The following is a 72089-nucleotide window of genomic DNA, read 5'->3' on the forward strand; positions in this document are numbered from 1 at the left end:
CAAGTTGCTGGAGGACATGATTTGTATGTATTGGTGGAGCACTTTAAAAGTGCCCCTGAAACATGGCTGACATTCAAATGCAACAACTTTGCTGTTGTCGGTATGGGATAAGATTTTGCACATCTACTGACCTTGTGACTGTTCAAGCTGACACCCACCTGCAGTGTGACCTGAATGGAATCATTTCAGGCCACTTCAACTGTGCACTTGCAAGCTTGTTGCCTCAAATGAAATCTATAGCAAGGGGATGGGAAAAATGTATGTCCTCTCATCCTGGTCCTCATAATCGGAGGAGCAGCAGTCGCGTGGCTCAGCACAGATCTTCCTGGGAAGAGGAGGAGGATGAGGGGCGCCTTGCATGCCATGTTGTGACCAATGCAGCATCCCTCCAGTTCACTGCTGCCCATCAACCAGGGTATGCACACTGCCATGCCACATTAGCATAAGCTTACTCTTCAACTATAGGTGGCTACCATATGGCTCTGTAATTGTAGGTGACGCTTGTCCAATGTCATACATTATCTCTGCTATACCCGGTTATTTCCTATCACTTTCACCATCAGCATTACAAAAGCAAGTCACCCTTGTAATGATCAGTAACCTGTCATTCTGGAATGGTACACTAGGTGGTGCTGTATGTATATAAGAGTGGGCTACCCATGATGCACCAGGCTACCCACAAGGCAGCAGTCAAGATGGAGGCCTCTACAGATACTGTACCTAGTCCACATGTGCTCAATAAAGTGTCTAGCAAAAGCTAGCTGTTCTTAATAAAAACAACTAGTTATTAATGAACATAACATGGTACCAGGATTGGTAAGATCTGCTGAATATTGTGCAATGCGACATGGAAAATTTGAAGCCACCAGAGCATTTGAAACTCACAGGAAATGTCGACTACAGTTGGCAGACTTTTAAACAACAATTCAAACTCTACATTGCTGCCATCGGGTACAGTACGAAACCATTGACAAGGGATGATGTTGTCAGGATTGAGGATCCAGATGCATGGAACAGGAAAGCTACAGTTCTTGAGGAAGTAGGACCAAGGTCATACACTGTTAGAACTGAGGAAGGACAGATTCTCAGGAGGAACCGCCGTTCCCTCCTAAAAACACAAGAGACTATCGAAGAGCAAATCGATGACAATGCCGCAACTGAATCTTGTCACTCACCACCAGAACAATCTAACACAAATACACATACAGGCTCTCATGAAAACACATCAGACTTACCTGTGCTGAGAAGATCCACACGTGAAGTAAAAAAGCCTGATAGACTTAATCTTTGAGTACAAAGAAAACTACATTGAAAATGTATTGACTGTTGAAGATGTTTATGTTGTTATTGATTGATACTGATTTTGTTTAACCTCAAAGAAAGGGGGATGTAATGATCAGTAACCTGTCATTCTGGAATGGTACACTAGGTGGTGCTGTATGTATATAAGAGTGGGCTACCCACGATGCACCAGGCTACCCACAAGGCAGCAGTCAAGATGGAGGCCTCTACAGATACTGTACCTAGTCCACATGTGCTCAATAAAGTGTCTAGCAAAAGCTAGCTGTTCTTAATAAAAACGACTAGTTATTAATGAACATAACAACCCTGAGCCCTCAATGCACTTTTGCCATTTCCCAGAACACATATGCCACACAATCAACTGTTTGCCATATTTTTCTTTTACACATGACAAAAGGATAATAAACCAACAACAGTCAGAAAAAAAGACAAAACACCCACGTGAGTCCCCTTGTGACTATATGTGCTTAATCTTTCTCTTACGCGTGCTTCTACATGGTGCTTCCCCTGTGGCTTCAGCAGATGTAGAGGCACCTTGCTGACTAGGATGCTGCACCTGCTTAGATGCTTTTGGTGGGCATCCTCTGGGTTTGGGAGCCTGGGAGGACTCTTCAACAGTCTGCTCTTCCTGTGGCTGTGCAGGGGCTGAAACGGCCATCTCGGTTGTCTCCGCAAAGTGGGTCTCTGACTGAGGCTCCGCAGTGGCATGGTCATGTGAGCACTTTGAGAGGAGCCCACACTTCTTTCTGTCCTGCCAACAACATCCCTCTCATGGGTCAGCAGCACCTCAGTGCTGGCAAATGGCTGGAGAGCACCTTGCTGCACATCATGAGGGGGACCATGAGGACCCGTATCTGCACTGGCAGTCCTCATCAGAAGGACGTCCATGAAGCTCTGGTCTCTCTGCGCAATAGCTGCCCATCGCTCCTCCAGAGATGACATTCTATTTTGAACAGTCACCATGTTTTCCTGACTCTGGCAACTTATTTCCTCTATGGTGGTAGCCATCCTTTCCACTGAGGTAGCCATCCTATCCATGGGGGTTACCATCCTATCCATGGTGGTGCGTTCATGCGCCATTGCCTCCACCACAGCAGCGCTGATGTTAGAGATGGACTCCTCCATTCTCTCCACACTCGCACTAACCCTGGAGGGAAACCTTTCCAGAGACTCCTGCACTTGTTCCTGTATTTCCCGAGTGTGGTAAACCACTGTTATACCTGTCTGTATGTGTATGTGTATTCCACTAGGTACAGGTCTGGACATGCCTCGGCTGACTCCTCCCACTATTCCAGGTATATAAGTGACTACCTCCCAGTCCCTTAGTATTCTGGATGGGTCGACCACTCGAGACTAGACCTTCATTCTTTAGTTAATAAAAGCCTGGTTGTCACTCGCTTAACCTCAGTCTTTTGAGTAATTGATGGCGCATCACCGAGACACTCTTTTTCTGGATGGCCCCAGAGGCACAGCGTCAGCATGCAGCTCAGCAGAGCTAGGAGATTGCTGCAACCTCCGCCGAGGACCCTCCACGGCTGTCGCTCTCTCCACCATCTGCTGATGCTCATTTGTGCGCTGTGATAGGCCAGGTGGCAACACTACTCTAACTCGTGATGGCCCCACCGAGGTGTGCATTGCTGCTCTGGTGCTGGGTGCACTGAGTCCTGGTGACGCTGCTCCCTCAGAGGCTTCAGGTTCCTCTGAGTTGTCCAGCTCTTCATCCTGGATCGTGGGGAGGGGGGCGCTCGATGGTCCTGTGGGAGACTAAAGGCATGATTTAGACATCTGATATTGATGTAGCAGACACATCCTTTTCAGCAGATGATACAACATGATTCTCTATGAACATCACGGGCTGGGTTTTCAGTGTGCCGTGAGGCGGGCTTTTAGGCGTGCAGGGGGCAAAAATCCCGAATTCGGGGGTTCCGACACCATCCCGCCCAAAACCCGCCTCCATGTAAGTTTCAAAGGAGGCGGGTACCCGCCCCGCACTGGGACCCGCCGGCCCGAGGCGGGAAGGGATTAGTGCCAATTAACTGCCTGTTAACGGGTAGTTAACAGGCAGTTTTTAGCCTAATCCTTATTTTGAAGGGTGTCGTGAGGGATTCCCGATGGCTCCAAATCACGCCAGGTTAAAGCAGGCGGGCCGTCGGGTTGAAGGACTTGGAGGGGTCACGATGTCGGTGTTCAGGTGAGTGATGGGTGCATGAGTGCAAAGGTAAGTGTGTTTGGTGTGTCTGAAGTGTGTAAAGAAGTTTAAATTACCTGTACTTACCTCTACAGCCTTCCTTCCTCTAGGCTTCGGGAGTCCATCATTCAGCCGGCACTGAAAGCAGAATGGCCGCGATCTGTCAAAAGTGACAGCCTTCAGCTTTCAGTGCCGGCGTGATTTCTAACTGAGTCTGCGTAGAAGGACTCAGGTTAGAAGTAAGACTGTCAGTGTTTGACAGTTTCAAACAGCTGTGAAACACTGATATTTCATCTGTCAAAACGTCTTGACAGATGAAATTTCAGTCTGTGATGTCACCTGTTGCCGGGTGGCCCTTAATTGGCCTGCTGAGCCCGCTGGGCGGGCTCAACAAGGTCAATCAAGGGAAAATACATAGAGATAGGAACAGGAGTAGGCCATTCGGCCCTTCGAGCCTGCTCCGCCATTCAATGAGATCATGGCTGATCTTCGTCTGAGATCATAGCTGATCTTACCAGTTCAGTACCCCGTCCCCGCCTTTTCTCCGTAACCCTTAATCCCCTTAGCCTTCAGAAATATATCCAATTCTCTCTTGAAAATATTTATTGAATTAACCTTCACAGCCCTCTGTGGCAGGGAATTCCACAGGCTCACCACTCTTTGAGTGAAGAAATTCTTCCTCATCTCTGTTTTAAATGATTTGCCCGCTATTTTTAGACTGTGGCCCCTGGTTCTGTGCTCCCCGGCCATTGGAAACATTCTCTCTGAATTCAGCCTGTCCAGGCCTGCCATAATTTTATATGTTTCGATGAGATCCCCTCTCAATCTTCTAAACTCCAGTGAGTACAAGCCCAAACTATTTAATCTCTCTTCGTAGGTCATTCCCGCCATTCCAGGTATCAGCCTGGTGAATCGCCGTTGCACTCTTTCCATGGCAAGAACATCCTTCCGCAGATGGGGCGACCAAAACTGTACACAATACTCCAGATGCGGTCTCACCAGCACCTTGTACAGCTGTAGTAAGGTATCCCTATTCCTATACTCGAACCCCCTTGATATGAAGGCCAACATACCATTTGCCTTCTTAATCGCCTGTTGCACCTGCATGCTCTCCTTCAGTGACTGGTGCACAAGAACACCCAGGTCCCTCTGCACTTCCCCATCTCCCAATCTATTGCCATTTAGATAATAATCTACCCTCCTGTTTTTACCTCCAAAGTGGATAACCTCGCATTTATCCACATTATAGTGCATCTGCCACGTATCCGCCCATTCCCCCAACCTGTCCAAATCGCACTGTAGCCTCCTGACATCCTCATCAGAGCCCACCCCTCCTCCTAGTTTAGTGTCGTCAGCGAATTTGGAAATATTGCATCCAATTCCCTGATCCAGATCATTTATATATATTGTGAACAGCTGGGGTCCCAGGACAGATCCTTGCGGCACCCTGCTGGTCACTGCCTGCCACTCCGAAAACGAGCCGTTTATTCCAACTCTCTGTTTTCTATCCGCCAGCCAGTTCTCTATCCACGTTAATACTTTGCCCCCAATCCCATGAGCCTTAATTTTGCATGATAATCTTTTGTGTGGAACCTTATCGAAGGCTTTCTGGAAGTCAAGGTACACCACATCCACTGGCTCTCCCCCATCTATTTTACCAGTTACTTCCTCAAAAAATTCCAGCAGATTAGTCAAACACGATTTACCCTTTGTAAATCCATGTTGACTCTGTCCGATCCTTTCCCCATTTGTCAAGTGCTCCGCTATTTTATCCTTAATAATGGACTCTAGCATTTTGCCCACAACCGATGTAAGGCTTACTGGTCTATAATTCCCTGCTTTCTCTCTACCCCCCTTTTTAAATATTGGGGTAACATTAGCTACCCTCCAATCCACGGGTACTGTTCCCGAGTCAATGGAGTTCCGGAAGATGATCCTTAGAGCATCTGCTATCTCCAGGGCCACCTCCTTAAGTACCCTAGGATGTAGTTTATCAGGCCCCGGGGATTTGTCGGCCTTCAGTCCCCTCAACTTACCCAACACCATATCCCTAGAGATACTAATTTCTGTCAGCTCCTCCCTCTCATTAGTCCCTATGTTTGCCGATATTCCTGGGAGGTTATTTGTGTCCTCCTTTGTGAATACAGAACCAAAGTATGAGTTTAATTGGTCTGCCATTTCCTTATTCTCCATTATATATTCTCCCGAATCGGACTGCAAGGGACCGACTTGGGATTTTACCAGTCTTTTCCTCCTGATATACCGATAAAAGCTTTTGCAGTCTGTCTTTATGTTTGCTGCAAGTTTACTTTCGTATTCTATTTTCCCCTTCCTGATTAATCCCTTTGTCCTCTTTTGCTGTATCCTGTACTGCCCCCAATCTTCCGGTCTGGTGCTTTTTTTTGCCAGTTGATATGCCCTTTTTTTTTATTTTATGCTGTCCCTAATTTCCCTCGTTATCCACGGTTGAGTCACCTTTTTAGGTTTATTTTTATGCCAAACCGGTATAAACATGTTCTGGAATTCTTCCATTCTATCTTTGAATGCTTGCCATTGTCTATCCACTGTCAATCCCCCCAGAAACACCACCCAATCAATCTTACCCAATTCCCGTCTCATACCCTCGTAATTCCCTTTATTTAAGTTCTGGACCTTAGTCTCTGATTCAATTTCCTCACTCTCCATCTCGCCTGAGAGCTCGATCATATTATGATCGCTCTGACCCAAGGGGCCTCGTACAAGAAGATTGCTGATAAGTCCCTTCTCATTGCACAATACCCAGTCTAAAATGGCCTGATCTCGAGTCGGCTCCTCGACATATTGGTCCAGATAACCGTCCCGAAAACATTCCAGGAATTCCTCCTCCTCAGAATTTTTACTAATTTGGGTAGTCCAATCAATATGTAAATTAAAGTCACCCATGATGACAGCTGTGCTCTTATCGCACGCTTCTCTAATTTCCCTTTTTATGCCTTCCCTCACCTCCATATTACTATTTGGAGGCCTATATATCACACCCACTAACGTTTTCCTCCCCTTGCTATTTCTCATTTCTACCCATACAGATTCTGTTTCATCCGAGTTAATATCCTTCCTTTCCATTGCATTAATCCCCTCCTTTACCAGCAATGCTACCCCACCTCCCCTACCTTTTTGCCGATCCTTCCTAAATATTGTATATCCCTGGATGTTAAGTTCCCAGCCTTGCCCACCCTGCAGCCACGTTTCTGTAATCCCAATCAAATCATACTTGTTTACCTCTATTTCCACAACTAATTCATCCACCTTGTTCCTAATGCTTCTAGCATTAAGATACAAAGCCTTCAGGCTTGCTTTTTTCACACTCTCATTATGAATTAGTTTGGCCCTTTGTGTTTCTCTCCTTTGCTTATTGCTTCTCACCTTTCTACCATCTATTTCTGACTTCATATGACTTCCCTCTTTTCCACTACCTAGGTTCCCATCCCCCTGCCAAATTAGTTTAAATCCTCCCGAACCGCCCTAGAAAATATTACCCCGAGGACATCGGCTCCCTCACAGTTCAGGTGTAGACCGTCCCCTTGGTACAGGTCACTCCTCCCCAAGAACTGGTTCCAATGCCTCAGGAATTTAAATCCCTCTCCCTTGCACCACTGCTCAAGCCACGTATTTAGCTTATCTATCTTACTCTCTCTAAACTTATTAGCTCGTGGCACTGGTAGCAATCCAGTGGATTGGCCGCATCTTGCTGGAGGCGGGACTAAAACCCGAAAGTTGTAGTCCTGCCTCCTTCCCAACTGCTGAATGAAAATCCAGCCCCATATGTCATTGCAGTCTGAGAGGCATGAAACTCTATTGGCCCAGAAATTCGTGTCGGGGGCTTCCCGCGGGTGCAAGCCCCCGACCTACACTTACATTGCGCGCTGACAGTTGAGGCCTGGGCCTGTGTGGATTTCCTGTCTGTGGCCCGGTCCAGCTCCCGGCGCGCTGTGCTTGCGTGATCCAGCGGCGTACTTAGTGCGATGCGTCGGCTGGGATCACGTGAGCACTGGGCAACCAATCGGAGGAGGGAAAAGTCCATTCATGAGTTTGACATAAGACCTGTCAAACTCATGAAAACTCCGGGTGCCCAAAACAGTACATTACCTTAAAATAATTTTTTTTTTTAATCCCACTATTTAAATCAACTACAAATAACATTAAATAACCATTTAAAAAAAATAATTTTATAAAAAATCGGAGCTAAAAATACACTTACCTTACTGTAAAGTATTTAAAACTAATAAACCTGTGGAAAAAAAGTTCTAATTTTAATTAATTGACCACTTACCTTTTAAAATGAAGTCCTTACGTCTGCTTTTTTAATGTGTAAAAAGTGGAGGCCTTCACGCACGGGCAAACCTGTCAAAAAAAGAAGTTCAATGCGCACGCGCTGCCTCATACGTTGCACGCGTTTCACCTCTTAACCCCTGCTTTCAGGGGACCGGAAGTGCCGTTTTCCCGCGCATGCGCTGTGCATGCAAGAAACCGGCACTTCCATCGGGTCCACGCGTGAGTACCCCGTGCGTACTCACGCATTGGGACCTGAATTACTGGGCCATTATGTCACCAGTTTCCTCTAGTGTGCCCATCTCTCCATCACCCACTTCCAGATCCTCACCACCTCCAACAATCTTGTATGCAGCCTTCTCAGCACTGGACAATGTTGCAAGGGTAGGTGTTCCTCATCCAGTCAGTGCTCTCTCCCTCTTATTGTGGGTTATCTTTTCCTGCAAGGAGGGACACAAGCGATGTTTCAGCCACAGTGATGGAGTGAGTGTGAAGAATCCCTACCATAGAAGCTTTGAGGGAGACGAAGATGGGGTAAGGTGCCAAGAGGAAGCTAGCTCCCTGTGCGTTGTTAGTTGTTGTTACTGCATGATAGTGAGAGCAAGTCCAAGAGGTGCATAGGCAGGGTGGTTGTGGTGTATGTAACTTGTTCCACCTTAAGAGAACTTAAGCCTGTTCCACCTTAAGAGATGTACTACTTTCTCTGGCTGCTGTATACGTAATACCGGTGGTGACCACCGGTATATAAGCACTGTGTAGTGATATTGCTGTTAGTATAGCCCTGACCTCCAACTAGTAAAGACCTGTTGAAACGTTATTCTTGTAGTCTGTGTCAGTAATTAATCTTAAATACAACTAGAACACACAGACTTAACAGTGGCGACGAGTCCGATTCTTACCCTGCGGCAGTTTATATCCACGGCGGCTTCGTCCACAGAACGGGTGTCGAAGAGAGGCATCCACCCTCATCACCCTGCTGGAAGACACGTCGCGCGGCAGGCATCGAGAACCCGGAGTGCAGAAGATATCCTGAACTCGAAGCCTCCATCAGCGGCAGTCAGCTATCTTCCTTCTACCTCGGTGGTGGGTAAGCCGGTCAGCGACGCGAGCAGAAAGTCGGCCGCGTTGGCTGTACAGACGGGGAGGGAAGATGGAGGAATAAGGGCGGTGAGATCGATCGCGACCGGAGATAAGGGCCGGGCCGCATTCGGGCCAAAAAGGCGCAGCGTCTGGGGCGACTGAAGGCGCGAGAGCCGCGGTGAAGGCGAACGCAGCCGGTGCTAATAACCAGGCTGCAAGAAGGGCTGCGAGGCGTGACATCAGGGAAACGCCAATGCCCGAGGGAGCCGCGGTGAAGCGGAGACAGCGTCGGGGGAGTTACTAACCGCTGGGAAAGGGGAGCAGCAGCGGCACGCCAAACGCCATTGCAGCCAGCGGGTGAAGAAGGCGAGCGCGGGAAAGACCGCCAAGTGCGGGAAACCGCCATTTTGTAGGCGGAGGACGAAGACAAGAGCGGGAAGCCGCCATCTTGGAAAAAGGGAAATCACTAAAAAAAATTGCAACGATGCCTACACATGGGAACATTAATACCTTTGATAGCGACATCGAAGATTGGGCCACGTATGTAGAACGCATACAAAATTATTGTAAAGCAAATAAAATCCCAGATGATGAGAAAGCACTAACTTTATTAAACTTAATGGGTGCGAAGACATACGGGCAATTGAAACACCTTTTATCACCAGATGAACCGGCGGAGAAGACGTTCGAGGAGATTGTTACTGTCCTGAGAAATCATTTAAACCCCACGCCGCTGATGCTAGCGGAACGATTTAAATTTTACAGCAGAAAGCAGCTGAAAGATGAAAGCAATGCTGAATATTTAATGGAATTGCGTAAGCTAGCAAAGTACTGTCAGTTTGGAACGCGACTAACAGATGCGCTAAGAGATAAATTTGTGTGTGGATTATTAAAAGAAGATACACAAAAGCGACTGCTCGAGGAGAATGAGCTGACGCTTGAGAAAGCGGTCACTATGGCAGCATCACACGAAGCCGCAGCGAGAGGCACGGCAGTAATGCAGCTACGGTCACCGGAACTCAGTACAAATCAATTGGTTTTGAGTACTGTAAAATGTTATCGTTGTGGAAAGACAACGCACGATCAGAACCAGTGTTGGTTTAAAAACCAAGAATGCAGAACGTGTGGCAGGCTTGGCCACATAGCTAAAGTATGCCGGTCAGGAAAGAAGACCAGCAACAAAAAGTCACCGCAAGGAAAATACATAAAGGTGCACAAGGTGACAAAGAACAGTTCGAATGAACAGAAGTCAGATTCAGACGCTAGCAGTAATGAACTGGTTAGCTTAAGAGTACACAACGTTGGTAAGGATGCAGATCTCCAGACAATTTGGGTCACTCTTCAAATAGCAGGAGTCCAAGTAAAGATGGAATTGGACACTGGATCGGCATTGACGGTCATGAATAAGAAAGATTACAAAAGGTTATTCCAACATATTCCCCTACGGGATACGGAGATTATATTGAAAACATACACGGGGCAAAGAGTGTACCCCATCGGAAAGATAGAGGTAAAAGTGGTCCACAAGGGCAAAGAAAGCCAAGTAATGGACTTATGTGTGCTACCTGAAGGAGGTCCACCACTACTGGGACGGGAGTGGGTTAGAAAAATGAATATGGACTGGCACTCCTTAAAGGCACTAACGGTAGATTCCGGGGAAACAGATGTCAAACCTAAACAATTGTCCAGAATATTGGATGATGCTAAAGAGGTGTTCCAGCAGGGACTGGGAACACTGAGAGAAATTACGGCAAACATCAAGATTGATGAACATGCACACCCAAAATTTTTCAAAGCCAGACCGGTACCCTATGCAATACGACCTGCTGTAGAAGCGGAACTGGAAGCGCTAGAACGTTCAGGTGTACTGTCTAAGGTAGATTGGAGTGAGTGGGCTATGCCCATTGTTCCCGTTATGAAACGTCCTTCGAGCAACAAGCCAGGAGAACCAGGGAAGGTTCGCATCTGTGGAGACTTCAAGATCACCGTTAATCCGGTGCTTCACACGGTGCAGTATCCGCTTCCGCGGATTGAGGATATTTTTGCTTCGTTGTCTGGCGGGAAACACTTCACCAAGATAGACCTGGTGCAGGCGTACTTGCAGATGGAGGTTGAAGAAGAGTCACGCCAGTACCTCACGATCAACACGCATAGAGGTTTGTACCGGTATAATAGGCTGGTTTTTGGAGTGGCATCGGCTCCAGCAATTTGGCAGAGGGCCATGGAACAGGTATTACAGGGAATTCCAGGCACACAATGTTACCTGGACGATATTCTGATTACAGGTGATGGTGATGAAGAACACCTCGCAAACTTGGAACTGGTGCTCAACAGACTGAAAGAGTATGGACTTAGAGTTAATCGGCAGAAATGTGAGTTCTTTCAGAAGCGGATCTCGTACTGTGGTCATGTCATTGACCGGGAGGGGCTTCATAAGTCTCCTGACAAGATAGAGGCAGTTGTAAAGGCTCCCGCTCCGGATAATGTCTCTCAGTTGAGGTCGTTTCTAGGATTGATTAACTATTACCATAAGTTTCTACCGAATCTATCCACGGTACTGCACCCGCTGAACGCTCTTTTACAGAAGGGGGTACCATGGGAATGGAGCGAAAACTGTAAGAAGGCATTTCGCAAAAGCAAAGAATTGATCACCTCAGAGGAAGTGTTGGCTCACTTCAACCCGACACTGCCTATTCAGTTGGCTTGTGATGCTTCTCCATATGGTATTGGGGCAGTACTCTCACACAAGTTGCCAAATGGCACGGAAAGGCCAGTCACGTTTGCATCCAGATCATTGACCTCCGCTGAGCGCAACTATGCGCAGATCGATAGGGAGGCTCTCAGCCTTGTATGGGGAGTGAAGAAGTTTAATCATTACCTGCAGGGCCAAAAATTCACACTTCTGACAGACCATCAGCCGTTGGTATCCATTTTTAACCCTAAGAAGGGTGTTTCGGTGATGACAGCACAGAGACTCCAGAGATGGTCCCTTTTCCTAGGGGCACATCAATATCAAATAGAATTCAAAGGTACAAAGCAGCATAGCAATGCTGATGGGCTGTCGCGCCTGCCACTACCTGAAGAAGAAGAGACGACGAAAGTTGACCCTGTTGAGTTATTTCATTCGACCATCATCGAGTGTTTACCAGTCACCAATGCAAGTATTGAAAGAGAAACCAGGAATGACCCGACACTGTCCCGAGTCTACGAGGTGACAGTGAAGGGATGGCCAACACATGGTGATCCTCTGTTACCGGCATTCTCGGCAAGGCGAGACCAGCTGTCCGTCTGCCATGGTACTTTGATGTACGGGACAAGAGTGATTATTCCTCCCAAGTTAAGGGAAAGAGTTCTAAAGGAACTGCATGAAGGTCATCTGGGGGGAGTTAAGATGAAAAGTCTTGCTAGGGCTTATGTATGGTGGCCGGGTATTGACCAACAGATAGAGGAGTTGACGAAAAGCTGCGCTGGGTGCCAAAAAGTGCAAAATGCACCTCCGATCGCACCGCTACACCCATGGGAATGGCCTTCAGCCCCATGGCAACGCGTACATATTGACTTTGCTGGTCCATTCATGGACTCCATGTTCCTAATTGCGGTGGACGCACATTCCAAATGGCCAGAAGTGATCAAGATGAATACCACTACTTCAGAAAAGACAATTGCGGTGTTAAGAACAATATTCGCAAGGAACGGATTGCCAGAACAGATATGTTCGGACAATGGACCACAGTTCGTGTCGGAAGAATTCCAAAAATTCTTAAAGAAGAATGGGGTGAAACATTATACCTCTGCCCCATATCATCCGGCGACAAACGGGTTGGCCGAGAGATTTGTCCAAACATTCAAAAAGGCAATAAAGGCCATGAACGATGATCAGATTCCGCTGCAACACAAGGTGGACAATTTCCTAATGGCATATCGAAACGCCACTCATGCAGTGACTAACCAAAGTCCTGCCATGATGTTTTATAACAGGAGGTTGCGGTCCAGGTTGGACTTGTTAAAACCAAATGTGCGGAGGGAAGTGGAAAACAAACAGTTCCGGCATATTAATAACAAGACCACTCAAAGTTTCGACGTAGGACAACCAGTGTTGGCAAGGGACTATGGAAACGAAAAATGGCAGTCCGGAACAATTCGGGCCAGACAAGGACCTCTGATGTACACAGTAGATATTGGTAACAATGTGATAAGGCGTCATGCGGATCAACTGGTAGAATCGAGAGCAAGGGTCGAACCCATGGTTGCGACAGAGACAACTGTGGAAGACGTTAATGAACCTGAAGCATCTACCTCGGCAGGGAATGTACCTGATGATGACGTCCAATACATAGGAAACCAACTAGAGGAGTCACCTCAGCAACAAGAATCAGAGACCACTGAAAGGCGTTATCCAACCTGAATCAGAAGGCCTCCTGAGAGACTGAACCTTTGAACTGTTTATACCTGAAGTTATATATGTATATATGTTATGTTAAATGGGGATATGACTGTTAAGCTAAAAAGGGAGGATTGTGGTGTATGTAACCTGTTCCACCTTAAGAGAACTTAAGCCTGTTCCACCTTAAGAGATGTACTACTTTCTCTGGCTGCTGTATACGTAATACCGGTGGTGACCACCGGTATATAAGTACTGTGTAGTGATATTGCTGTTAGTATAGCCCTGACCTCCAACTAGTAAAGACCTGTTGAAACGTTATTCTTGTAGTCTGTGTCAGTAATTAATCTTAATTACAACTAGAACACACAGACTTAACAGTGGTGAAGTGATTAAGTGCAGTGACAGCAATGGCTAGGTAAGGGTGCAAAGGAAGCAAGGGTAAGGTGGGATGTGAAGGAGGAGGCTTACAACGCAGAGTGCTGGTGATGAGAAGAGAAGGGAATCAGATTGAAGGCAAGTGTGATGGGATACTCATTTTTGATGTTTGCACAAGATCATTAAATCTTTTTCGGCACTGGATCCATGAGCATGAACATATGTGGACCTTGCACTGACCTCCTCAGCAATGCACAGCCAGGCTGCCTTGGTTTGCTGAGGAGGCTTCCTCCGGCCATCAGGAGGGAAGAGAATCTCCCTGCGCCCTCTGACAGCATCCACAAGAACATGGAGGGAGTCATCATTAAAACGAGGAGCTGCCTTGCCGCTGGAAGAAGTCATTGTGGATAGCTCAATCTCACTGTGTATCAGAATGCAGAAGAGAAAGGCTTAGGCTGAATGGCAGCTTTAAAAGCAGCTGCTATGATGACGTCATCAGAGGTGGCCAGCCGACCCGATCGCACTCATTGGACAGGCCAGCGTGCCCCATTGAAATCAACAAGCTCATTGAATCAAAATCGGACATCAGCAGCTGATCCCACCGGAAGGGGCTCCAAACCCACCCACCACGCAACCCAACTCCAACCCGCTTCGGGAATTAAAATCGAGCCCGCTGTGTCTGATAAATTCGTGCCAGTTCTCATACTCTGAACCATTTTAATGGTTTCAGGTTCTTTGGATTTAATTATCTCCATCCCTCACTGGGGTGGTCTCGAGGCCCTCTGCTTCTTTCTCAAACGGACCCAAACAGTCCTCATCCACCAGCACCCTCCTCTGCCTGGCTGAACTTGTTCTCACCCTGAGCAACTTCTCTTTTAACTCCACTCACTTCCTCTGGATAAAAAGTATCAACATGAGTATCTGCTTTGCCTATCTTTTTGTAGGATATGCGGAACACTTTGTTCCTAACTGGAACTCTTCCATTGCATTGTTGACTGTGTTGGTGTTGCTTCCTGCTCTCATTCTGACCTGAAGAATTTAATCAACTATGCTTCCATTTTCCACCCGGCCCTCACCTTGGTCCATTTCCCATTTCCATCTGTATTTCAGATTTACAGCATTTGCAGCTTTTTTTCTTTCTATCTAAACTATCTTAACTAGGTGATGGTAAAGTTTCCTACTGTCATAGTGCTTTCATATATTGATATCAATGCATTTTCTTGTAAATCATAGGGCCAATTTCGATGGAGAGAATGCAACTGCGTGCAACAGCAGCATTGCATGCTAGAAGGGAGCTCACCAAGAAGCACTGCAAGAGCCCACCAATTTCGTAACCTTGTGATCTGCATGAACTGGACGTGCTGCATTGGGTGCTCACCCAGGAACCCCAGGAAACCTCTGACTCTTCCCTTCTGGTATTTCTTTCTCTCTATCTGGCAATGGACTTTCCAGATAGCTATTCTAAGCCCACTGACTCCCAGAACAACCTGGATTTTGCCCAAAAAAACCTTTTTAGCTGGACATTCAACCTGCTAACTGCCTCTCTAAGTTCTCTCTCTCCTCGACCCCCCCCCCCATTTTATTCAGCTATCTAAATGGGATAGCTTTCTTTCAGTTCTGATGAAGGATCTACATGTGAAATGTTAACTGGTCTTCTGTCTTCAGATTCTGATGGGCCTATTGTGTATTTCCAGCAATTTCTGTTTTTACTTCGAGAACAGTGTGTTGTAGAATAGGTTTGGAGAAAATCAAGTCAAATATTTAATAGCAAAAAAGATCATGGGGGCTTTTGACAAAGTAAGTAAGTGTCATTTCCATATTAAGTTAACTAGATTTCCTCTTTCGTTTGTTAGGTTATCCTCACTCCCCCACTCCATGCTATCTCATCAGCTGTTCCTGGGGTCAAGGTGATGCCTTCTTAATCCAGCCAGTGGAAGCAGTGCTACATGATTTAATTTGTCACTTTCACTCTCTCCTTTTGTGGAAGATCCTTGCCACTCAATAACTGGGATGAAATCAATTACTTGCCATGTGGGGAACTGTAGAACCTGTTTGCTTGTTGCAGTGTAGCGTGCTAGTGCAAGCTTTTCATTGTGCAGCATTTAGTGCAGTGTTGAGCTGAATCACTGGGCCACAGTCTAATTGACAACTTTCTTCACAAATCCCAAATGGTCAGATGCCATTTCTAGAATAGCAGTATGTGTAATATTTGTCATTAAAAATTAAATCTGACCAAATATGGCAATATTTTTAAATTGGATTTTAAAAGCCATGATGGATGTTCAGCAACTTAAAAAGAAACTGCAATTAAAATGCCATAAAACATTTATTAAATTGAAATGATTCATGATTCATTCAGTAACAGATCAGTTAGTTCAGATCACTTAAATTTTCTCAATCCAATAGAACAGTTTGCTACGTAGTCAAACATTTGAAATGAGAAGGCTTACAATAACCACATAGGAAAAATGAAGCAATCACTGGATATTTAAATATATCTTGCAAGCTCTTTACAAGCACAAACATTTCAGCCTAAAGTTTGGAAAGCAAGTAATCCAAGTATCAAGCAGCTTTATATTTTATTTTGGAAGTGTTGCAAAAAAATTACTTCAAACCAACATAAATATTTTGGTTCTTAATCATTACTGGTTTATTTTACCACCCTGAGGAGATTTCCATGTCCAGAGATCTTTGTAATTAATACTGTTGTTACTCAGACAGGTTTAAGTCTATTTGTTTGGTCTAGGAGCCACTGTAGCTATTGTAATATGCTGCTGTAGCATCTGCTAACACAGATATAAGACTCCTCTCTGAACTTGTGCCTCCTGATGGACTGACGTCAGGTAAATGTGAATTAATTACCATCCCTGCTTGATTTAGATGACTGGAGGTGTTCAAATACTGATCGAACTCATTGCGGTCCACTTCTCCTAAAAGCTCAGCCTGGCTGATATGCTCCAGGTTGTCTAGATGATGATGGTCACGAGGTGGAGAAAGGTGGACTGATGTGCTTGAGTTCATGGACTGGAAGGCTGGATGCTGGATCCGGTTATAATAAGGAGGTGGTGGAGGGTGGCTGGCTGCAGGGTGCATCATGGTAGATCTATTTTGGGGGAGAGAGATCTGACTGAGATGTTCACATTGAATGGGGCTTTGACTGTATTCTGAATGATACATTACTCCATTCACCTGAGAAGGAGAATCTTCTGTACACGGAGGTGGAAAGAAACTGTGATCAGCTTCAATCACATCCAGAGGGGACATCTCCGGGGTGGGTAGGCCGTAGTTGTCGAAGCTGCTGTTTGTGGTCTGTGTTTCCCTGAATCTGCTGATTGCAGGAAGTCTTGAGGCTGGTGGATAGCCTTTATCCTCTTCCTCCTCCAGAGGTCCCCTACAGACTCTTCGACCGTGGACAGGAGGCTGACCGTGGGGGAAGTTGTTGAGCAGGAAGCTGGGGTCTACACGTTTGCAGAGACGTTTGATCTGTTTTTTCCTCCGAGGCCTGTATTTGTAATTGGGATGATCCTGCATGTGCTGGACTCGTAATCTTTCAGCTTCTTCCACAAAAGGCCTCTTCTGGGAAGGGGTAAGCGCTTTCCATGATTTGCCTAAAAGATATCCCATGATTTCAATCAGAAGTGACAAAAGCATATTTATCTACAATTCATAGTTAACACCATTCCTTCTACACTCACTCTGTTATCCATAATTAAATTTATGCAATGAGTGAGTATGCTTTTGCAGTAAAATATAATCTGACTGTTTTACTATGAAGAATAAACACCAATACTTTCTTTGATATGATAATAACTCTTGTCACATAACATTGGAAGGAAGATTAACTGCTTTCAATGTTTAAAATATGAAAGAAAAGCAATATTGTTTAATAAAGAGGGGCATTACTTATTTGATTTTGTTTGCCCATGTGGTATGAATGAAATATGTGGTGAGCAAGACTAAAACCTTTATTTTTAAAGTTTCAAATAATAAATAAAAGGGTTCTTTAGGCATTTGCTTTGTAGATTGTTTTAAATGACCAGTTGTGGCCACATGGATAAAGAGATGGTTGGAGGGCAGAAAGCAAAGGATATGGGTAAAAGAAAGTTTCTTAGAATGGAAAGATCTGGGGAGTGGTATTCCACAGGAGTCTGTGTTGGGGCCATTCCTATTTACTATATACATAAATGAGTGTTTCCACGGGCGGGTTAGACAGTACTAAGAGGCAGAAATTTAAGATGTTTGCAGACGACACAAAGCTGGGTGGGCATGTGTGCTGTGAGGAGGATGCCGAGAAACTCCAGGATGATTTGGACAGGTTGGATGATTGGGCAGATGCACTATAATGTGGATAAATGCGAGGTTATCCACTTTGGTGACAAAAACAGGAAGGCAGATTATTATCTGAATGGCAATAGATTGGGAGAAGGGGAAGTGCAACGAGACCTGGGTGTCCTTGTGCACCAGTCGCTGAAGGTAAGCATGCAGGTGCAGCAGACGGTTAAGAAGGCAAATGGTATGTTGGCCTTCATAGCGAGAGGGAGTGCAGCGAAGATTCACCAGACTGATACCTGGGATGGCAGGAATGACGTATGAGGAGAGATTGGGTGGATTGGGCTTGTATTCGCTGGAGTTTAGAAGAATGAGAGGGGATCTCATTGAAACTTATAAAATTCTAACAGGACTAGACAGACTAGATGCAGGAAGGATGTTCCCGATGGCGGGGGAGTCCAGAACCAGGGGACACAGTCTAAAGATAAGGGGTAAGCCATTTAGGACAGAGATGAGGAGGAATTTCTTCACCCAGAGAGTGGTGAACCTGTGGAATTCTCTACCACAAAAGGCAGTTGAGGCCAATTCATTAAATATATTCAAGAAGGAGTTAGATATATTTCTTAAGGCTAAAGGGATCAAGGGTATGGGGAGAAGGCAGGGACAGGGTACTGAATTTGGATGATCAGCCATGATCTCATTAAATGGCGGAGCAGGCTCGAGGGGCCGAATGGCCTACTCCTGCTCCTATCTTCTATGTTTCTATGTTTCTATGAGAAAAGTAAGAAAAAATGTCTTTACTCAGAGGATAGTTAGAAAGTGGATTTCTCTGCCACAAATAATTGTTGATACTGAGTTCATAAATTATTTTAAAAGCTAATTAGATAGCTGTTTGAAAAACAAAAATATGAAAGAGTATGGAGAGCGAGAACAAGAGTGGGATTAGACTGGGTGGCTCACGTGGAGAAAAGCATCTGCACAGACTTGATGGCTGAATGGTCCATTTCTGTGCTTTAACGATATATGAAGTTTAAGTTCCCGCTTTATATTCTTACCCTGTGAATCCATTAGATTTTGCATTCTTTTAAAACTAAAATATATTTTTTAATGTTTTTACAGAGCATTAACCCACAGCAAGACTTTGAGAGCTTTCAATTAGGTTATTCTTCATAACCTTTTCAGTGTCATGGGATGTCTGTCCTCTAATAGTGAATACTCCCTGAAAGTCAATGGAAGTGCTTTTGTTGGAAGAAGTTGTAGATATATTGGTAGACTGGTTCACTTTCTGCATTCAAGCAGGAAGAGAAGCAACCTTCCGCTATAATCAGTATATTACTTGCCTGCCAAGGTGAACACAAAGTGAAATAGAAATTTAGAAGGGCGAAACTCTCTTGCTTGCAAAGTAGCATCAGGGTTTTCAAGTCAATAATTATTTTTCCTGTGCACCCAGATCATTTAAAAAAAAACTTTATTATTGATTTATTGAAGTATAAAACAAGGTTTGCACTGGGGTACGTTTAGAATGCAATCAATCCTAGCTTTTACAATTTTCAGAAATCTATCATGTCCCACAGGTTAAGTGCCGATCGTGATAAATTACTCGACCATTTTGCAGTATGTAACACTATTTCCTTAAGAAAGTGTTTTAAGAAAAGTTGGATTGCAAGATAGAGTTTAATATAATTTCCCTCCCTTGTAAACGGAGGAATATTTGCAGTTTATTTAGGAATATTTGCGTATATTTTGAATAGTAAATTAGGTGGCATAAGATTGTAGTTAATGACTCAAAAACAGTGGGCGAAGGAGGGGTTGGCCAGAACTAAAAATAATTTGCACAGAGAAACATCCTGTGCTTACATGGATTTTCAGCAAACCCTTTGATATCTTTGTAAACATTGTTTCAGCAAGTGGCTCCTACACAAAAGGAAACAACAGAGGTAATAGAGGCCATACTGATCATATCTTTCTATGTAGTGGGAAGCCTGAACATTAGTTATTATTGACTTTGATTGCTCATTATAAATAGTAGAAATCTATTTGCCAAATGAAAATCTGGATCAAGTTACTGTAGTACCTGAAATAGATATAAGGCAACAGCAAGTTGTATGCTAAACGTGCAAGAACTGGAGTTAACTCAAAATGATTAGAAAGTAGCTAAAAGGTCAGTTGGTTAATATTTGGGTCAAGCTCTGTAATCTACATTGAAGCAGGTTGACCTATAACTTGTATTCAGAATTTTTTCCTGACTCTTCATATTTTATTCTGTCCATTTTCAGTAAGGGAATTAGCTCCTTTAAATGGCCGTATAGAAGTCTTAGGTAGGCCATTTAACCCTGGCAATTATTTTATGCATAAATAAGTCCTGATAATATTTTAGATTTCCCAGGGCCTACCCTCTTGCTTTCTTTGATATTTTTCCCACTGTAATACCAGGGAAGAAGAAACTTAATTCATCTTCTGAAGGATTATATTTGGTCATATATAAATGTTCATAAAAGAAGCAAATATAATGTTAACCATTGCTCAGATTTTACCAAAACACTAATGACTGTGTTAACTGTTTGGAGTTGTTGCACATTTGTACTTTTCAAATTAGAATGGTTAGTTATCCTGCCTATAATCTTGGGCAAATTCTATGCCACCATTAATTATAACATGTATTAATTCAGAAGATTAGAAGATAAATACGGACAATGAAGACCACCCAATTGTTTCTTAAGTGACTCCAAGGTTTTTGTCTCCACTACTCTACCTGACCTGAAGTCTATTGCAGGTGCTGCTGCTTGGCATCAGTCCCATAATTGTCTTCCACCAATTTGAATGTATGCCCCCTTCTCACAGTTTAGCTGGAGGTAGTGCTTTAGATTTACCTTTTCTATACTATTTAATAGCTTCTGTATTGCTTCCTTTCAAGGGCCAGGCTTCTCCACTCCTTTCTCATAATTTAATGCCTTTGACACCAGGGATTAACCTTAACTGTTCTCTGCACCTCTTCTATGCCTTGAATGTTTCATTTGTCTCTTGGTAACCAAAACTCAAAACAGTATTCAGGGCGCAGACGGACCACAGTCATATATGGTTTCATCATGACATCCTCAAACGTATACTCTACTAATTTGACAATACAGTTCAGCTGTCTATTTGCTTTGCTTTCACAAGGGCTGGACACGTTAGCCAAGATTTTCCGATCGCTGTTATTTTAGTACTGGTGTTAACCTGTTTAAAATAAGTAGGTCAAAGGGTTAAAATAACACCAATTGGAAAATCTAGGCTGTTAAATGTCAAGACCTAGATTTCTTTCACTTTCACCCGTAGGCAGTTTGACGCAATTCATAGAGTACGTATGCCACCCAATTTTTCTTCCAATGTGTGGTGCCTTACAATTATCTATATTGAATTTCATCTGCCATAGTTCTGTCCACATGTAGATGCTATTTATCTCATTTTGTAGGCCCCTGCCTCCCTCTTATTAGATGAGACCTTCTTCCGCACTCTGTGCCCCAATTTAGCATCATCTACAAATTTGACCAATTTGCATTGAAGTTGAGTCCAAGTTGTAAATTCGAAATGGTCATTTATCCTGGGGCACGCCAGTCCAGTAAATGGAGAAAAATGGATTATCAGTACTTTCTTTCTTGTCTATTTTTGTTTTCAGTTGTTTCACTCAAAGTTTTCTTGTTTCTTTTACCCCCCGGACTATATTGGTGTAACTCCTTAAATAAGCTTCAGACATCCCACCCAATCCTGATCCCTCATTATGTTTTCCTTTTCAAGGAATATATTAAATACTGGTCCTTGTAGAAGGAGGTGTTTAGGTGCCACCTAGTGGGCTTTTCTGTTCACTCAAATCAATAACACTAGAGACTAAAGCATGATTTGAAATCAAAACTGGGATCACATTGCACACTGAATTAAACAATATTGGATAGACTAGAAAGTTATCTATGCAGAAACACCTTTGGTATGCATGTGAAATTATGCCTAACATTATTCTATTAAAATGTACTTTCACTTTCCTTTGAGATATAGCTCGTCACATTTACATGATTGCATTGTTATGTGGGAAGGCCTGTATAAATCAACATTTTAGACCCACTTCAAATCAAACCCAGGCACAAACACAAATCTTACAACATAGGTAGAAGGTTTAAATTATTTTTAGATAAATTCAATATTTGTGAAAATTGGAGGCATAACATATTTTTCTCTTAATCAAGACTTTCCCTAAATTTTTTAAGAACTGATCACCTCCAGCCCAATTCTGTTTCAATTTATGAGGTTAATTTCTTAGAGGAAGATAACATTGTACTTATTTTAGCTGCATTAAAATTCTCTTGGGTTATTTCATCCTTTAACACACCACAAAATGAATTTGGATCGATCTGAAGGCACAATAAGGAGGTTATGACAAACCAACAGAAAAATTGTGCAAACCTATTATAAAGCTATGGCATATACTTCAACTACCAACTTAGCTATTGCTAGTTGGAAAAAAATCTGTAAGGCCCAGCTTTTGAGTTTGAATGCAGTAGGTAGAGCAATTCAAAGTGTCAAGTATTCAATGGAATCACTTTAGCCTTTGTATACCTGCAGTACTTGGGACTAAGGTGAAACTAAATTCTTCCCCAACAGGCTGAATATGGCTGACAATATAATTACAACACACCTGAAACATTTAGACATATAGTAGAGGATTGTTCATTTGTATGATAGAGTAATGGAATACTCTAATGTTACGTTCGCTGTGCTTTAAAACTATTTATGTGCCATAATGTGTCAATACTGTTTTTCCAAAGTGGAAGCAAATGTATTAACAGCAGAATTTTAGAAATGCACATTAAAAGTCCTAATTAAATTCTTGTAAGAAAACACAAGCTCTGGTCACATGTGTAATTTTAAAAGAAACGCTTCTGGTAAGTTTTACTGATCCATTATATAGTCTGGAAATTAGCAAAGTCTAGCAAACTAGATTAAACACACTTCATTAAAGGGCTAAATTTTAGTTGTGGGAAGAATATAGATCCTTTCATATGTTAACCATTTTTTTTCTTAATCTATAAAATCATGTACATGTAGTTTATTTAACAAAATGTAAACTTTAAAAATCAAATAATTACAGCTCACCATTTACAATCACTTACTTAGACCAATACGATTTAGAAAGAAGCAGGATTAAATAAAACTTTGTGTAATGAAAAGTGTTTCAGGTGTGCTGTAATTATAAAATTATCTTTTCGATTGCAAATAATCTTTGATCCAGATAACTAAAAACAGTAATTTGTATTTTCTATATTCTACATATGTTCATTTATGCATTTCTAGAAATTAGCAAATAAAGTGGTGAATTCTTCTTCTTTAAAATAACTTCAAATACTTAAAGAAAAGCCCTGTATTTAGGGTGAATCAGTTTTCCGGCTTAGATTGAAGTGCAACCTTAGATGCAGCATTAAGTCTATGTACTATCACGTGTGACTAATATGCTTCTGTTACAATTAAAGTTTGATAATATATTGTTAAAAGTTTTTGTGCATACTTACCCAGCATTTTGCTGAGCTCTGCGTTGTGTAGATCAGGGTTTTGGATCGCTAATTTTTTCCTCTCGTCCTTAGCCCAGACCATGAAGGCATTCATGGGTCTGCGGATTCGTGGCTCAGCTTTGTTCCTGCCTGGAGATTCGTGAGCTGTGAGCCCAGCCCTGGGCTTTCCTTCCCCAGCAGGAGAGTCCAAACCCTCTGTCCATGAGTATGGGCTCATTATTGTAGCCATCACTGTGAATCGGATCACTTTAATCAAAAATAATCCCTACAACTTTTTTGATTTTTATATAAAAGCAAGTAGGATTAAATCACAGTGGTGCTGGTGCTTAAAGCTGGTGAGATCAAGTCCCAGATCAGGAAGAGAGAGTCCCAGATTCATTTATTCCCTCAGTGTCAGTTGATGGTAACTTTAACCAATGGCCATGAGGCTGTTTTTAATAGAAGCTCCTCCCTTTGACTGGTTCTGCAATCAAACAGCTCAGACTTGTAACTTAAAACTACAGAGCAGAAAGGGGGAGTGTTCCTTATGAACCCCTCAACATCTATACAAATCAAGTTATTTTGACCACTATAAACTGAAGTGTGAACTGAATTAAAGGTGAATTATTGTAGGATATTGTGATTGTATTTTCCAATAAATGTATTGCTCATATTAAAAATTTATACTATAGGAAGAAACAAGTGTAAAACTAAACACTTGCTTTTAAATTACATTGTTTTTACTAGGGTTTCACACTTCTACTGTTAACACTTGACACAAAATTAGCAAATGGAGATAAATTGCTCTTAAATGAGGAGTGTAATTTCCATTAATTTTATTTAAACTATTTAGCATGTTCATTGCATTTTATTGGTGAGGGTGTTAGCGCACGCAGTGAGCGTCCGTCGGAAGTAAATAGAGTAGGCAGCACTGCCATTTTGGAGCTCAACGCTCCAGCTAACGCCCTCTCTTAAGCTTGCACAGCTGAACATGCATTCAGCAACAGGAGGGACCCCCCACCAGCAATATTTAAAGGGATCATCACCTACTTACAGGTTAATTGCTGATTGTTTTCTATTGGCTGTTGCTACGGTTCTACAAGTGTTTGGAGCTTTCTAGAGTTATTTAAAGTTGCAAAACTCTACAGGGAGTGATGTGGCAGGTGCTGAAGGACCTTTTCCTGATTCAAGGGTTCTGCGCAAATCAGTTGCTGCCAGACATGGGTGCATTAGTAGGCAATCCACTTGGAATACAGCATGACTTGAAGAATGAACAGTGGTTGAGGAGAACAACCTGCTGGAAGAGGGAGGAGGAGGAAGGGGAGAAGGGCTCTCACCAGTAGGCCATATCTGCCCAGGGTGTTCAGGAGCAATTCTCCTACCTGAACCTCAGCGAGGAACAATGTATGAGATGTCTGCACTTCAATAAGGACATCCTCACTGAAATCTGCCACCTGCGGCAGCCACAACTGCAACCTCAGAGCAGGGTAAGGATCGCATTGCCAGTGGCTGTGAAAGTGACCATGGCGATGAACTTTTATGCGTCGGACTCCTTCCAGGCTGGAGCTGGAGATATTTGCAACATCTCGCCGTTTGCCATCCAGTGTTGAGTAAGGGAGGTCACTGAGGTTCTCTATTCAAAGAGAGCTGACAACATCTCATTCTCTCTTGTCAGAGACCAGCAGGCGGTGCAAGCACTCAGCTTTGCTAGGATTTCAGGCTTCGCTATGGTGCAGGGTGCCTTGACTGCACGCACATCGCTTTATGGGTGCTGCATGTCAACTCTGCCATATACCGGAACCAAAAGGGATTCCACTCCTCAACTTCCAGCTGGTGTGTGACCATAGGCAGCAAATCATGCAGGTCAATGCCAAAGTATCCTGGCAGCAGTCATGATGCCTTCATTCTGCGGCAGTCTGCTGTGCCAATTGCATTTGAGCCACCACAGCAAACCAAAGGGAGGCTACTGGGTGACATGGGCTATCCACTGACGACAGGGCTCATCACTCTGGTGTGCAACCCACGCTCACGTGGGCAGCATGCATACAATGAAAGCCATGCTGCCACACGAAATGTGATAGAGCAGACCATTGGCATGCTCAAACAACGCTTCCGCTGCCTGGACCATTCTGGAAGAGCCCTGCGGGTGTTAAGATTCCTGGTGCTCTGTTGCATGCTGCACAATCTCACCATCATGAGGGCACAGGCCTTGCCACCAGCTATACTGCGAGCAGCTGAGGAGAAGGAAGAAGAAGAGGAGGAAGAGGAAGGGAGGCAGCAACCTAGACAACCCCTTTCTGGCTGGGCTATCCATGAAGAACTCATCCAGGTGCGATACCAGTAAATGCAACCACAAGTCCCCATTCACCAACAGTCCCACACCTTACCTTCCCTCTGTCACTGATCGTCACAGCGAAAATAAAAGCCACCACTAAACAAACATTTCAAACCAAATTTAATAATGAAATAATGCCATATTGCATAAAACGCAAACTAATCACCCTTGTGCATTCCCTTAGTGCCTATCATCCATGTGCCTTTGCCTGTCCGAGTGCTCCTACGCAGTGCTACCCCAGTGGCTGCAGCAGGGCTGATGGAAGGCTGCTGACTTTCAGTGGAAGAGACTGCAGATGACCTCGAGCAGCTCTGGGCCTAGAAGCCACAGCTACGGACTGCACCATCTCAGCATGGGCAACAGCAGTCTGGGCTGGCTGGCTGACAGGCAACAGCAAAGGCGTTGGTGGAGTGTCAGTGGTGCGAGGACAAACGCTGTCATCCTGAGAGAGGACAGCAGGTTCATGCTCCACAGAGCCAGTGACACTCCCCACTGCTGGAGGGCAAATTGCTGGACTGCTGTGATGTCCCTTTGAACACTGGAATCCAGAGCCATGATGGCAGCATCTGAGTTTCTACTGCAGCACTCAGACATTGGGTGGCTGCTGTTTGTGCTGCAATGGAAGCTGAGACATCAGACGCTGCATCATGATTGGGTCCACAAGTGCACTAATGGAGTTGGCCACCACTTACATGCTGGAAAGAATGGGCTCCAAGCTCTGCACAAAGCCCTGTGCCAAGTTGGTGCCGGACTCCTCCATGCTCCTTGACATTGTATGCAGTCTTCCTGGCAGGCTTCCCAATGCACCAAGTATTTCATTGTGCATACCCACCAGTCTTCTTCTCGAGCCTACCCCATCGAATTGCTCATCTAAGTCCTCTGCAGCAGAACTTGTGTGCGACCTCGACCTCCGGCGAGTTGGCACCAGTGCTATCCTTTCCCCCTGCCCTGGCTGCAGGCCACTCATGCCCGGTACCTCACCATGTGCAGATCTCGCCTTTATGCTAGCCTCTAAATTACGTGCAGTGTCAGTATCTGAGCTGGTGGCTGCAACTGTTAGATCGAGTGATGGTGTGCCGTCACCTTCACTGTCTTCTTGCGCTTCCACCACTGCCTGGGCAGGTTGCAGCTCCTGGGTATCTGAAAGGAGAAAGGCACAAGGTTTGGGTTGTGGTGAGGGGAGGGGGGGGAAGCAGGAGGTGTGTGCTTACACCATCAGCATCTTGTAAATCAGAAGAGATTGTGATTGAGGGAGAAGTGGAATGTGAGAAGCAGGATTAGATATGAGGATACCGTCATCATCAATGCTATCAGCCCCTCCAATGGCCGTCCCACTCATAGCAAGCACCGTCTCATCCATGGGGGTTAAGAGATGCAGGCTCGCCTGTCCCCCGCCAGTTAGTTCCTGCTGCCTCCGGTTGTGTGCCACCTTGTCCTGCAAGAGAGAGGGAATTGTGTCAGTGAATGTGATGCAATCTGTGTGGGTGATGTGGCTCTCAAGGTTGAATAGCTGGCAGTGTGTGCAAGCTGTGAGATGTGGGTGTGAGGCTTGCAGCAGTGCTAAGTGTGTGAGGGTGAGGTGAATTTATGAATGTTAGGTATGAGTCCTGATTGATAGAGATTGTTGGTAGTTGAGTGATGGTGGTGTGGTGCATTGAGCAGTGGCTGAGGCTAGTGGTGCAGTTGGTAGGATATAGCATTTGAAGATACATTCACTGACCTTGACCACTCGTGTGATTTCATTGAACTTCATGCGGCACTGCATCCAGGTCCTCGGAGCTTGACTCCTGGCATTAACCTCCATGGCTATTTGCTCCCACTGCCTTCTGAGCATGTGTCTAGAGGGCCTCTTGGTCCTCTGTGGATACAGCATATTTCTCCTCTTTTCCGCCTCCTTCACCAAGGCCTCCAGTGCAGCGTCAGAAAACCTTGGAGACACTCTCTCCCATGTTGTGCCATTATTGAGTGTTTACCAGGTCAGAATCAGTTGTAGACGACTTCCAGCACCTGCTCCAGCTACAATGTGCCTCCCCTTTATGAGGTGCAGGCTAGCTTTAATTAGTGCAGGCTAGATTTCACTGGTGCTAGCCTCATGATTTTGGGCCCTCTGCTGAGGTGTGCAGCCACTCAACAGCACATTAGCGCTGGCTGCACGCTGCAGTCATGTTCATCAGCAGACAACACAAAGTTGACGTGCTGCTTGTATCACATTGAATGGGTGTGGAGATTGCTATGTGCGATTAATCCGCACGGGTTAATCACGCATTGCGATCCCTGCACCCGTTTTCAGGGGCTATCGAATTTAGCCACCAAAATATTCAGAGCAGTTCATCCCTATCATTCATTGTGGGGTTTTGATTTAAAAAGGAATTCATGCTGATCACTTTTTAACTTGTACTTGCATCTGTGAGCCAGGTCCTTTCTATATAGAGATCTGTGTAGATTGAACAAAAAAAAAATTCACATTGTTCATGTTAACTGTTACAGTTGAAAACATGATCTAAACATGACATCTACTGTAAATCCAATCATTAAATATGTTTTAAACGAATCAATTTCAGATACACTGGTCACCCACTACCTCAAAATCCGCACTACATTATCAAGGTGCTACAACAATACAATAGCAAAATACTGCGGATGCTGAATGGACAAAGGTTCCTCTAACATAGCTAACAGTGACAATCTCAACAGTAAGGTCAATTTTGCGCAGATTTTTAAAAAAATCAAGAATTAGATGGCTCATGTTGAAAAACCACACTACACACACAGTAAATTAAAAGCACTGGCAAAAAGAAACTAAATTGACTTTAGTGGCTGTATAGTGTTATTACTGTCTACAATTCATTCAGAGTAACTACAATAGTCATTCACAGCTATTCAGTGGTCAACAAAATATAGAATTCATAGAAAATGAAGAGAGCTGAGCACAGCACTAAGGTTGATAGCAAGGAGCGTCACATGGTTTAGTATGAGCATGTTCAGTTTGGCCTGGCCTAACATCAAAGCACATGGACTAGCAACTCATCCTGTCTCTGTCCTTCATTTGTTCTACCCAAGTATATTACATTTTGGCTATGAAGATGGGATTCCAAAGCCATTTTTAGGGATTATGGAAGGACACAGTGTTCAACTTTCAAGCAGACAAGTTTAAGGTGAATTTGTGACACCTAAACTGAATCTTTGTGATGTTTAACCTTTAACGATCATGCAGAATTGGCTGTGCTTCGCCTTTGCGGAGTTGATTCTCACAGGTACACAAGTAGCGTGCTGAGTCACTGTTCAACGGGATCGGGACAATCATGGCCGCAGCTACGGGATTCATCGGAAGTCTTGGCATGTATGACCGAGCTCACGAATCATTCAGTTCTTACATTGAGCAGATAGAGATGTTTTTCAGGGCCAATAACATTATTGAGACCGAAGGTGCAGATGAGAATATTCAAGCTAAAAATAAAGTAATTTGTGAATGGAAAAAAGCAATTTTTCTAACGGAGATCGAGACAGATGTCTACTGAACGTTGACAAATCTACTCGCGCCAGGGAAAGCGAAGGATGTGTCGTTTGAAGACAGTCGAGAAACTCGAGGACCATTTCAACCCAAAGCCATTAGAAATAGCAGAGAGCTATAAGCTTGGTACCAGAAAACAAAAACAAAGTGAAACCATCAGTGAGTACATTGTAACTCTTCAAAACCTGTCCTTGCATTGTAACTTTGGCACATTTTTGGATCTTGCGCTGCAAGATAAGTTTGTGTGTGGACTGGTGGATGAGCGCACACAGTCCAAGTTACTGAACACTCCAAACCTAACGTTTGACATAGGGCAATTTTGCATGCTATCTATGGAGATGGCATCTAAGAATCCTAGGGAGCTCCATCCAACTCAAGTGACTAGTGTAGCTGAGGTCTACAATCACAAAGCCACCGCCAAACCTAAAGCTGTGAGACTGGGTCAAAAGCATGTTGGTGAGAGCAGTTCAGTGAATTGTTATCGTTGCAATGGAAATCACTCACCACAGTCCTGCCAATACAGAAGTGGGAAGTGTTTTCACTGCCAGAAGCAAGGCCATATTTCAACAGCTTGCAGAGCTAGATCAAAAGCAGGAAGTAAGAACCATTCTAGTGGCAATGCAAAGTAGCGACAACAAAAGGGAGGAGTTCACAATATTGAAGTGAACACACCTGATGGTGAAGAACTAGGCATCTACAGTATCTATTCCACTAGTGGCACGCTAGCAGTTGTGAGAAAAACTGCCGTACAAAACTTTTGATCAATGACCAATATATTGATATGTGTATCGAAATGGTGGCGAACTGCTCTATCATGAGCAAGGACACATATGAGAGTAAGTTTAATCAAATACCACTTACAAAGAGTACCACAGAGTTAAAAATCTACTCCAGAGAAATCCTAAGGACATGTGGACAAATGGAATGTACAGTTTAACACAATGGCCAGTCAGTAAAGCTACCTATTTTAGTGAGCTACAATAACAGGCCAACTCTCATGGGCAAAGACTGGTTGAGAAAGTTAAAACTTGACTGGAAAAACATCTTCAGTGTAGGTGCTTCAAAGAAGCGACTCAACATAATGCTGAACAAGTATAAAAGCATGTTCACAGACAGTTATGAGGGCATCACTGGGTATGACACGCATATCCGCATCAAGTCCAATGCAAAGCCTGTCTATTGTAAGGCAAGGCCGGTCCCCTATGTGTTGAAAAGTCAGGTGGAGGAAGAGCTAGCGAAACTGAGAGAGAACGGAGTGCTAGTAAAAACTGACAAAAGTGAATGGGCTGCCCCGATTGTGGTAGTGCCCAAAGCAGACAAAACTGTACGCTTGTGTAGTGACGACAAAGTTACTATCAACCAAGCAGTTGACGATGAGCAGTACCCGTTACCTACATCACAAGATTTGTATGCAGCCCTCTCTGGGTCAAAGGTTTTCTCCAAGCTTGACCTGTTGCACGCTTACGCTCAGCTGAATGTTGACAGAGAGTCAACAGTATCTCACTATCAACACACACAAGGGACTGTACTCATACACCAAGCTGTCGTATGGTGTAAAGTCCTCCCCATAAATCTTCCAGACTACGATGGATAAGATTTTGCAAGGAGTTCCAAATTGCTTATGCAATCAAGACAATGCGCTGATCACAACAAGCAGTGAGGAAGAAACTCTAGAAGTGCCTCAAATGTTGAATTCCCACAATGTCAAATTGAAAAGGAGCAAATGTGCTTTTGTGCAGCTCGAGGTTGTGTACCTTGGTCTGAAAGTTAATGTAAATGGCTTGCAACCAGTGAAGGAAAAGATTGGTGCTGTCATCAATGCCCCAAAGCTACAGGACATGTCTGAGTTAAGATCTTTCCTTGGAATGGTCCAGTACTACGCACGTTTCTTAGCTGAGTTAGCGACCATATTAGCTCCATTGCACAAGCTCCTCAAGAAGGAAGTCCAGTGGAAGTGGACAAAAGCACAACAGGAAGCTTACGATTAAGTGAAGTCTCTCTAGCGATGCTCTACTTGTGCACTATGACACAGAGCACAGAGCATGAGCTTAAGTTAGCGTGTAATGCTTCCAGCTCTGGTGTGGGACCTGTCATAAGCCACGTAATGGATGATGGCCAAGAGAAACCAATCACGTTTGCATCGCGAATCCTCACAAAGAGCGAATTGAAAATGAAGCGCTCGCCATAGTGTTTGGAATCAAGAAATTCTGTGATGGTAATGCCATGGAATGTCAAGGGGTGATAGTTAGACTCTTGCTTGTTGGAGATAGTTGTAGTGTATGTACCTTTAAGAGAGAACTACTTTTACAGCTCCTGTATACTGCAGTACCGGCAGTGACCACACCTGTATATAAGCCTTGAGCATGCCTCTGTACCCCCAGTCTTGAGACTACCCTACTCCAGTAAATACCTCTTGATTGTTAAGTTACAGCATCCGTGTAGTTATTGAAAACATCATACTCTCAGAATCACGGATCTAACAGTGGCGACGAGTGTCGATTCGAATCTACCTGCAACTCTGCATTTCCCTTCGAGGATTCGCTCCGGGAGGGCGGTGGAAGAAAGTCGAGGCCAGGAGCACGGGCGTCGACCACGAGCAACCGCCCAGTCGTCCGACAGAGAGTGAACATCGCAGGGGAGGCTGTGGAGAGCCGGGCTTGGTTCCCCAGCCACGACGATCAGCAACAGACTGATGACAGGTACAGCGCAGACCCTTCCCAGACATCGGCGGCTGGAGCCGACCGACGGCAGAGAAAAAGCCGAGCCGCGTCGACGGGGTAAGATAGAGGGTGAAGCGCACAGGGCGCAGCCGGGGGTTGAAAACCGAGCGGCGTCGAGGAAAAACAAAACGGAGAGAGGGTAAAGCAGCAGCCGGGTTCAGGACCGAGCGGCGGAAACGGGAAAGGCGCACAGAAAAAAAATGCGCAGAGCACAGCCAGGGCTCAAGGGCTGAACAGTGTCCACGGGGAGAAGAAGGGAGAGCGCGGGGGACGCCATTGAGCCGCGGAGAAGAAGGAAGAGCGTGGGAGACACCATTTTTAGAAGCCGCAGCGGAGAAGGGCGAGCGCGGGAAGAAAGGAAAGCACGGGAGACACCATTTTGTGCCAGCAGAGAAGGGAAAGCGCGGGAGACGCCATTTTTGACAGTTAAATCACACCCAGGGATGCCGAAGAGTGGCAGTATCTCTACGTTCGACAATGAAGTCGAAGATTGGGCGATGTGGGGTATGTACCTTTAAGGGAATAACTGGTCTCAGACTGCAGTACCGGCAGTGACCACCCCTGTATAAAAGGCGCTAGCAAGCCTCTGTAGTTTCAGTTTCCCGATTGACTCCATTCAGTAAAGACTTGTTTAAATCAACTCCTGCTGTCCGTGTCTCAATTATACACGGACATAATATTGGCGACGAGCAGATACGACCTTACCTACAGTCTGCACCACCTCCTGGGATCCATTCCTGAAGCGAAGTGAGCAGAGGTCGAGGCCAGAAGGAAGAAAGAAGCAGTAGAAACGGGCGTCGACCGTGGGCATCCGCCCCTGAGTCAGCGGAGTTGAAGATTGCTGGAGAAGCTGTCGAGAGCGGGGCCTGGTTTCTGTCGACGGTGCTTCAGCTAATCGGGCTGGTGGCAGGTCGTATACTGATCCTTCCTGGGCTGCGGCGGTCGCGAACTCGAGCGGGTGGCTTGCAACGGGGCCGAGCAGCGTTGTCGGGAAGAGGAGAGAGAGAGAGGGTGGAGCACACAGGGCGCGGCTGGTGCTACGAAGCCGGGCAGCGTACGGACCCGAGAAGAGGGAGGCAAGAGTCCCACAGGGTTGTTCCACGACGGGAAAATAATAAAAAAAGAAATATTAAACGTGCAGGAAACCGCGAGGAGCTGCAGGTTGCAATGGAAACCGCGGAAAGCAGCGCTAGCAACAGCGGGGAAGAAGGCAAAGCGCGGGAGGTGCCATCTTAATCAGCGGGGAAGAAGGCAAAGCGCGGGAGGTGCCATTTTGTTAAATCGGGGAAGAAGGCAAAGCGCGGGAGGCGCCATTTTAGATTTCAAGATGCCGAAGACTGGCTGTATCACTGCCTTTGATAATACAATAGAGGACTGGACCACGTATGTGGAAAGAGTCGAGGTATATTGCGAGGCAAACGAAATAGCCGATGCGAAAAAGGCATCGGTATTGCTAAACTTAATGGGCGCTAGAACGTACGGCCTATTGCAGGACCTGATTACTCCAGCCAAACCGAAGGTGAAGAGTTTTAACGAAATTGTTGCTGTCCTACAGGAACACCTAAACCCTGCACCGCTGCTGATAGCAGAAAGATTTAAATTCAACAGGAGAACTCAGCATAAAGATGAGAGCAATGCTGAGTACCTTACGGAACTATGCAAGCTATCAAAGCACTGCCAGTTCGGAGCAGGACTGGCAGATACCCTACGGAACAAATTTGTCTGTGGTCTCCTGAGTGAAGGAACACAGAAGAAGTTACTCTCAGAGAAAGAGCTGACGCTAGATAAGGCTTTCAGCGTGGCAGTATCATACGAAGCAGCAGCCAGGGGAGCTGCAGAAATACAACAAAAGCCACAGGAATACGGCACCCACGAAATGACACGGGGAATTGCAAAATGTTATTGCTGCGGCAGAACTAACCATGACCAGAAGGACTGCTGGTCCAAGGACAAAATATGCAGGCAATGCGGAAAGATGGGACACATTGCACGAGTTTGCAGGTCTGGGAAGAAGACCAGCGACAACAAAAAGGCTACTAAGGAACCGTACAAGAAAGTACAAAAGATGACGGACAGTAGTTCCGAAGACCAGATGAGCGATAGTGAATCCGGGAACAAGAGACTAAGCTGTCTCAAACTTCACAATGTAATCGCAAAAGAGGATCACCGAACCATTTGGGTCACCCTCACGATAGCAGGGTCCCAAGTTAAAATGGAATTGGATACAGGATCAGCGCTAACCGTCATGAATCGACGAGACTACGAGCGGTTATTCTCACACATACCCTTGAGAGAGACATCCATCGTCTTGACGATGTATACGGGGCAAAAAGTATACCCCAGAGGAAAAATAAGGGTGCCTGTCGAATACAACAGCAAGAAAATACGGAAATTGTATCTCTACATACTGCAAAATGGTGGACCACCGTTATTGGGACGTGAATGGATCAGGAAGATAAGCTTAGATTGGCACTCCATTCATGCAATGACGGTGGATGGTAAAAAAGATGAAGACGTCACTCCTGGACGATTGTCAACAATCTTAGCTAACGCCAAAGAGGTATTTCAACAAGAACTGGGCACTCTTAAAGGCGTAACCGCCTCGATAAAAATAGAAGAGAATGCAATTCCCAAGTTTTTCAAAGCAAGACCGGTACCATATGCAATTCGTCCAGCCGTCAAGGCAGAGCTGGAGAATCTGGAGAAGGCAGGCATGTTGTCTAAGGTCGACTGGAGCGAGTGGGCGACACCCATCGTTCCTGTCATGAAGAAAACGTTGCGCAATAAGTCTGAGGAGCCAAGGAAGGTTCGCATCTGTGGGGACTTCAAGGTGACGGTGAACCCAGTCCTTCACACAGTACAATATCCTCTTCCAAGGATAGAAGACATCTTCGCCTCACTATCTGGAGGGAAGCGTTTTACAAAAATTGACCTAGCACAAGCATATTTGCAGATGGAGGTTGAAGAATCCTCTAGGAAGTATCTCACGATAAACACTCACAAAGGTCTTTACCAGTATCATCGATTGGTATTCGGAGTAGCATCGGCTCCGGCGATATGGCAAAGAGCGATGGAACAAGTCCTGCAAGGGATTCCGGGGACTCAGTGTTACTTGGACGACATCCTTGTGACAGGTGAAGATGACAGTGAACACCTTAACAACCTAGAACAGGTGCTCACTAAACTACGGGAACATGGGCTACGAGCCAACCGCCCCAAGTGCGAGTTTTTTAAGAAACAGATATCGTATTGTGGCCATGTGATTGATGAAGAGGGGTTACATAAGTCCCCTGACAAAATTGAAGCGGTTGTTAAGGCCCCAGTGCCTGAAAATGTGTCGCAACTGAGGTCATTTCTCGGATTGGTGAATTACTACCATAAGTTTTTACCGAATTTGTCCACAATTCTGCACCCACTGAACGCCCTACTACGAACGGGAGTAGCATGGAAATGGAGCAATGACTGTAAGCGGGCCTTTCAGAAGAGTAAGGACTTAATCACTTCAAGAGAAGTATTGGCTCACTACAACCCAGCACTGCCGATCAGACTGGCGTGTGATGCGTCTCTGTTAAGTCTGTGTGTTCCAGTTGTATTAAGATTAATTACTGACACAGACTACAAGAATAAAGTTCAACAGGTCTTTACTAGTTGGAGGTCAGGACTATACTAAATACAATATCACTACACAGTACTTATATACCGGTGGTCACCACCGGTATTACGTATACAGCAGCCAGAGAAAGTAGTACATCTCTTAAGGTGGAACAGGCTTAAGTTCTCTTAAGGTGGAACAGGTTACATACACCACAATCCTCCCTTTTTAGCTTAACAGTCATATCCCCATTTAACATAACATAATAACATATATACATATATCACTTCAGGTATAAACAGTTCAAAGGTTCAGTCTCTCAGGAGGCCTTCTGATTCGGTTTGGATAACGCCTTTCAGTGGTCTCTGATTCTTGTTGCTGAGGTGACTCTTCTTGTTGGTATCCTATGTATTGGACGTCATCATCAGGTACAGTCCCTGCCGAGGTAGGTGCTTCAGGTTCATTAACGTCTTCCACAGTTGTCTCTGTCGCAACCATGGGTTCGACCCTTGCTCTCGATTCTACCAGTTGATCTGCATGACGCCTTATCACATTGTTACCAATATCTACTGTGTACATCAGAGGTCCTTGTCTGGCCCGAATTGTTCCGGACTGCCATTTTTCGTTTCCATAGCCCCTTGCCAACACTGGTTGTCCTACGTCGAAACTTCGAGTGGACTTGTTATTAATATGCCGGAACTGTTTGTTTTCCACTTCCCTCCGCACATTTGGTTTTAACAAGTCCAACCTGGACCGCAACCTCCTGTTATAAAACATCATGGCAGGACTTTGGTTAGTCACTGCATGAGCGGCGTTTCGATATGCCATTAGGAAATTGTCCACCTTGTGTTGTAACGGAATCTGATCATCGTTCATGGCCTTTATTGCCTTTTTGAATGTTTGGACAAATCTCTCGGCCAACCCATTTGTCGCCAGATGATATGGGGCAGAGGTATAATGTTTCACCCCATTCTTCTTTAAGAATTTTTGGAATTCTTCCGACACGAACTGTGGTCCGTTGTCCGAACATATCTGTTCTGGCAATCCGTTCCTTGCGAATATTGTTCTTAACACCGCAATTGTCTTTTCTGAAGTAGTGGTATTCATCTTGATCACTTCTGGCCATTTGGAATGTGCGTCCACCGCAATTAGGAACATGGAGTCCATGAATGGACCAGCAAAGTCAATATGTACGCATTGCCATGGGGCTGAAGGCCATTCCCATGGGTGTAGCGGTGCGATCGGAGGTGCATTTTGCCCTTTTTGGCACCCAGCGCAGCTTTTTGTCAACTCCTCTATCTGTTGGTCAATGCCCGGCCACCATACATAAGCCCTAGCAAGACTTTTCATCTTAACTCCCCCCAGAGGACCTTCATGCAGTTCCTTTAGAACTCTTTCCCGTAACTTGGGAGGAATAATCACTCTTGTCCCGTACATCAAAGTACCATGGCAGACGGACAGCTGGTCTCGCCTTGCCGAGAGTGCCGGTAACAGAGGATCACCATGTGTTGCCATCCCGTCACTGTCACCTCGTAAACTCGGGACAGTGTCGGGTCATTCCTGGTTTCTCTTTCAATACTTGCATTGGTGACTGGTAAATACTCGATGATGGTCGAATGAAATAACTCAACAGGGTCAACTTTCGTCATCTCTTCTGCTTCAGGTAGTGGCAGGCACGACAGCCCATCAGCATTGCCATGCTGCTTTGTACCTTTGAATTCTATTTGATATTGATGTGCCCCTAGGAAAAGGGACCATCTCTGGAGTCGCTGTGCTGTCATCACCGAAACACCCTTCTTAGGGTTAAAAATGGATACCAACGGCTGATGGTCTGTCAGCAGTGTGAATTTTTGGCCCTGCAGGTAATGATTAAACTTCTTCACTCCCCATACAAGGCTGAGAGCCTTCCTATCGATCTGCGCATAGTTGCGCTCAGCGGAGGTCAATGATCTGGATGCAAACGCGACTGGCTTTTCCGTGCCATTTGGCAACCTGTGTGAGAGTTCTGCCCCAATACCATATGGAGAAGCATCACAAGCCAACCGAATAGGCAGTGTCGGGTTGGAGTGAGCCAACACTTCCTCTGAGGTGATCAATTCTTTGCTTTTGCGAAATGCCTTCTTACAGTTTTCGCTCCATTCCCATGGTACCCCCTTCTGTAAAAGAGCGTTCAGCGGGTGCAGTACCGTGGATAGATTCGGTAGAAACTTATGGTAATAGTTCATCAATCCCAGAAACGACCTCAACTGAGAGACATTATCCGGAGCGGGAGCCTTTACAACTGCCTCTATCTTGTCAGGAGACTTATGAAGCCCCTCCCGGTCAATGACATGACCACAGTACGAGATCCGCTTCTGAAAGAACTCACATTTCTGCCGATTAACTCTAAGTCCATACTCTTTCAGTCTGTTGAGCACCAGTTCCAAGTTTGCGAGGTGTTCTTCATCACCATCACCTGTAATCAGAATATCGTCCAGGTAACATTGTGTGCCTGGAATTCCCTGTAATACCTGCTCCATGGCCCTCTGCCAAATTGCCGGAGCCGATGCCACTCCAAAAACCAGCCTATTATACTGGTACAAACCTCTATGCGTGTTGATCGTGAGGTACTGGCGTGACTCTTCTTCAACCTCCATCTGCAAGTACGCCTGCGCCAGGTCTATCTTGGTGAAGTGTTTCCCGCCAGACAACGAAGCAAAAATATCCTCAATCCGCGGAAGCGGATACTGCACCGTGTGAAGCACCGGATTAACGGTGATCTTGAAATCTCCACAGATGCGAACCTTCCCTGGTTCTCCTGGCTTGTTGCTCGAAGGACGTTTCATAACGGGAACAATGGGCGTAGCCCACTCACTCCAATCTGCCTTAGACAGTACACCTGAACGTTCTAGTGCTTCCAGTTCCGCTTCTACAGTAGGTCGTATTGCATAAGGTACCGGTCTGGCTTTGAAAAATTTTGGTTGTGCATGTTCATCAATCTTGATGTTTGCCGTAATTCCTTTCAGTGTTCCCAGTCTTTAGCATCATCCAATATTTTGGACAATCGTTTAGGTTTGACAATTGTTTCCCCGGAATCTACCGTTAGTGCCTTTAAGGAGTGCCAATCCATATTCATTTTCCTAATCCACTCCCGTCCCAGTAGTGGTGGACCTCCTTCAGGTAGCACATATAAGTCCATTACTTGGCTTTCTTCGCCCTTGTGGACCACTTTTACCTCCAACTTTCCGATGGGGTACACTCTTTGCCCCGTGTATGTTTTCAATATAATCTCCGTATCCCGTAGGGGAATATGTTGGAATAACCTTTTGTAATCTTTCTTATTCATGACCGTCAATGCCGATCCAGTGTCCAATTCCATCTTTACTTGGACTCCTGCTATCTGAAGAGTGACCCAAATTGTCTGGAGATCTGCATCCTTACCAACGTTGTGTACTCTTAAGCTACCCAGTTCATTACTGCTAGCGTCTGAATCTGACTTCTGTTCGTTCGAACTGTTCTTTGTCACCTTGTGCACCTTTATGTATTTTCCTTGCGGTGACTTTTTGTTGCTGGTCTTCTTTCCTGACCGGTATTCTTTAGCTATGTGGCCAAGCCTGCCACACGTTCTGCATTCTTGGTTTTTAAACCAACACTGGTTCTGATCGTGTGTTGTCTTTCCACAACGATAACATTTTACAGTACTCAAACCCAATTTATTTGTACTGAGTTCCGGTGACCGTAGCTGCATTACTGCCGTGCCTCTCGCTGCGGCTTCGTGTGCTGCTGCCATAGTGACCGCTTTCTCAAGCGTCAGCTCATTCTCCTCGAGCAGTCGCTTTTGTGTATCTTCTTTTAATAATCCACACACAAATTTATCTCTTATCGCGTCTGTTAGTCCCGTTCCAAACTGACAGTACTTTGCTAGCTTACGCAATTCCATTAAATATTCAGCATTACTTTCATCCTTCAGCTGCCTTCTGCTGTAAAATTTAAATCGTTCTGCTAGCATCAGCGGCGTGGGGTTTAGATGATTTTTCAGGACAGTAACAATCTCCTCGAACGTCTTATCCACCGGTTCATCTGGTGATAAAAGGTGTTTCAATTGCCCGTATGTCTTCGCACCCATTAAGTTTAATAAAGTTAGTGCTTTCTCTGCATCTGGGATTTTATTTGCTTTACAATAATTTTGTATGCGCTCTACATACATGGCCCAATCTTCGATGTCGCTATCAAAGGTATTAATGTTCCCATGTTTAGGCATCGTTGCAATTTATTTTATTTTATTTTTTTATTTTTTATTTTTTATTTATTTTTTTTATCCCAAGATGGCAGCTTCCCACTCTTGTCTTCGTCCTCCGCCTACAAAATGGTGGTTTTCCTGTGCTTGGCGGTCTTCACCCACTGGCTGCAATGGCATTTGGCGTGCCGCTGCTGCTCCCCTTTCCCAGCGGTTAGTAACTCCCCCGACGCTGTCTCCGCTTCACAGCGGCTCCCTCGGGCATTCGCGCTTCCCCGATGTCGCGCCTCGCAGCCCTTCTTGCAGCCCAGTTATTAGCACCGGCTGCGTTCGCCTTCACCGCGGCTCTCGCGCCTTCAGTCGCCCCAGACGCTGCGCCTTTTTGGCCCGAAAGCGGCCCGGCCCTTATCACCAGCCGCGATCGATGTCCCCGCGCTGCGCCTTTCGGCCCGAATGCGGCCCGGCCCTTATCTCCGGTCGCGATCGATCTCACCGCCCTTATTCCTCCGTCTTCCTCCCCCCGTCTGTACAGCCAACGTGGCCGACTTTCTGCTCGCGTCGCTGACCGGCTTACCCACCACCGAGGTAGAAAGAAGATAGCTGACTGCCGCTGATGGAGGCTTCGAGTTCAGGATGTCTTCTGCACTCCGGGTTCTCGATGCCTGCCGCGCGACGTGTCTTCCAGCAGGGCGATGAGGGTGGATGCCTCTCTTCGACGCCCGTTCTGTGGACGAAGCCGCCGTGGATATAAACTGCCGCGGGTAAGAATCGGACTCGTCGCCACTGTTAAGTCTGTGTGTTCCAGTTGTATTAAGATTAATTACTGACACAGACTACAAGAATAAAGTTCAACAGGTCTTTACTAGTTGGAGGTCAGGACTATACTAAATACAATATCACTACACAGTACTTATATACCGGTGGTCACCACCGGTATTACGTATACAGCAGCCAGAGAAAGTAGTACATCTCTTAAGGTGGAACAGGCTTAAGTTCTCTTAAGGTGGAACAGGTTACATACACCACAGTCTCCCTACAGCATTGGGGCGGTACCGTCACATAAATTCCTTGATGGTTTAGAGAGGCCGATAGCTTTTGCGTCACGCTCGTTAACTTCTGCCGAGCGTAACTACGCCCAGATTGACAGAGAGGCCCTCAGCCTAGTGTGGGGGGTGAAGAAGTTCAATCACTACCTGCACGGTCAAAAATTTACTCTACTAACTGATCATCAACCTCTTGTCTCCATTTTCAACCCTCAGAAGGGCGTACCGATAATGACAGCGCAACGGCTGCAGAGGTGGTCCCTTTTCCTAGGGGCACACCAATATGACATCGAGTACAAAGGAACTAAACAGCATGGGAATGCTGATGGATTGTCGCGCCTACCGTTGCCGACGGTGGAAGAAGACCTTGCAGGGGATCCAATGGAGATATTCCACTCGACCACAGTCGAATGTCTCCCTGTGATGAATGCAAACAGAGAAAAGGAAACACGAAATGACCCGACACTATCCCGGGTCTATGATTTAACGGTGAAGGGATTGCCAGCACATGGCGAACCACTGCTGCCAGCATTCTCGCCAAGAAGAGAACAGCTGTCAGTGTGCAGAGGAACCTTGATGTGTGGATCCAGAGTAGTAATTCCACCCAAATTGCAGGATAGAGTGCTCAATGAGCTTCGTGAGGGTCATCTGGGAGGGGTAAAAATGAAGAACTTAGCCAGAGCATTTGTGTGGTGGCCGGGAATCGATAGAGAAATCGAAGAGATGACCAAGAGCTGTACAGGATGCCAGAAGGTCCAAAACGCCCCACCACAAGCTCCTCTACATCCATGGGAGTGGCCCTCATCTCCATGGCAAAGGGTGCACATTGATTTTGCTGGTCCCTTCATGGACTCGATGTTTTTAATTGCGGTGGATGCACATTCAAAGTGGCAAGAGGTAATAAAAATGTCCTCAACCACCACAGAAAAAACGATCACAGTTTTACGAACCATATTCGCCAGGAATGGGCTGCCTGAACAGATTTGCTCTGACAATGGACCACAGTTTATGTCTGAAGAGTTCCGGAGGTTCTTAAAGAACAATGGTGTTAAGCATTACACATCTGCCCCATATCATCCAGCCACTAATGGATTGGCCAAGAGGTTTGTTCAAACATTCAAGAAGGCTATCAAGGCAATGTGTAATGAAGGTATACCCCTACAACACAAGGTGGGCAACTTCTTGTTTGCCTACCGGAATGCGACACATGCGGTTACCAACCAAACTCCAGCCATGATGTTCTTCAATCGAAGACTACGATGCCGCTTGGATTTGGTTAAGCCAAACATCCGAAGAGATGTGGAGAACAGGCAGTTTCAGAATATGAATGAAAGGCCGACCAGGAGTTTTAAGATAGGTCAACCAGTTTTGGCCCGGGACTACCGCACTGAGAAATGGCAGCCAGGAACGATTTGTACACGGCAAGGACCTCTCATGTATACCGTGGACGTTGGATAGAGCATTGTAAGACGCCATGCTGACCAGATTCTAGAGTCACTGGAAAATGTCAACTCCACACCACGATCTGATACACCTGGCAATGAAATCGACGTACCAATTGCAGCTACCGCAGAATCGGTGATATTGGAAGCAGATGAACCAAACAACGACATGGATCCAGACTCAACCTTGCCAGAAGAACCTGATACTCCAAAGAGGCGTTATCCAGACAGAATCAGGAAGCCTCCTCAAAGACTGAACTTATAATTGCTTAACCTCAACCAATGTATCTAGCAACCGTAATTGTGATTGTAATTAGTTATCATTTAGTTGTTAAATGAATGTTATGTACTGTTTGTGATAAAAATGATAACTTCCGGGAAGTTATGTCATCACTTCCTGTGAACTATGAACTATGAACTATGAACTGTGTACATACCTCACTTCCTGTCATATGTCACTTCCTGTTGGACTGGTATAAATACTGGTCTGTTCAGTATTGTAAGAGGCTTCTACCAGAGGCATGGTAAAGACCTCTCTTGTGTATATAGTGTGTTTATAAGTTACTTAAAGCTTACTTTAAAGTTACTTGATGGTAAGTCTCCTTTTTCTTACATCACTGTTTATCTAAAAGGGGAGGAATTGTGGTGTATGTACCTTTAAGGGAATAACTGGTCTCAGACTGCAGTACCGGCAGTGACCACCCCTGTATAAAAGGCGCTAGCAGGCCTCTGTAGTTTCAGTTTCCCGATTGACTCCATTCAGTAAAGACTTGTTTAAATCAACTCCTGCTGTCCGTGTCTCAATTATACACGGACATAATAGGCGACATATGTGGAACGTATTGAGGTGTACTGCAGGGCGAATGAAGTGCCAGATGCTAGGAAAGCACTGGTTTTGCTAAATTCCATGGGTGCAAAAACTTATGGGTTACTGCGAAACCTAATAACCCCAGAGAAGCCTGTGAATAAGAATTTCGAAAGCATAGTAGAAATCCTACAGGACCACTTAAACCCCACACCGCTGCTGATAGCAGAACGATTTAAGTTCCATAAAAGGAACCAACACAAAGACGAAAGCAATGCTGAGTACTTAATGGAACTGCGCAAGCTATCGAAACACTGCCAGTTTGGAGTGGGACTAGCAGATACGTTAAGGAACAAGTTTGTGTGTGGGCTACAAAGTGAAGGAACCCAGAAACGGCTTCTATCAGAAAAGGATCTTACGCTGGACAAGGCTTTCAGTATGGCAGTATCACACAAAGCAGCCGCAAGGGGCGCTGCAGAGATACAACGGAGACTGCAAGAATATGGCGCCAATGAAATGTCCCATGGAACAGGAAAGTGTTATTGCTGCGGCAGAACAACATACGACCAGAAGGATTGTTGGTTCAAGGACCAAGTGTGCAGACAGTGTGGAAAAGCAGGACACATAGCAAGAGTCTGCAGGTCTGGGAAGAAAACCAACAGCAAGAAATCTCCACAGGAGAAGTACAAAAAGGTACACAAGGTGATGGACAGTAGTTCAGACGAACAGAAAAGTGACACAGACTCCGGAAGCAAGGAGCTGGGTTGTCTGAAACTACATAAGGTAACCAAAATGGAGGATCACCAGACTATCTGGGTTACACTCAAGATAGACGGAGTCCAAGTGAAAATGGAATTGGACACAGGATCAGCCCTAACAGTCATAAACCAAAGGGACTACAAGCGACTATTTTCACATATACCCTTGAAAGCTACAGAGATTGTCTTGAAGACGTACACGGGGCAAAAAGTCTACCCCAAAGGAAAAATAAGGGTGAAAGAGATATACAAAGGCCAGGAAATACCTAATATGGACTTATATGTATTGCCAGATGGAGGACCACCACTGCTAGGATGTGAATGGATCCGGAAGATACAATTAGATTGGCATTCCATACAGGCACTGAAGGTTGAGGCCAAAAAGGATGACGACGTCACACCTGGACGACTGTCAAAAATGCTAACTGATGCAAAAGAAGTGTTCCAGGAGGGACTCGGAACACTAAAAGGCATAACAGCAACGATTAAAATAGAGGAAAATGCAAGCCCAAAGTTTCTTAAGGCCAGACCAGTGCCTTATGCGATCCGACCAGCCATCGAAGCAGAGCTGGAAGGGTTGGAACATTCAGGAGTACTGTCCAAAGTAGACTGGAGCGAGTGGGCTACACCCATCGTTACTGTAATGAAGGTGTCGTTGAGTAATACGCCTGGGGAACCAAAGAAGGTCCGCATCTGTGGGGATTTTAAGGTGACAGTGAACCCAGTCCTTCACACAGTACAATATCCGCTCCCACGAATTGAGGATATTTTCGCCTCGCTATCTGGAGGTAAACGCTTCACCAAAATTGATCTAGCCCAGGCGTACTTGCAAATGGAGGTAGAAGAAGCCTTGAAACAATACCTCACGATCAACACTCATAAACGTCTCTATCAATACAACCGGCAGGTGTTCGGGGTAGCATCGGCTCTGGCTATTTGGCAAAGGGCGATGGATCAAGTCCTGCAAGGGATTCCAGGGACCCAGTGTTATTTGGACGACATCCTGGTCACGGGCGAAAATGACAGTGATCACCTCGCCAACTTGGAGAAGGTGCTCACCAGATTAAAGGAATATGGGCTACGAGCTAATCGCCACAAGTGCGAGTTTTTCCAGAAGCAGATCTCGTATTGTGGCCACGTCATCGATGAAGAGGAGGTTACATAAGTCCCCTGAAAAGATTGAGGCAGTAGTCAAGGCTCCAGCACCGGAAAATGTGTCACAACTGAGGTCGTTCCTCGGGCTGGTAAACTACTACCATAAGTTCTTACCAAATTTGTCCACGGTATTACACCCACTGAACACCCTACTGCAAGCAGGGGTACCATGGAAGTGGAATGGCGAACGTAGATGAGCTTTCCAGAAGTGCAAAGAATTGATCACATCAAAAGAGGTATTGGCTCATTTCAACCCAGCACTACCAATTCGTTTGGCATGTGATGCATCACCCTTTGGTATTGGAGCGGTGCTGTCACACAAATTCCCAGATGGGTTGGAGAGGCCTTTGCGTCTCGGTCACTAACCTCAGCCGAGCGCAACTACGCCCAGATTGACAGGGAGGCCCTCAGCCTAGTATGGGGAGTAAAAAAATTCAACCACTATCTGCATGGGCAGAAGTTCACCTTGCTGACTGACCACCAACCACTTGTCTCCATCTTTAATCCTAAGAAGGGTGTTCCAGTGATGACTGCACAACGGTTACAAAGATGGTCCCTGTTTCTAGGGGCGAATCAATATGAAATAGAATATAAAGGCACGAAACAGCATGGAAATGCTGATGGGCTATCGCGCCTGCCACTGCCTACTGTGGAGGAAGCACCAGCAGTGGACCCTATCGAGATATTTTATTCATCAATAATTGAATGATTGCCAGTAACGAACGCGGATATAGAGAAGGAGACCCGCAATGATCCAACGCTGTCTCGGGTATATGATTTGACGGTGAGGGGATGGCCAACACATGGCGACTCACTGTTGCCAGCATTCTCATCCAGAAGAGAACAGCTGTCAGTATGCCAGGGGACAGTGATGTGTGGATCCAGAGTGGTGATTCCACCCAAGTTAAGGGAGAGAGTGCTAAATGAGCTTCATGAAGGTCATCTGGGAGGAGTGAAAATGAAAAGCTTGCTAGGGCTTATGTGTGGTGGCCGGGAATCGATCAACAAATCGAAGACCTAACCAAGAGCTGCTCAGGATGCCAGAAGGTCCAAAATTCACCACCACATGCCCCTCTACACCCATGGGAGTGGCCCTCCTCTCCATGGCAACGGGTGCATATTGATTTCGCTGGTCCATTCATGGACTCAATGTTCTTAATAGCAGTGGATGCTCATTCGAAATGGCCTGAGGTGATAAAAATGTCCTCAACCACTACAGAGAAAATGATTGCAGTCCTACGGACCATATTTGCGAGGGACGGCTTGCCAGAGCAGATTTGCTCTGATAATGGACCACAGTTTGTGTCCGAAGAGTTTTGAAAATTTATGAGAAGGAATGGGGTAAGGCATTACACATCCGCCCCGTATCATCCAGCCACAAATGGATTGGCTGAGAGGTTCGTACAAACCTTTAAGAAGGCAATAAAGGCCATGTGCGACGATGAAATTCCACTACAGCATAAGGTGGACAATTTCTTATTAGCCTACCGAAACGCGACACATGCAGTTACCAACCAGACCCCGGCCATGCTGTTCTTTAACCGAAGGTTGAGATCTCGTCTGGACTTGCTCAGACCAAATGTGCGAAGAAATGTTGAGGATAAACAATTCCAGCACAGCAATGAGAAGCCGACAAGGAGCTTCAATGTAGGACAACCAGTCTTAGCCCGTGACTACCGAACAGAGAAATGGCAACCCGGAACGATATGCACAAGGCAGGGGCCATTAATGTACACAGTGGATGTCGGGGAGAACATTGTGAGATGCCACGTCGATCAGATCTTAGCGTCACAGGAACGAGTCAACCCCATGTCTCGCGTACCTGGGGATGAACCCGACATACCAGTAGCATCTACCTCCGAACCGGTAGCAGTGGAAACCGATGAACTAACCGACGAAAAGAGGCCAGAATCGCCTCCGCACCAAGAACAAGAACCTCAGGAAAGGCGCTATCCTGAAAGGATCAGGAAGCCGCCCCAAAGACTGAATCTATAAATGGACTATTGTTGTTAATGTACATGTTAAAGTGTTAATTGTTATTTGAATATTATGGGTACTGCTAATCTAAAAGGGGAGGAATTGTAGTGTATGTACCTTTAAGAGAGAACTACTTTTACAGCTCCTGTATACTGTAGTACCGGCAGTGACCACACCTGTATATAAGCCTTGAGCATGCCTCTGTACCCCCAGTCTTGAGACTACCCTACTCCAGTAAATACCTGTTGATTATTAAGTTACCGCATCCGTGTAGTTATTGAAAACATCATACTCTCAGAATCACGGATCTAACAATAGTCATTGCCTGGCACTTGTGTGGCACGAATGTTACCTGCCACTTATCAGCCCAAGCCTGAATGTCGTCCAGGTCCTGTTGCATGTGGGCATAGACTGCTTAATTATCTGAGGAGTTACGAATGGCATTGAACAGAGTGTATGAAAACACCTTGAATGGATGGACTGATCAGTGTATGGACACAGAAATGAAACCATTCCATAACCATCGTACTGAATTGTCTTGTGAGCAAAGTTGTATCAAGGGAGGAAACAGAGTGCTGGTACCTACTTCTTTGAGAGATAGAATTCTGTCCGAACTTCATCCTGAACATCCAGGGATCATCAGTATGAAATCAATTGCAAGAAGCTTTGTTTACTGACCTGGATTGGACAGTGATCTTGTACCACATGATTATGAACACATATATGTGTTTGACTCAGTTCAGACTTCAGTAACTGAAGTACCAGGTTCAAACAAGTCTGAGATAGAAACAGGATCATCTTTGAGTTTGGAAACAAAACAACAGGATCATCTTTGAGTTCGGAACCAAAACAAAACAGCCTGAAAATTGGTCCACAGATCCTTGAAGGTAGCAGGACAGGTAGATAAGGTAGTCAAGAAGGCATACGGGATACTTGCCTTTATTAGCCGAGGCATAGAATATAAGAGCAGGGATGTTATGCTTGAACTGTATAAAACACTAGTTAGGCCGCAGCTAGAATACGTCGTGCAGTTCTGGTCACCACATTATAGGAAGGATGTGATTGCACTAGAAGGGGTGCAGAGGAGATTTACGAGGATGTTGCCTGGGCTGGAGAATTTTAGCTATCAGGAAAGATTGGATAGGCTGGGGTTGTTTTCTTTGGAACAGAGGAGGCTGAGGGGAGACCTAATTGAGGTGTATACAATTATGAGGGGCTTAGATAGAGTGGATAAGAAGGACCTATTTCCCTTATCAGAAGGGTCAATAACCAGGGGGCATACATTTAAAGTAATTGGTCAGAGGTTTAGAGGGGATTTGAGGAGAATTTTTTTCACCCAGAGGGTGGTGGGGGGTCTGGAACTCACTGCCTGAAAGGGTGGTAGAGGCAGAGACCCTCATCACATTTAAAAAGTACTTGGATATACAAGGCTGCAGACCAAGTGCTGGAAAGTGGGATTAGGGTGGATAGCTCTATGTCGGCCGGCACGGAAAAGATGGGGCGAATGGCCTCCTTCTGTGCTGTAAATTTCTATGATTCAACACCAAAACCTTCTGTGAAGTGATCAGGAAGGCTCCACAAACCTGTTATTAAACTGGATTTGTAGTTCATGTAAAAAAAAAGCCAGGAGTTTTTGTTATGCGGTACATGTAATGCTGGGAAAGGTGGGACCATAGTTTTGTTGTATTTGAGAGGGGAATATGTAAAAAAACAATTTAAGGGGAAAAGCAGTGTAATGTACCATCACATGGTTTGTCACAGGATTTAGTATGAGCATGCTCAGTTCAGTCTGGCCTAATAAGCAAGCACATGGGCTAGCACCTCATCGTGTCTCTGTCCTTCATTTGTTCTACCATAGTATATTACAAGGGGGAAATTCTCCTCTGTGATCCCATTTGAAATTTGGCAGCATCACAGTGGAAATGTCAGAAAATTCTTGCAGGCCTCACTGCCTGGCCGAGATTTCCCTCCCCCTGCCAACACTGCTGCTGCCAGTTCCTTCTCCACCTGCTGCATTTAAATTGTGGTGAAGGGCAGGGTTCAGGTCCCCAGTGGATTTCTCTGCTCTCCACCACACTTACTGCCACTTCCCAGAACCATGTAGAAGGTGGCAGTAGGCCCCTGGAAACTGTGGTAGATACCCTCTTCTTCTTCTTCTCTTCAATTGGATGGAGAGGGCATTCTACCGGGCTCCTCTCCATCCAGACAGCACCACAGACTTGCCGGCTGAAGGCCTCGGTCGCAATCTGAGGACTTCAGTGAGAGACCGTGTTCTGATCTTTGGGACACTTTGTAATGATCAGTAACATGTCATTCTAGAATGGTACACTAGGTGGAGCTGTATGTTTAGTAGTAGGCAACCCACAAGGCAGTAGTCAAGATGGATGCCTGTACACTAGTCTACATGGCTGAATAAATGACTAGCTCAAGCTAGCTGTTCATAATGAAAATGTCTATTTATTTATGAACATAACATGGTACCAGGATTGGTAATATCTGCTGAATATTGTGAAACGCGACATGGAGAATTTGAAGCCACCGGAGGGTTTGAAACTCACGGGGAATGTCGACTGCAATTGGCGGACTTTCAAACAACAATTCGGACTCTACATTGCTGCCATCGGGTTCGGTACGAAGCCAGACACAAGGAAAATAGCGTTACTGCTCATGGTTGCAGGCCCACAGGCGATAGAGGTATTTAATATGTTTGTATTTGATCAAGAGGAGGACAGAGAAAAAATGGACGATGTGCTAAAGAAGTTTGATACACATTGTTCTCCCAAAAAGAACGAGACCTATGAGAGGTACATGTTCACAGACACAGCAGCAAAATGAGACTTTTGATAGCTTTGTGACCGATCTGAAACTGAAAGCACAGACATGTAATTTCTCTGAACTGAAATCATCCATGATTCGTGACCAGATTGTGTTTGGTATTCATGATAAAAAAGTCAGGGAACGTTTGTTGAGAGAAACTGAACTAACATTGGAGGATGCTGTGAAAATATGCCATGCCAGTGAGCTAGCTCAACAGCACGCAAAGACTTTCAGTGAAATTAATAATAATGCGACTGTAGTGAATGACTGTGCTGCTTTCGGTGCTGTGTCCTACAAGGGGAAGAAACGTGGGCAGAACAGAAATGAAAAGCAATCGGAGGATGGAATTTTTAATTGAAAACGCTGTGGTTACCAGCATCAGTCAAGACAATGCCCAGCGTTTGGAAAAATGTGCACAAAATGTAATGGAAAGAATCACTTTGCCAAACAATGCTTTTCAAAAGTAAAAACAAAGAAAGGGCAACAAGTCAATGTGATAGAGGACACTGATTTAAGTGAGACATTTTTTGTAGGAATGGTGTCATGTGACAATATAGAAAAGGATACAGAAAATGTGCAGCCCTCAGGAATGGACAATGCTGAACATAAAGTTAATGCAGTAAAAGAGGACAAATGGATGATGCCACTTCAGGTAAATGGAGCATTAGTTACATTGAAACTAGACACTGGGGCAAAAGCAAACTTAATCAGTATAAGTGACATTAAAAATATGAAAGAAAAGCCCAAAATACAGAAAAAGTCAGTACTACTGAAGAACTATAATGGACAGAAAATAGATAGCTTAGGTGTATGCACACTTAAAGTGACAGTCAAAGACAAAGTGCATCATCTCATGTTTTCTGTTGTGGTTGAAAGACTTGATTCACTACTAGGTGACAAAGCTTGTGAGGACTTAGAACTGGTCAAGAGAGTCTACCGTATAAACTGTGCCATAAGCAGACCAGATGACTCGGTGGATTCTGTAGTGAGTAATTTCCAGGATGTGTTCAAAGGATTTGGAGTTCTACCATTCACTTACAAGATCCAGCTAAAGGAGGATGCTCAGCCAGTGGTACATGCTCCACGGAGTGTTCGAGCACCCCTGCGTGACCGGCTCAAGAAAGAACTGGACAGAATGACCACACTAGGAGTCATCAGGAAAGTCAAAGAGCCAACAGACTGGGTTAACTCCATGGTATGTGTAAAGAAAAAGAACAATGATCTAAGAGTATGCATGGATCCAAAGCTCTTAAATGCAAACATAAAACGTGAACACTACCAGATGTAACGGCTTCAGCAGCCTGAGGGCGGTTTTTGAGGCTTCGGTGCACTGCTGCCGTGCCTTTGGGCCCCTCTCCTCACCTGTTTCTCGAGTAATTGATCTCATCAGAGTAATTAGGCTAGTTAATAAAGTTGTTTGTTTTTTGTCCTCTTTTTATAAACCCAAAAATAAACCCTTAAACAAATAAACCCTTTAAATGACCCGATTAATCAAATTAAAATTTGGCCTCTTAAATCGATTACGCACTCCAGTCCCCGCGGCGCCCACCGGTCACGAAAGAGCTCGAGCTCGCCGGCGGACACCGCGTGCTCCATCTCCAGGGCCACCCGGCCGCGAACATGGCCGCGGAAGAGAGGGAGGCAATCCGGCCGGACGACCCCCTCGGCCGCCCGCTGCCTGGACCAATTAATGGCTTTCTTGGCCAGGCCCAGGAGCAGGCCCACGAGGAGGTCCTCCGACCTGCCCGCTCCCCTCCGCACCGGGTGACCGTAGATCAAGAGCGTGGGACTGAAGTGCAACCAAAATTTGAGGAGCAGCCCCTTCAAATAGTGAAAGAGGGGCTGCAACCTCCCACACTCGACATACACATGGAACACGGACTCCTCCAGACCGCAGAACAAACAGGCGGCCCGGGAGTCCGTGAACCTACTTAAAAACCTATTGCACGGGACTGCTCTGTGCAACACCCTCCAGGCCAAGTCCCCAATAGAACAAGGGAAGACTCCCGCATAGAGAGCCCCCCATTGGGGACCTCCGCCTCCGCCGGAAGGTAAAACGGCACGCCACGGCGTGTCCGGACGGCAGGCGAAGATGGCAAAGTGGAAGGTGTGCAAGAGCAGCCCGTACAGGAAACCCCTCCGCGCAGAATGGAAAGGCACGGAGGGCATCTCCTCGAGACGGCTCAAGTTGTGAGGCACCAAACCCCTAGGGGAGCTTTGGGGCAGGGCGCCGATATGGAATTCCGTCCGAACGGGAGTAAGCCCGGGCGGGATCGCCCCACGCGCTTGAGCCGCCTCGATACACCTCGTGGCGCCGGGGCGCAACCTCGCCTTCACCACCTCGATGGCATCGACCGCGAGCCGGACATTGCCCCACGACATACGCCGCGCCAACTCCTCCGGCGCCATCCAGCCCGCTCCTCCGCCATCGAGTAGGTCCCCGACTCTAGTCACCCTGCCAGGCACAGCCCTCCGCTCCGCCAGCCGCCCGAACTCACGGACGCGGAGGTGCGGATTCCTGAACAGCGGCTCTCGAAGGACAGCCGCCATTCCTGACGGGGGAGAGCTCCGCCTGGAGGCGACGGAGTTCCAAACCCATAGCAGTTCCTGGTAAAAGACAGGCAGCTCCTGCAGGCTGGCACGCCTGCTGCCCACTTCCAGAAACAGGAGCTGCATGTCGTAATTGAGGCCGTGCAGCTGGCGGAAGAAATACGTCGCCAGCGCACACCATCTGGGAGGATTCTCGACGTACAGGTAGCTCTGCAGCGTCTGAAGACGGAAAGTCGCAGCCTGGGTGCGAAGGCACACCAGCGCCTGACCGCCCTCCCTAAGCGGGAGACTCAGAACCGCGGCAGCGACCCAGTGTATCCTATTGTTCCAGAAGAAGTCGACGAGCTTCTTCTGTATCTTGGCGACAAACGCAGGGGGGGGGATCAGAGTAACCAACCGGTACCACAACATGGCGGCCACCAGTTGGTTTATGACCAACGCCCGACCCCTGTAGGACAACACTCGGAGCAATCCTGTCCAGCGTCCTAAGCGAGCGGTGACTTTGGCCTCCAGCTCGTGCCAGTTCGCCGGCCAGGCGTCCTCGGCCGGGCTGAGGTAGACTCCCAAGTAGAGGAGGTGCGTCGTACTCCAGGCGAAGGGCCTGAACTCCTCCGGCAGAGAGTCCACCTGCCACTGACCCACCAGGAGTCCAGAACATTTCCCCCAGTTGATCCTGGCGGAGGATGCGTCCGAGTAAATCTGCTGGCATTCCCGCATCCTCCGCAAGTCAACGGGATCCGTGACCATGAGGAGCACGTCATCGGCGTAAGCCGAGAGGACCACCTCCACGCCCGGCCCTTGCAGAGCCAATCCCGCCAACCTCTTCCGCAAGAGGCGCAGGAAAGGCTCCACGCAAATGGCATATAACTGGCCGGACATGGGGCATCCCTGACGCACCCCCCTCCCGAAGCGAAGGGGCGCCGTCAAGGACCCGTTAACTTTAATCAGACACTCCGCGGCAGCGTACAGAAGTCGGATCCGGGCGACGAAATGCGTCCCGAACCCGAATGCGCGCAGAGTCCCGAAAAGATACTCGTGATCCACCCTGTCGAACGCCTTCTCCTGATCCAGGGAAAGGAAGGCGACCGACAGACCAGCCCTCTGGGAATGGTGGACCAGGTCCCGGACCAGATGGATGTTATCGTGAATGGTCCGGCCCGGGACCGTGTAGGACTGGTCGGGATGGATCATGTGGGCCAGCACGGTGCCAAGGCGAACGGACATGGCCCTGGCAAAGATTTTGTAATCCGTGCTGAGGAGGGAGACCGGGCGCCAGTTCTTAAGGAGGCGGAGATCACCCCTCTTAGGCAGCAGGACGATCACCGCCCTGCGCCACGAGAGGGGCATCTCCCCGGTCGCCAAACATTCCCCCAGGACCCGCACGTAGTCGCCCCCCAGGACGCCCCAGAACGCCCTGTGGAACTCCACGGTCAGCCCGTCCAACCCCGGGGACTTCCCCCTAGAGAGCTGGCGGAGGGCGCCGGACAGCTCCTCCAAACTCAGAGGAGCGTCCAATTTTTCGGCGCCCTCCAGGCCGACCTTCGGCAGGTCCTCCCACAAAACTCTGCGCGCTTCCTCGCTGGATGGATCCGGAGAGAACAGAGCCCCGTAATAGACGCGGGTCTCCGCGCGGATTCCCTCCGGATCCGAGACCGGAGATCCGTCGTCGGCCAGCAGCTCCAAAAGCTGCTTACGGACCCCCCGTCTTTTTTCCAGCGAGTAGAAGAAGGGGGAGCCGCGGTCCAGGTCCCGCAGGAACTGGATCCGCGACCTCACGTACGCGCCTCGGGACCCGACGAGCCGCAGGTCCTTCAGCGCGCCCTTCTTCTCTTCGTACGCCAGCCGCAGGGCCGGGTCCTCGGCGACTTGACCGAGACGGGACTCCAGGTCGAGCACCTCCTTCTCCAACTGCCCGACCCGGGCCTCCCGCCTCTTGGTCGACCCCTTCGCGTACTCCTGACAGAAGAGACGGATGTGAGCCTTGCCCACATCCCACCATAGCCTCAAGGAGGGGAAGCCCCCCTGCTTCCTTCTCCAGCCGGCCCAGAACCGACCGAACGAATCCCGGAACCGCGCGTCCTCCAGCAGCAGGTTGTTAAAGTGCCAGTACGCGGACCCCCCCCCGGCGCGCGGCGGCACAAGCTCCGCCCACACCAGGTGGTGGTCCGTGCACGGCACCGGCCGCACGGAAGCCGCCGGAACGCAGGAGACGCACGCCCGGGTAATGTAGAGGCGGTCGATCCTGGACGCTCCTCCCCCAGACCTCACAAAGGTGAAGGCGCTGGAGTCGGGATGGAGATTACGCCAGACGTCCACCAAGTCGAGGGACCCGACCAGGTCCCTCAGCTTCCCCATCGCCGCTGGGCACGGCTGGGTACCCGTGCGGTCCCTCGCCTCGAGGGTACAATTAAAATCCCCCCCGAGGATGACGCACTCGCCCGCGTCGATGGAGCCCAAAAGAGTGGACACTTCTTCAAAGAAGCGCGCTTGCTGCGCACCAGCCTGAGGGGCGTACACGTTCACTAGATGGAACGGCACGCCCCCCAGGCGAACAGTGACCTGGAGCAAGCGGCCCGGCACGAGCTCCTTGACCCCCAAGATCTCCGGCTGAAAATGCGGGGCCAACAAGATAGCCACCCCACTGGAAACACTGGAGAGGTGACTCATGTTGACCCCTCCTTGCCACTCCAGGAGCCACGTGGCCTCGTCTCCCGGAACGGTGTGGGTTTCTTGCAGGAAGCACACCGCATACTTCCCGTCCCGAAGGACCGAAAAGTTATTAAATCTGCGGCTAGCCTCCCTGCTGCCGTTGACGTTGAGGCTGGCTATGGTTATCTTCATTTCAGAAGCACAACCAACCCCTACTTAAACCTAACGGGGGAAGGGAGGGCGGCCGCTAGCCGACCGCCACTCCCTTAGCAGCCCGGTGAGGAATGCCCGGAACCGACACAGCTCGGACGGGCTCACGCCCGCGTCCGCACCCATGGTCTTGTAGGCGACGCGGGCCGACCCGATGAGCAGCGCCAGCCCCGACCATCTGTCGAGGGCCTGCTGGGTCCTGCGGCGACCCTGGCTCGTGGCCACAAATTCCCGGAGCTCCCTGATGGGAATAAGAACGAGGGGGGTCCCGGCGAGGGGCGCGAGGTCATCCATCGCCTCGTCGGCGACGGACTCTAAGTCCTCCTCCGCCCCCACCACCGAGTCCCCGTCCTCCTCCGGGGGGTCGCCACCGGCGGCCGAACCGTCCACCACGCAATGCGCATCGGGCGGCCCGGCCGCGACAGCCGGCCCCGCCTCCGCCCGGATCCCACCCCCAGGATCGGTAGCGGAGGATTCCCCCCCGGGCTCCTCTAGGGGGGCCGGGCCAGCAGGCGGCGGCGGTTCGGAGATCCCCTCCGCCCCAGGCGCCGGAACGACCGGAGAGGCCGGAGAGATCGGAGAATACAAAAACCGGACCTCCTCCAAGTCGCCCGGCGCCGGAGACACAGACCGAGGGCCCTCCTCAGCGACGCCACCGGCCTCCGACCCAGCAGACGGGGGAAAATTCTGACACACCTCGACGAGGTCGAGCAGCACCTGGGAAAAATCCGGGTCGTTCTGGGCGAGCTCGTCCTCAGACGACTCACCCGACCCGGTCCCCTGGCCGCCCGACCCGTCGAGGGGCAATGCCACCAGCAATGGCTCAATAACCGCCACGGGTTGTTCCGCGACCCCCCCCACGGGCAGGGTCTCGTCCCCATCCCCGGGAGGCACGAGCTGGGCAGACGCTTCTGCCTCAGCCTCCCCAGGGACAGGCGACCCCTGCCGTTCGCCCGTAATGGTGTTAGCGGTGGGGTGGGGCGCAGTGCCCGCGGCGGGCGACGACTCCCCCTGACCGGAGGGACCTTCCTCCTCCCGGTCCTCCTCCTCATCCAGGGGGTCGCGCCTTCTTTTCAGCGCGGAGGGGTAAAGGGAGGCCTCCATTTCCTCAGGGGCCTCCCCTGCTCCTTCTGGTGGAGCGAGTTCTTTGGGTCCCCCGGGCCCGAGCCCGGCCGCAGGTTCTGGCGTGACCGCCTCGGCGGTCGCGGCCACAGGCTCGGGCACGAGGTCCCCCCCACCTCCGCACTCCGCGATTATCGCGATTACGCGCTCGGGCGTCAGGGCCTCCAAATTCAGGGGGACGCCCTCCGCGGGGGGACCCACCCTACGGTTTCTGGTCTTGTCCCGCGCCTTCTTTCTGACCGGACCTCCCTCCTCCCCCCCGCCGGAGGCCTGGATGTCGTTGGCCTCCGACGACGACCGCGCCCCGGTAGCATTCGATTGAGCGGGGGCGCGGCTAGACCCGGAAGGAGGAGCGGCGACGGCGCCAGCCTTGGCCACGCCAGATGACTTGGCGGCCTTGGAGGCGGGGCAGTTTTTCCGCACGTGCCCCACCTCCCTACAGGCGTGGCACCGCACGCCGTCCGACGTCCAGAAGACGCGGTACGAGGTCCCCCCATGGAGGACCGTGAAAGCCCCGTCCGTCTCCCCCTCCCGCGCCAGCTGGATAAAGGCCTGGCGCCGGAAGGAGAAGACATGGCGAAGGCTGCTCTCCCGGAGTCCGAGCGGGATCGGGGAAATCCCCGACCTCACCTCCCCGAGTTGGTGTAGGTGGGGGAGGAGGAGCTCACAGGTGATAAAGGGCGGGACGTTTGATAACACCACCCTCTGCGCGGTGGCCTCCAGCGGGTCCACCGGCAGGAAAGTCCCGCCCACGGTGAGCCCCTGAGCGATGGCCAGGGCCACCGCCCGCTCGGACTCCAGGAAGAAGACAGCCTTCCCGTACATTTTTGAGGCGGCCACTATGGCCGGAGGGCCGACAACCCCGGCCATAGCCTTAACGCACGCCTCAATTGTCATATTGGGGTGGGTGTAGCTCTTCACCCCGAGCTTTTTAGTAATAAGTTGAAAAGGTGACGGGGCAGCAGAAGAAGCGAGAGCGGCTGTGGCTGCGGCTGCCACTCTCGCGTAGGTCCTGACTGACCCCGCCACCGGCGAAGATGTAGTCGCCATTATGGGGTGGTCCTTTTTTTAAAAGAAAAAGCTACACTCACCCCAAGTCACAGGCCTGAAGGAGTTAAAAAGGCCTCCGTTTTTTAAAGTCTTCCCTTGAGCAGAGGGAGCTGTTAAATTAAAGGCCCGCCTCTCCCCTTGTTGAAAGTAATTGGGAGGGGGGCCTTCTTCCCTCGGCTCAAGTGGCAATTAGTATAAGTTTGGAGAAAGAGGTGCCTCCTGAGAGACAGGGAGAGAGAGAGACAAAGAGAGGCGGGGGGGTGGGAAGGAGGGAGGCCGCAAAGGCAGGGGCACCACTCAGGATGGCAGGTGGGTGGGTGGGTGTCGGCAGGGGGTGCACTCCCCGATGGTAAAAAAAAAAATAAAGTCTCTGCGGGTGGTCTTCAGGCAGGGGGAGAAGATGTCTTCACCTGGGGAAGCTGGAGAAAAGCCCAGGCTCAGCCCCACACCAGGTCTTCTTGATGTGCTGGAAAGGCTTCACCCGGGCAGCTCCAGCTAACCCAGGCCAGGCAATGGAAGGGGCTTTTGACACCTTGGTCTTCCGGCCCGGTCTTCCTTCCTCCCCCTACCCACAATACAAAGTCTTTGGGGAATGCACCGACTGACACCCCCCTGCAGAAGTTCAAAATAGAAAAGGAAGTTGCTCCTACCCTCCTTCCAAGCAGTGGGTGTTGAATGCAGCTCCTCTCCCCTCTCCTGGAAAGGAGGCCAATTTGGGGAGGCAGTGATGGAAAGGCCTCTCCAGTTGTAAATGCTGGCCTCCTCTTCCCCTCTCCTCCTCTCTCTCCAGGCACCTCGGTAAATAAAGTTGGTTGATGGCAGTGGTGGCCTGGGGTCTCTCCTTCCCCTCCACTCCCTGGTCAAGGCGACCACCACTTTCCACTCTGCTGCAGCTCCAACCAGCACCACAGACAGCAAGGCAGAGAATGAATAAAGTTGTGTGTTTGTCCTCTTTTTATAAACCCAAAAAATAAACCCTTAAACAAATAAACCCTTTAAATGACCCGATTAATCAAATTAAAATTTGGCCTCTTAAATCGATTACGCACTCCAGTCCCCGCGGCGCCCACCGGTCACGAAAGAGCTCGAGCTCGCCGGCGGACACCGCGTGCTCCATCTCCAGGGCCACCCGGCCGCGAACATGGCCGCGGAAGAGAGGGAGGCAATCCGGCCGGACGACCCCCTCGGCCGCCCGCTGCCTGGACCAATTAATGGCTTTCTTGGCCAGGCCCAGGAGCAGGCCCACGAGGAGGTCCTCCGACCTGCCCGCTCCCCTCCGCACCGGGTGACCGTAGATCAAGAGCGTGGGACTGAAGTGCAACCAAAATTTGAGGAGCAGCCCCTTCAAATAGTGAAAGAGGGGCTGCAACCTCCCACACTCGACATACACATGGAACACGGACTCCTCCAGACCGCAGAACAAACAGGCGGCCCGGGAGTCCGTGAACCTACTTAAAAACCTATTGCACGGGACTGCTCTGTGCAACACCCTCCAGGCCAAGTCCCCAATAGAACAAGGGAAGACTCCCGCATAGAGAGCCCCCCATTGGGGACCTCCGCCTCCGCCGGAAGGTAAAACGGCACGCCACGGCGTGTCCGGACGGCAGGCGAAGATGGCAAAGTGGAAGGTGTGCAAGAGCAGCCCATACAGGAAACCCCTCCGCGCAGAATGGAAAGGCACGGAGGGCATCTCCTCGAGACGGCTCAAGTTGTGAGGCACCAAACCCCTAGGGGAGCTTTGGGGCAGGGCGCCGATATGGAATTCCGTCCGAACGGGAGTAAGCCCGGGCGGGATCGCCCCACGCGCTTGAGCCGCCTCGATACACCTCGTGGCGCCGGGGCGCAACCTCGCCTTCACCGCCTCGATGGCATCGACCGCGAGCCGGACGTTGCCCCACGACATACGCCGCGCCAACTCCTCCGGCGCCATCCAGCCCGCTCCTCCGCCATCGAGTAGGTCCCCGACTCTAGTCACCCTGCCAGGCACAGCCCTCCGCTCCGCCAGCCGCCCGAACTCACGGACGCGGAGGTGCGGATTCCTGAACAGCGGCTCTCGAAGGACAGCCGCCATTCCTGACGGGGGAGAGCTCCGCCTGGAGGCGACGGAGTTCCAAACCCATAGCAGTTCCTGGTAAAAGACAGGCAGCTCCTGCAGGCTGGCACGCCTGCTGCCCACTTCCAGAAACAGGAGCTGCATGTCGTAATTGAGGCCGTGCAGCTGGCGGAAGAAATACGTCGCCAGCGCACACCATCTGGGAGGATTCTCGACGTACAGGTATCTCTGCAGCGTCTGAAGACGGAAAGTCGCAGCCTGGGTGCAAAGGCACACCAGCGCCTGACCGCCCTCCCTAAGCGGGAGACTCAGAACCGCGGCAGCGACCCAGTGTATCCTATTGTTCCAGAAGAAGTCGACGAGCTTCTTCTGTATCTTGGCGACAAACGCAGGGGGGGGGATCAGAGTAACCAACCGGTACCACAACATGGCGGCCACCAGTTGGTTTATGACCAACGCCCGACCCCTGTAGGACAACACTCGGAGCAATCCTGTCCAGCGTCCTAAGCGAGCGGTGACTTTGGCCTCCAGCTCGTGCCAGTTCGCCGGCCAGGCGTCCTCGGCCGGGCTGAGGTAGACTCCCAAGTAGAGGAGGTGCGTCGTACTCCAGGCGAAGGGCCTGAACTCCTCCGGCAGAGAGTCCACCTGCCACTGACCCACCAGGAGTCCAGAACATTTCCCCCAGTTGATCCTGGCGGAGGATGCGTCCGAGTAAATCTGCTGGCATTCCCGCATCCTCCGCAAGTCAACGGGATCCGTGACCATGAGGAGCACGTCATCGGCGTAAGCCGAGAGGACCACCTCCACGCCCGGCCCTTGCAGAGCCAATCCCGCCAACCTCTTCCGCAAGAGGCGCAGGAAAGGCTCCACGCAAATGGCATATAACTGGCCGGACATGGGGCATCCCTGACGCACCCCCCTCCCGAAGCGAAGGGGCGCCGTCAAGGACCCGTTAACTTTAATCAGACACTCCGCGGCAGCGTACAGAAGTCAGATCCGGGCGACGAAATGCGTCCCGAACCCGAATGCGCGCAGAGTCCCGAAAAGATACTCGTGATCCACCCTGTCGAACGCCTTCTCCTGATCCAGGGAAAGGAAGGCGACCGACAGACCAGCCCTCTGGGAATGGTGGACCAGGTCCCGGACCAGATGGATGTTATCGTGAATGGTCCGGCCCGGGACCGTGTAGGACTGGTCGGGATGGATCATGTGGGCCAGCACGGTGCCAAGGCGAACGGACATGGCCCTGGCAAAGATTTTGTAATCCGTGCTGAGGAGGGAGACCGGGCGCCAGTTCTTAAGGAGGCGGAGATCACCCCTCTTAGGCAGCAGGACGATCACCGCCCTGCGCCACGAGAGGGGCATCTCCCCGGTCGCCAAACATTCCCCCAGGACCCGCACGTAGTCGCCCCCCAGGACGCCCCAGAACGCCCTGTGGAACTCCACGGTCAGCCCGTCCAACCCCGGGGACTTCCCCCTAGAGAGCTGGCGGAGGGCGCCGGACAGCTCCTCCAAACTCAGAGGAGCGTCCAATTTTTCGGCGCCCTCCAGGCCGACCTTCGGCAGGTCCTCCCACAAAACTCTGCGCGCTTCCTCGCTGGACGGATCCGGAGAGAACAGAGCCCCGTAATAGACGCGGGTCTCCGCGCGGATTCCCTCCGGATCCGAGACCGGAGATCCGTCGTCGGCCAGCAGCTCCAAAAGCTGCTTACGGACCCCCCGTCTTTTTTCCAGCGAGTAGAAGAAGGGGGAGCCGCGGTCCAGGTCCCGCAGGAACTGGATCCGCGACCTCACGTACGCGCCTCGGGACCCGACGAGCCGCAGGTCCTTCAGCGCGCCCTTCTTCTCTTCGTACGCCAGCCGCAGGGCCGGGTCCTCGGCGACTTGACCGAGACGGGACTCCAGGTCGAGCACCTCCTTCTCCAACTGCCCGACCCGGGCCCCCCGCCTCTTGGTCGACCCCTTCGCGTACTCCTGACAGAAGAGACGGATGTGAGCCTTGCCCACATCCCACCATAGCCTCAAGGAGGGAAAGCCCCCCTGCTTCCTTCTCCAGCCGGCCCAGAACCGACCGAACGAATCCCGGAACCGCGCGTCCTCCAGCAGCAGGTTGTTAAAGTGCCAGTACGCGGACCCCCCCCCCGGCGCGCGGCGGCACGAGCTCCGCCCACACCAGGTGGTGGTCCGTGCATGGCACCGGCCGCACGGAAGCCGCCGGAACGCAGGAGACGTATGCCCGGGAAATGTAGAGGCGGTCGATCCTGGACGCTCCTCCCCCAGACCTCACAAAAGTGAAGGCGCTGGAGTCGGGATGGAGATTACGCCAGACGTCCACCAAGTCGAGGGACCCGACCAGGTCCCTCAGCTTCCCCATCGCCGCTGGGCACGGCTGGGTACCCGTGCGGTCCCTCGCCTCGAGGGTACAATTAAAATCCCCCCCGAGGATGACGCACTCGCCCGCGTCGATGGAGCCCAAAAGAGTGGACACTTCTTCAAAGAAGCGCGCTTGCTGCGCACCAGCCTGAGGGGCGTACACGTTCACTAGATGGAACGGCACGCCCCCCAGGCGAACAGTGACCTGGAGCAAGCGGCCCGGCACGAGCTCCTTGACCCCCAAGATCTCCGGCTGAAAATGCGGGGCCAACAAGATAGCCACCCCACTGGAAACACTGGAGAGGTGACTCATGTTGACCCCTCCTTGCCACTCCAGGAGCCACGTGGCCTCGTCTCCCGGAACGGTGTGGGTTTCTTGCAGGAAGCACACCGCATACTTCCCGTCCCGAAGGACCGAAAAGTTATTAAATCTGCGGCTAGCCTCCCTGCTGCCGTTGACGTTGAGGCTGGCTATGGTTATCTTCATTTCAGAAGCACAACCAACCCCTACTTAAACCTAACGGGGGAAGGGAGGGCGGCCGCTAGCCGACCGCCACTCCCTTAGCAGCCCGGTGAGGAATGCCCGGAACCGACACAGCTCGGACGGGCTCACGCCCGCGTCCGCACCCATGGTCTTGTAGGCGACGCGGGCCGACCCGATGAGCAGCGCCAGCCCCGACCATCTGTCGAGGGCCTGCTGGGTCCTGCGGCGACCCTGGCTCGTGGCCACAAATTCCCGGAGCTCCCTGATGGGAATAAGAACGAGGGGGGTCCCGGCGAGGGGCGCGAGGTCATCCATCGCCTCGTCGGCAACGGACTCTAAGTCCTCCTCCGCCCCCACCACCGAGTCCCCGTCCTCCTCCGGGGGGTCGCCACCGGCGGCCGAACCGTCCACCACGCAATGCGCATCGGGCGGCCCGGCCGCGACAGCCGGCCCCGCCTCCGCCCGGATCCCACCCACAGGATCGGTAGCGGAGGATTCCCCCCCGGGCTCCTCTAGGGGGGCCGGGCCAGCAGGCGGCGGCGGTTCGGAGACCCCCTCCGCCCCAGGCGCCGGAACGACCGGAGAGGCCGGAGAGACTGGAGAATACAAAAACCGGACCTCCTCCAAGTCGCCCGGCGCCGGAGACACAGACCGAGGGCCCTCCTCAGCGACGCCACCGGCCTCTGACCCAGCAGACGGGGGAAAATTCTGACACACCTTGACGAGGTCGAGCAGCACCTGGGAAAAATCCGGGTCGTTCTGGGCGAGCTCGTCCTCAGACGACTCGCCCGACCCGGTCCCCTGGCCGCCCGACCCGTCGAGGGGCAATGCCACCAGCAATGGCTCAATAACCGCCGCGGGTTGTTCCGCGACCCCCCCCACGGGCAGGGTCTCGTCCCCATCCCCGGGAGGCACGAGCTGGGCAGACGCTTCTGCCTCAGCCTCCCCAGGGACAGGCGACCCCTGCCGTTCGCCCGTAATGGTGTTAGCGGTGGGGTGGGGCGCAGTGCCCGCGGCGGGCGACGACTCCCCCTGACCGGAGGGACCTTCCTCCTCCCGGTCCTCCTCCTCATCCAGGGGGTCGCGCCTTCTTTTCAGCGCGGAGGGGTAAAGGGAGGCCTCCATTTCCTCAGGGGCCTCCCCTGCTCCTTCTGGTGGAGCGAGTTCTTTGGGTCCCCCGGGCCCGAGCCCGGCCGCAGGTTCTGGCGTGACCGCCTCGGCGGTCGCGGCCACAGGCTCGGGCACGAGGTCCCCCCCACCTCCGCACTCCGCGATTATCGCGATTACGCGCTCGGACGTCAGGGCCTCCAAATTCAGGGGGACGCCCTCCGCGGGGGGACCCACCCTACGGTTTCTGGTCTTGTCCCGCGCCTTCTTTCTGACCGGACCTCCCTCCCCCCCCCCGCCGGAGGCCTGGATGTCGTTGGCCTCCGACGACGACCGCGCCCCGGTAGCATTCGATTGAGCGGGGGCGCGGCTAGACCCGGAAGGAGGAGCGGCGACGGCGCCAGCCTTGGCCACGCCAGATGACTTGGCGGCCTTGGAGGCGGGGCAGTTTTTCCGCACGTGCCCCACCTCCCTACAGGCGTGGCACCGCACGCCGTCCGACGTCCAGAAGACGCGGTACGAGGTCCCCCCGTGGAGGACCGTGAAAGCCCCGTCCGTCTCCCCCTCCCGCGCCAGCTGGATAAAGGCCTGGCGCCGGAAGGAGAAGACATGGCGAAGGCTGCTCTCCCGGAGTCCGAGCGGGATCGGGGAAATCCCCGACCTCACCTCCCCGAGTTGGTGTAGGTGGGGGAGGAGGAGCTCACAGGTGATAAAGGGCGGGACGTTTGATAACACCACCCTCTGCGCGGTGGCCTCCAGCGGGTCCACCGGCAGGAAAGTCCCGCCCACGGTGAGCCCCTGAGCGATGGCCAGGGCCACCGCCCGCTCGGACTCCAGGAAGAAGACAGCCTTCCCGTACATTTTTGAGGCGGCCACTATGGCCGGAGGGCCGACAACCCCGGCCATAGCCTTAACGCACGCCTCAATTGTCATATTGGGGTGGGTGTAGCTCTTCACCCCGAGCTTTTTAGTAATAAGTTGAAAAGGTGACGGGGCAGCAGAAGAAGCGAGAGCGGCTGTGGCTGCGGCTGCCACTCTCGCGTAGGTCCTGACTGACCCCGCCACCGGCGAAGATGTAGTCGCCATTATGGGGTGGTCCTTCTTTTTTTAAAAGAAAAAGCTACACTCACCCCAAGTCACAGGCCTGAAGGAGTTAAAAAGGCCTCCGTTTTTTAAAGTCTTCCCTTGAGCAGAGGGAGCTGTTAAATTAAAGGCCCGCCTCTCCCCTTGTTGAAAGTAATTGGGAGGGGGGCCTTCTTCCCTCGGCTCAAGTGGCAATTAGTATAAGTTTGGAGAAAGAGGTGCCTCCTGAGAGACAGGGAGAGAGAGAGACAAAGAGATGGGGGGGGGGTGGGAAGGAGGGAGGCCGCAAAGGCAGGGGCGCCACTCAGGATGGCAGGTGGGTGGGTGGGTGTCGGCAGGGGGTGCACTCCCCGATGGTAAAAAAATAAATAAAGTCTCTGCGGGTGGTCTTCAGGCAGGGGGAGAAGATGTCTTCACCTGGGGAAGCTGGAGAAAAGCCCAGGCTCAGCCCCACACCAGGTCTTCTTGATGTGCTGGAAAGGCTTCACCCGGGCAGCTCCAGCTAACCCAGGCCAGGCAATGGAAGGGGCTTTTGACACCCCTTGGTCTTCCGGCCCGGTCTTCCTTCCTCCCCCTACCCACAATACAAAGTCTTTGGGGAATGCACCGACTGACACCCCCCTGCAGAAGTTCAAAATAGAAAAGGAAGTTGCTCCTACCCTCCTTCCAAGCAGTGGGTGTTGAATGCAGCTCCTCTCCCCTCTCCTGGAAAGGAGGCCAATTTGGGGAGGCAGTGATGGAAAGGCCTCTCCAGTTGTAAATGCTGGCCTCCTCTTCCCCTCTCCTCCTCTCTCTCCAGGCACCTCGGTAAATAAAGTTGGTTGATGGCAGTGGTGGCCTGGGGTCTCTCCTTCCCCTCCACTCCCTGGTCAAGGCGACCACCACTTTCCACTCTGCTGCAGCTCCAACCAGCACCACAGACAGCAAGGCAGAGAATGAATAAAGTTGTGTGTTTGTCCTTGTCTTGTCCTCTATGCCTCTGGCCTCACCTGTGTGTTGTTAATGTATTTGTCTCCTCTCTTTTCATTGGACCCAAAAAAAGAAACAATTTCACAAATAAGGTGACAACAACCCAATTACCCTTTTAAATAACCCTCCACCAATCAAATTAAAATTTGGTTGTCCCGATTAACAATGCACTCCAGTCCCCGCGGCGCCCACCGGTCACGAAAGAGCTCGAGCGTGCCGGCGGACACCGCGTGCTCCATCTCTAGGGCCACCCGGGCGCGAACATGGCCACGGAAGAGGGGGAGGCAATCCGGTCGGACGACCCCCTCGCTCGCCCGCTGCCAGGACCAATTGATGGCTTTCTTGGCCAGGCCCAGGAGCAGGCCCACGAGGAGGTCCTCCGACCCGCCCGCCCCCCTCCGCACGGGGTGACCGTAGATCAGGAGCGTGGGACTGAAGTGCAACCAAAATTTGAGGAGCAGCCCCCTCAAAAAATGGAAGAGGGGCTGCAACCTCTCACACCCCGTGTAGACGTGAAAGACGGACTCCTCCAGACCGCAAAACAAACAGGCGGTCTGGGAGTCCGTAAACCTATTTAAAAATCTATTGCACGGAACTGCTCTGTGCAACACCCTCCAGGCCAAATCCCCGATAGAACAAGGGAGGACTCCCGCATAGAGAGCCCCCCATTGGGGACCTCCGCCTCCGTCCGGAGGTAAAACGGCACGCCACGGCGTGTCCGGACGGCAGGCGAAGATGGCAAAGTGGAAGGTGTGCAAGAGCAGCCCGTACAGGAAACCCCTCCGCGCAGAATGAAAAAGCACGGAGGGTATTTCCTCGAGACGGCTCAAGTTGTGAGGCGCCGATCTCCGAGGGGAGTCTCGGGGAAAGGCGCCGATAAGGAATTCCATCCGAACGGGAGTAAGCTCGGACGGGATCTCCCCACGTGCCCGAGCCGCCTCGACGCACCTCGTGGCGCCGGGGGGCAGCATCGCTTTCACCGCCCCGATGGCATTGACCGCGAGCCGGACGTCGTCCCACGACATGCGCCTCGCCAGCTCCTCTGGCGCCATCCAGCCCGCGCCTCCGCCATCGAGTAGGTCCCCGACTCTAGTCACCCCGGCAGGCACAGCCCTCCGTTCCGCCAGCCACCCGAACTCGCGGACGTGGAGGTGCGGATTCCTGAACAGCGGCTCCCGGAGGACAGCCGCCGCTCCTGACGGGGGAGAGCTCCGCCTGGAGGCGACGTGATTCCAAACCCATAGTAGTTCCTGGTAAAAGACAGGCAGCTCCCGCAGGCTCTCACGCCTGCCGCTCCCCTCCAAAAACAGGAGCTGCGTGTCGTAATTGAGGCCGTGCAGCTGGCGGAAAAAATACGTCGCCAGCGCACACCATCTTGGAGGATTCTCGACGTACAGGTATCTCTGCAGCGTCCGAAGACGGAAAGTCGCAATCTGGGTGCGGAGGCACACCAACGCCTGACCGCCCTCCCTAAGCGGGAGACTCAGAACCGCGGCAGCGACCCAGTGCATCCTGTTGTTCCAGAAGAAGTCGACGAGCTTCTTCTGTATCCTGGCGACAAACGCAGGGGGGGGGGTCAGAGTAACCAACCGGTACCACAACATGGCGGCCACCAGTTGGTTTATGACCAACGCCCGACCCCTGTAGGACAACACTCGGAGCAATCCTGTCCAGCGTCCTAAGCGAGCGGTGACTTTGGCCTCCAGCTCGTGCCAGTTCGCCGGCCAGGCGTCCTCGGCCGGGCTGAGGTAGACTCCCAAGTAGAGGAGGTGCGTAGTACTCCAGGCGAAGGGCCTGAACTCCTCCGGCAGAGAGTCCACCTGCCACTGACCCACCAGGAGTCCGGAACATTTCCCCCAGTTGATCCTGGCGGAGGATGCGTCCGAGTAAATCTGCTGGCATTCCCGCATCCTCCGCAAGTCAACGGGATCCGTGACCACGAGGAGCATGTCATCGGCGTAAGCCGAGAGGACCACCTCCACGCCCGGCCCTTGCAGAGCCAATCCCGCCAACCTCTTCCGCAAGAGGCGCAGGAAAGGCTCCACGCAAATGGCGTATAACTGGCCGGACATGGGGCATCCCTGACGCACCCCCCTCCCGAAGCGAAGGGGCGCCGTCAAGGACCCGTTAACTTTAATCAGACACTCCGCGGCAGCGTACAGAAGTCGGATCCGGGCGACAAAATGCGTCCCGAACCCGAAAGCGCGCAGAGTCCCGAAAAGATACTCGTGATCCACCCTGTCGAACGCCTTCTCCTGATCCAGGGAAAGGAAGGCGACCGACAGACCAGCCCTCTGGGAATGGTGGACCAGGTCCCGGACCAGATGGATGTTATCGTGAATGGTCCGGCCCGGGACCGTGTAGGACTGGTCGGGATGGATCATGCGGGCCAGCACGGTGCCAAGGCGAACGGACATGGCCCTGGCAAAGATTTTGTAATCCGTGCTGAGGAGGGAGACCGGGCGCCAGTTCTTAAGGAGGCGGAGATCACCCCTCTTAGGCAGCAGGACGATCACCGCCCTGCGCCACGAGAGGGGCATCTCCCCGGTCGCCAAACATTCCCCCAGGACCCGCACGTAGTCGCCCCCCAGGACGCCCCAGAACGCCCTGTGGAACTCCACGGTCAGCCCGTCCAACCCCGGGGACTTCCCCCTAGAGAGCTGGCGGAGGGCGCCGGACAGCTCCTCCAAACTCAGAGGAGCGTCCAATTTTTCGGCGCCCTCCAGGCCGACCTTCGGCAGGTCCTCCCACAAAACTCTGCGCGCTTCCTCGCTGGACGGATCCGGAGAGAACAGAGCCCCGTAATAGACGCGGGTCTCCGCGCGGATTCCCTCCGGATCCGAGACCGGAGATCCGTCGTCGGCCAGCAGCTCCAAAAGCTGCTTACGGACCCCCCGTCTTTTTTCCAGCGAGTAGAAGAAGGGGGAGCCGCGGTCCAGGTCCCGCAGGAACTGGATCCGCGACCTCACGTACGCGCCTCGGGACCCGACGAGCCGCAGGTCCTTCAGCGCGCCCTTCTTCTCTTCGTACGCCAGCCGCAGGGCCGGGTCCTCGGCGACTTGACCGAGACGGGACTCCAGGTCGAGCACCTCCTTCTCCAACTGCCCGACCCGGGCCCCCCGCCTCTTGGTCGACCCCTTCGCGTACTCCTGACAGAAGAGACGGATGTGAGCCTTGCCCACATCCCACCATAGCCTCAAGGAGGGAAAGCCCCCCTGCTTCCTTCTCCAGCCGGCCCAGAACCGACCGAACGAATCCCGGAACCGCGCGTCCTCCAGCAGCAGGTTGTTAAAGTGCCAGTACACGGACCCCCCCCCGGCGCGCGGCGGCACGAGCTCCGCCCACACCAGGTGGTGGTCCGTGCATGGCACCGGCCGCACGGAAGCCGCCGGAACGCAGGAGACGTATGCCCGGGAAATGTAGAGGCGGTCGATCCTGGACGCTCCTCCCCCAGACCTCACAAAAGTGAAGGCGCTGGAGTCGGGATGGAGATTACGCCAGACGTCCACCAAGTCGAGGGACCCGACCAGGTCCCTCAGCTTCCCCATCGCCGCTGGGCACGGCTGGGTACCCGTGCGGTCCCTCGCCTCGAGGGTACAATTAAAATCCCCCCCGAGGATGACGCACTCGCCCGCGTCGATGGAGCCCAAAAGAGTGGACACTTCTTCAAAGAAGCGCGCTTGCTGCGCACCAGCCTGAGGGGCGTACACGTTCACTAGATGGAACGGCACGCCCCCCAGGCGAACAGTGACCTGGAGCAAGCGGCCCGGCACGAGCTCCTTGACCCCCAAGATCTCCGGCTGAAAATGCGGGGCCAACAAGATAGCCACCCCACTGGAAACACTGGAGAGGTGACTCATGTTGACCCCTCCTTGCCACTCCAGGAGCCACGTGGCCTCGTCTCCCGGAACGGTGTGGGTTTCTTGCAGGAAGCACACCGCATACTTCCCGTCCCGAAGGACCGAAAAGTTATTAAATCTGCGGCTAGCCTCCCTGCTGCCGTTGACGTTGAGGCTGGCTATGGTTATCTTCATTTCAGAAGCACAACCAACCCCTACTTAAACCTAACGGGGGAAGGGAGGGCGGCCGCTAGCCGACCGCCACTCCCTTAGCAGCCCGGTGAGGAATGCCCGGAACCGACACAGCTCGGACGGGCTCACGCCCGCGTCCGCACCCATGGTCTTGTAGGCGACGCGGGCCGACCCGATGAGCAGCGCCAGCCCCGACCATCTGTCGAGGGCCTGCTGGGTCCTGCGGCGACCCTGGCTCGTGGCCACAAATTCCCGGAGCTCCCTGATGGGAATAAGAACGAGGGGGGTCCCGGCGAGGGGCGCGAGGTCATCCATCGCCTCGTCGGCAACGGACTCTAAGTCCTCCTCCGCCCCCACCACCGAGTCCCCGTCCTCCTCCGGGGGGTCGCCACCGGCGGCCGAACCGTCCACCACGCAATGCGCATCGGGCGGCCCGGCCGCGACAGCCGGCCCCGCCTCCGCCCGGATCCCACCCACAGGATCGGTAGCGGAGGATTCCCCCCCGGGCTCCTCTAGGGGGGCCGGGCCAGCAGGCGGCGGCGGTTCGGAGACCCCCTCCGCCCCAGGCGCCGGAACGACCGGAGAGGCCGGAGAGACTGGAGAATACAAAAACCGGACCTCCTCCAAGTCGCCCGGCGCCGGAGACACAGACCGAGGGCCCTCCTCAGCGACGCCACCGGCCTCTGACCCAGCAGACGGGGGAAAATTCTGACACACCTTGACGAGGTCGAGCAGCACCTGGGAAAAATCCGGGTCGTTCTGGGCGAGCTCGTCCTCAGACGACTCGCCCGACCCGGTCCCCTGGCCGCCCGACCCGTCGAGGGGCAATGCCACCAGCAATGGCTCAATAACCGCCGCGGGTTGTTCCGCGACCCCCCCCACGGGCAGGGTCTCGTCCCCATCCCCGGGAGGCACGAGCTGGGCAGACGCTTCTGCCTCAGCCTCCCCAGGGACAGGCGACCCCTGCCGTTCGCCCGTAATGGTGTTAGCGGTGGGGTGGGGCGCAGTGCCCGCGGCGGGCGACGACTCCCCCTGACCGGAGGGACCTTCCTCCTCCCGGTCCTCCTCCTCATCCAGGGGGTCGCGCCTTCTTTTCAGCGCGGAGGGGTAAAGGGAGGCCTCCATTTCCTCAGGGGCATCCCCTGCTCCTTCTGGTGGAGCGAGTTCTTTGGGTCCCCCGGGCCCGAGCCCGGCCGCAGGTTCTGGCGTGACCGCCTCGGCGGTCGCGGCCACAGGCTCGGGCACGAGGTCCCCCCCACCTCCGCACTCCGCGATTATCGCGATTACGCGCTCGGACGTCAGGGCCTCCAAATTCAGGGGGACGCCCTCCGCGGGGGGACCCACCCTACGGTTTCTGGTCTTGTCCCGCGCCTTCTTTCTGACCGGACCTCCCTCCCCCCCCCCGCCGGAGGCCTGGATGTCGTTGGCCTCCGACGACGACCGCGCCCCGGTAGCATTCGATTGAGCGGGGGCGCGGCTAGACCCGGAAGGAGGAGCGGCGACGGCGCCAGCCTTGGCCACGCCAGATGACTTGGCGGCCTTGGAGGCGGGGCAGTTTTTCCGCACGTGCCCCACCTCCCTACAGGCGTGGCACCGCACGCCGTCCGACGTCCAGAAGACGCGGTACGAGGTCCCCCCGTGGAGGACCGTGAAAGCCCCGTCCGTCTCCCCCTCCCGCGCCAGCTGGATAAAGGCCTGGCGCCGGAAGGAGAAGACATGGCGAAGGCTGCTCTCCCGGAGTCCGAGCGGGATCGGGGAAATCCCCGACCTCACCTCCCCGAGTTGGTGTAGGTGGGGGAGGAGGAGCTCACAGGTGATAAAGGGCGGGACGTTTGATAACACCACCCTCTGCGCGGTGGCCTCCAGCGGGTCCACCGGCAGGAAAGTCCCGCCCACGGTGAGCCCCTGAGCGATGGCCAGGGCCACCGCCCGCTCGGACTCCAGGAAGAAGACAGCCTTCCCGTACATTTTTGAGGCGGCCACTTTGGCCGGAGGGCCGACAACCCCGGCCATAGCCTTAACGCACGCCTCAATTGTCATATTGGGGTGGGTGTAGCTCTTCACCCCGAGCTTTTTAGTAATAAGTTGAAAAGGTGACGGGGCAGCAGAAGAAGCGAGAGCGGCTGTGGCTGCGGCTGCCACTCTCGCGTAGGTCCTGACTGACCCCGCCACCGGCGAAGATGTAGTCGCCATTATGGGGTGGTCCTTCTTTTTTTAAAAGAAAAAGCTACACTCACCCCAAGTCACAGGCCTGAAGGAGTTAAAAAGGCCTCCGTTTTTTAAAGTCTTCCCTTGAGCAGAGGGAGCTGTTAAATTAAAGGCCCGCCTCTCCCCTTGTTGAAAGTAATTGGGAGGGGGGCCTTCTTCCCTCGGCTCAAGTGGCAATTAGTATAAGTTTGGAGAAAGAGGTGCCTCCTGAGAGACAGGGAGAGAGAGAGACAAAGAGAGGGGGGGGGGGTGGGAAGGAGGGAGGCCGCAAAGGCAGGGGCGCCACTCAGGATGGCAGGTGGGTGGGTGGGTGTCGGCAGGGGGTGCACTCCCCGATGGTAAAAAAATAAATAAAGTCTCTGCGGGTGGTCTTCAGGCAGGGGGAGAAGATGTCTTCACCTGGGGAA

General features: G+C 50.4%; 1 protein-coding gene across 1 annotated transcript; it reads right to left on the reverse strand.

Annotated features, from left to right (window-relative positions):
• Positions 1-15944: 15944 nt before the first annotated feature.
• Positions 15945-25742, reverse strand: LOC147112592 (transcription factor Sox-7-like). Its single transcript, XM_085997006.1, has 2 exons — positions 23444-25742; positions 15945-17245 (listed from the first exon to the last, which is right to left on the reverse strand). Exons 1-2 carry the CDS (start codon positions 23670-23672, stop codon positions 16380-16382), a joined length of 1095 nt encoding a protein of 364 aa, XP_085853132.1. The 5' UTR covers positions 23673-25742; the 3' UTR covers positions 15945-16379.
• Positions 25743-72089: the final 46347 nt, after the last annotated feature.

Source organism: Somniosus microcephalus, chromosome 9 (assembly GCF_052327205.1).
Source record: "Somniosus microcephalus isolate GS21.2 chromosome 9, FLI_Smic_1.0, whole genome shotgun sequence".
NCBI classification, from domain to species: domain Eukaryota; kingdom Metazoa; phylum Chordata; class Chondrichthyes; order Squaliformes; family Somniosidae; genus Somniosus; species Somniosus microcephalus.

Coding starts and splice junctions, on each gene's coding strand:
- LOC147112592 (XM_085997006.1), bottom strand. CDS start 23,672: ATGGCTACAATAATGAGCCCATACTCATGGACAGAGGGTTTGGACTCT. Junction 17,246..23,443: donor AGAGCTCAGCAAAATGCTGG/GTAAGTATGCAC, acceptor GATATCTTTTAG/GCAAATCATGGAAAGCGCTT.